Source organism: Acipenser ruthenus, chromosome 26, assembly GCF_902713425.1.
Source record: "Acipenser ruthenus chromosome 26, fAciRut3.2 maternal haplotype, whole genome shotgun sequence".
In the NCBI taxonomy this organism is placed as follows: domain Eukaryota; kingdom Metazoa; phylum Chordata; class Actinopteri; order Acipenseriformes; family Acipenseridae; genus Acipenser; species Acipenser ruthenus.
Genome location: NC_081214.1, coordinates 10,373,470 through 10,445,558, shown reverse-complemented (window position 1 = coordinate 10,445,558; position 72,089 = coordinate 10,373,470). Strand labels below are relative to the sequence as shown.

At 45.3% G+C, this 72,089-nt stretch overlaps 1 protein-coding gene across 1 annotated transcript; it reads right to left on the bottom strand.

Annotated features, from left to right (window-relative positions):
* Window positions 1-53,807: 53,807 nt before the first annotated feature.
* LOC117430940 (PRKR-interacting protein 1 homolog) lies at window positions 53,808-66,630 on the bottom strand. The gene is made up of 6 exons (XM_034915956.2): window positions 66,426-66,630; window positions 63,076-63,154; window positions 58,728-58,828; window positions 58,180-58,265; window positions 55,304-55,368; window positions 53,808-54,688 (listed from the first exon to the last, which is right to left on the bottom strand). The coding sequence occupies exons 1-6, from the start codon at window positions 66,591-66,593 to the stop codon at window positions 54,585-54,587; spliced, it is 603 nt and encodes a 200-aa protein (XP_034771847.2). The 5' UTR covers window positions 66,594-66,630; the 3' UTR covers window positions 53,808-54,584.
* Window positions 66,631-72,089: the final 5,459 nt, after the last annotated feature.

Sequence of the window (72,089 nt, the reverse complement as noted above, 5' to 3'; positions counted from 1 at the left end):
ACGCTCTGCCTCACAGTACTGTCAGCTCGTTGTGAAACGGGTAGTAAGCACGCTCCCTCACATTACTTTAGCTCGTTGTGAAACGGGTAGTAAGCACGCTCTGCCTCACATTACTGTCAGCTCGTTGTGAAACGGGTAGTAAGCACGCTCTGCCTCACATTACTTTAGCTCGTTGTGAAACGGGTAGTAAGCATGCTCTGCCTCACATTACTGTCAGCTCATTATGAAACGGGTAGTAAGCACGCTCTGCCTCATATTACTGTCAGCTCGTTGTGAAATGGGTAGTAAGCACGCTCTGCCTCACATTACTGTAGCTCGTTGTGAAACGGGTAGTAAGCACGCTCTGCCTCACATTACTGTCAGCTCGTTGTGAAACGGGTAGTAAGCACGCTCTGCCTCACATCACTGTAGCTCGTTGTGAAACGGGTAGTAAGCACGCTCTGCCTCACATTACTTTCGTTGTGAAACGGGTAGTAAGCACGCTCTGCCTCACATTACTGTCAGCTCGTTGTGAAACGGGTAGTAAGCATGCTCTGCCTCTCATTACTGTCAGCTCGTTGTGAAACGGGTAGTAAGCACGCTCTGCCTCACATTACTGTCAGCTCGTTGTGAAACGGGTAGTAAGCACGCTCTGCCTCACATCACTGTAGCTCGTTGTGAAACGGGTAGTAAGCACGCTCTACCTCACATTAGTTTAGCTCGTTGTGAAACGGGTAGTAAGCATGCTCTGCCTCACATTACTGTCAGCTCATTGTGAAACGGGTAGTAAGCACGCTCTGCCTCACATTACTGTCAGCTCGTTGTGAAACGGGTAGTAACTCACATTACTGTCAGCTCGTTGTGAAACGGGTAGTAAGCACGCTCTGCCTCACATTACTGTCAGCTCTTTGTGAAACGGGTAGTAAGCATGCTCTGTCTCACATTACTGTCAGCTCGTTGTGAAACGGTAGTAACACGCTCTGCCTCACATTACTGTCAGCTCGTTGTGAAACGGGTAGTAAGCACGCTCTGCCTCACAGTACTGTCAGCTCGTTGTGAAACGGGTAGTAAGCACGCTCCCTCACATTACTTTAGCTCGTTGTGAAACGGGTAGTAAGCATGCTCTGCCTCACATTACTGTCAGCTCATTGTGAAACGGGTAGTAAGCACGCTCTGCCTCACAGTACTGTCAGCTCGTTGTGAAACGGATATTAAGCACGCTCTGCCTCACATTACTGTAGCTCGTTGTGAAACGGGTAGTAAGCAAGCTCTGACTTATAGTACTGTCAGCTCGTTCTGAAACGGGTAGTTAGCATGTTCTGACTCGCATTACTGTCAGCTCGTTGTGAAACGGGTAGTAAGCACGCTCTGTCTCACATTACTGTGTACACGCTGTGATACGGGTAGTAAGCACGCTCTGCCTCACATTACTGTCAGCTCGTTGTGAAACAGATAGTAAGCACGCTCTGCCTCACATTACTGTCAGCTCGTTGTGAAACGGGTAGTAACACGCTCTGCCTCACAGTACTGTGTGCACGCTGTGATACGGGTAGTAAGCACGCTCTGCCTCACATTACTGTCAGCTCGTTGTGAATCGGGTAGTAAGCACGCTCTGCCTCACATTACTGTCAACTCGTTGTGAAACGGGTAGTAAGCACGCTCTAACTCACATTACTGTCAGCTCGTTGTGAAACGGGTAGTAAGCACGCTCTGCCTCACATTACTGTCAGCTCTTTGTGAAACGGGTAGTAAGCATGCTCTGTCTCACATTACTGTCAGCTCGTTGTGAAACGGGTAGTAAGCACGCTCTGCCTCATATTACTGTCAGCTCGTTGTGAAATGGGTAGTAAGCACGCTCTGCCTCTCATTACTGTAGCTCGTTGTGAAACGGGTAGTAAGCACGCTCTGCCTCACATTACTGTCAGCTCGTTGTGAAACGGGTAGTAACTCACATTACTGTCAGCTCGTAGTGAAACGGGTAGTAAGCACGCTCTGCCTCACATTACTGTCAGCTCTTTGTGAAACGTTTAGTAAGCATGCTCTGTCTCACATTACTGTCAGCTCGTTGTGAAACGGGTAGTAACACGCTCTGCCTCACATTACTGTCAGCTCGTTGTGAAACGGGTAGTAAGCACGCTCTGCCTCACAGTACTGTCAGCTCGTTGTGAAACGGGTAGTAAGCACGCTCCCTCACATTACTTTAGCTCGTTGTGAAACGGGTAGTAAGCACGCTCTGCCTCACATTACTGTCAGCTCGTTGTGAAACGGGTAGTAAGCACGCTCTGCCTCACATTACTTTAGCTCGTTGTGAAACGGGTAGTAAGCATGCTCTGCCTCACATTACTGTCAGCTCATTATGAAACGGGTAGTAAGCACGCTCTGCCTCATATTACTGTCAGCTCGTTGTGAAATGGGTAGTAAGCACGCTCTGCCTCACATTACTGTAGCTCGTTGTGAAACGGGTAGTAAGCACGCTCTGCCTCACATTACTGTCAGCTCGTTGTGAAACGGGTAGTAAGCACGCTCTGCCTCACATCACTGTAGCTCGTTGTGAAACGGGTAGTAAGCACGCTCTGCCTCACATTACTTTCGTTGTGAAACGGGTAGTAAGCACGCTCTGCCTCACATTACTGTCAGCTCGTTGTGAAACGGGTAGTAAGCATGCTCTGCCTCTCATTACTGTCAGCTCGTTGTGAAACGGGTAGTAAGCACGCTCTGCCTCACATTACTGTCAGCTCGTTGTGAAACGGGTAGTAAGCACGCTCTGCCTCACATCACTGTAGCTCGTTGTGAAACGGGTAGTAAGCACGCTCTACCTCACATTAGTTTAGCTCGTTGTGAAACGGGTAGTAAGCATGCTCTGCCTCACATTACTGTCAGCTCATTGTGAAACGGGTAGTAAGCACGCTCTGCCTCACAGTACTGTCAGCTCGTTGTGAAACGGGTATTAAGCACGCTCTGCCTCACATTACTGTAGCTCGTTGTGAAACGGGTAGTAAGCACGCTCTGCCTCACATTACTGTCAGCTCTTTGTGAAACGGGTAGTAAGCATGCTCTGTCTCACATTACTGTCAGCTCGTTGTGAAACGGGTAGTAACACGCTCTGCCTCACATTACTGTCAGCTCGTTGTGAAACGGGTAGTAAGCACGCTCTGCCTCATATTACTGTCAGCTCGTTGTGAAATGGGTAGTAAGCACGCTCTGCCTCTCATTACTGTAGCTCGTTGTGAAACGGGTAGTAAGCACGCTCTGCCTCACATTACTGTCAGCTCGTTGTGAAACGGGTAGTAACTCACATTACTGTCAGCTCGTTGTGAAACGGGTAGTAAGCACGCTCTGCCTCATATTACTGTCAGCTCGTTGTGAAATGGGTAGTAAGCACGCTCTGCCTCTCATTACTGTAGCTCGTTGTGAAACGGGTAGTAAGCACGCTCTGCCTCACATTACTGTCAGCTCGTTGTGAAACGGGTAGTAACTCACATTACTGTCAGCTCGTTGTGAAACGGGTAGTAAGCACGCTCTGCCTCACATTACTGTCAGCTCTTTGTGAAACGGGTAGTAAGCATGCTCTGTCTCACATTACTGTCAGCTCGTTGTGAAACGGGTAGTAACACGCTCTGCCTCACATTACTGTCAGCTCGTTGTGAAACGGGTAGTAAGCACGCTCTGCCTCACAGTACTGTCAGCTCGTTGTGAAACGGGTAGTAAGCACGCTCCCTCACATTACTTTAGCTCGTTGTGAAACGGGTAGTAAGCATGCTCTGCCTCACATTACTGTCAGCTCATTGTGAAACGGGTAGTAAGCACGCTCTGCCTCACAGTACTGTCAGCTCGTTGTGAAACGGATATTAAGCACGCTCTGCCTCACATTACTGTAGCTCGTTGTGAAACGGGTAGTAAGCAAGCTCTGACTTATAGTACTGTCAGCTCGTTCTGAAACGGGTAGTTAGCATGTTCTGACTCGCATTACTGTCAGCTCGTTGTGAAACGGGTAGTAAGCACGCTCTGTCTCACATTACTGTGTACACGCTGTGATACGGGTAGTAAGCACGCTCTGCCTCACATTACTGTCAGCTCGTTGTGAAACAGATAGTAAGCACGCTCTGCCTCACATTACTGTCAGCTCGTTGTGAAACGGGTAGTAACACGCTCTGCCTCACAGTACTGTGTGCACGCTGTGATACGGGTAGTAAGCACGCTCTGCCTCACATTACTGTCAGCTCGTTGTGAATCGGGTAGTAAGCACGCTCTGCCTCACATTACTGTCAACTCGTTGTGAAACGGGTAGTAAGCACGCTCTGCCTCACATTACTGTCAGCTCTTCGTGAAACGGGTAGTAAGAACGCTCTGCCTCACATCACTGTAGCTCGTTTTGAAACGGGTAGTAAGCACGCTCTGCCTCACATTACTGTCAACTCGTTGTGAAACGGGTAGTAAGCACGCTCTGCCTCACATTACTGTCAGCTCTTCGTGAAACGGGTAGTAAGCACGCTCTGCCTCACATCACTGTAGCTCGTTTTGAAACGGATAGTAAGCACGCTCTGACTCACAGTACTGTCAGCTCGTTCTGAAACGGGTAGTAAGCACGCTCTGACTCGCACTACTGTCAGCTCGTTGTGAAACGGGTAGTAAGCACGCTCTGCCTCACATTACTGTCAGCTCGTTGTGAAACGGGTAGTAAGCACGCTCTGCCTCACAATTCTGTCAGCTCGTTGTGAAACGGGTAGTAAGCACACTCTGCCTCATATTACTGTCAGCTCGTTGTGAAATGGGTAGTAAGCACGCTCTGCCTCACATTACTGTAGCTCGTTGTGAAACGGGTAGTAAGCACGCTCTGCCTCACATTACTGTCAGCTCGATGTGAAACGGGTAGTAAGCACGCTCTGCCTCACATCACTGTAGCTCGTTGTGAAACGGGTAGTAAGCATGCTCTGCCTCACATTACTGTCAGCTCATTATGAAACGGGTAGTAAGCACGCTCTGCCTCATATTACTGTCAGCTCGTTGTGAAATGGGTAGTAAGCACGCTCTGCCTCACATTACTGTAGCTGTGAAACGGGTAGTAAGCACGCTCTGCCTCACATTACTGTCAGCTCGTTGTGAAACGGGTAGTAAGCACGCTCTGCCTCACATCACTGTAGCTCGTTGTGAAACGGGTAGTAAGCACGCTCTGCCTCACATTACTTTCGTTGTGAAACGGGTAGTAAGCACGCTCTGCCTCACATTACTGTCAGCTCGTTGTGAAACGGGTAGTAAGCATGCTCTGCCTCTCATTACTGTCAGCTCGTTGTGAAACGGGTAGTAAGCACGCTCTGCCTCACATTACTGTCAGCTCGTTGTGAAACGGGTAGTAAGCACGCTCTGCCTCACATCACTGTAGCTCGTTGTGAAACGGGTAGTAAGCACGCTCTACCTCACATTAGTTTAGCTCGTTGTGAAACGGGTAGTAAGCATGCTCTGCCTCACATTACTGTCAGCTCATTGTGAAACGGGTAGTAAGCACGCTCTGCCTCACAGTACTGTCAGCTCGTTGTGAAACGGGTATTAAGCACGCTCTGCCTCACATTACTGTAGCTCGTTGTGAAACGGGTAGTAAGCACGCTCTGCCTCACATTACTGTCAGCTCTTTGTGAAACGGGTAGTAAGCATGCTCTGTCTCACATTACTGTCAGCTCGTTGTGAAACGGGTAGTAACACGCTCTGCCTCACATTACTGTCAGCTCGTTGTGAAACGGGTAGTAAGCACGCTCTGCCTCATATTACTGTCAGCTCGTTGTGAAATGGGTAGTAAGCACGCTCTGCCTCTCATTACTGTAGCTCGTTGTGAAACGGGTAGTAAGCACGCTCTGCCTCACATTACTGTCAGCTCGTTGTGAAACGGGTAGTAACTCACATTACTGTCAGCTCGTTGTGAAACGGGTAGTAAGCACGCTCTGCCTCATATTACAGTCAGCTCGTTGTGAAATGGGTAGTAAGCACGCTCTGCCTCTCATTACTGTAGCTCGTTGTGAAACGGGTAGTAAGCACGCTCTGCCTCACATTACTGTCAGCTCGTTGTGAAACGGGTAGTAACTCACATTACTGTCAGCTCGTTGTGAAACGGGTAGTAAGCACGCTCTGCCTCACATTACTGTCAGCTCTTTGTGAAACGGGTAGTAAGCATGCTCTGTCTCACATTACTGTCAGCTCGTTGTGAAACGGGTAGTAAGCACGCTCTGCCTCATATTACTGTCAGCTCGTTGTGAAATGGGTAGTAAGCACGCTCTGCCTCTCATTACTGTAGCTCGTTGTGAAACGGGTAGTAAGCACGCTCTGCCTCACATTACTGTCAGCTCGTTGTGAAACGGGTAGTAACTCACATTACTGTCAGCTCGTAGTGAAACGGGTAGTAAGCACGCTCTGCCTCACATTACTGTCAGCTCTTTGTGAAACGTTTAGTAAGCATGCTCTGTCTCACATTACTGTCAGCTCGTTGTGAAACGGGTAGTAACACGCTCTGCCTCACAGTACTGTCAGCTCGTTGTGAAACGGGTAGTAAGCACGCTCCCTCACATTACTTTAGCTCGTTGTGAAACGGGTAGTAAGCACGCTCTGCCTCACATTACTGTCAGCTCGTTGTGAAACGGGTAGTAAGCACGCTCTGCCTCACATTACTTTAGCTCGTTGTGAAACGGGTAGTAAGCATGCTCTGCCTCACATTACTGTCAGCTCATTATGAAACGGGTAGTAAGCACGCTCTGCCTCATATTACTGTCAGCTCGTTGTGAAATGGGTAGTAAGCACGCTCTGCCTCACATTACTGTAGCTCGTTGTGAAACGGGTAGTAAGCACGCTCTGCCTCACATTACTGTCAGCTCGTTGTGAAACGGGTAGTAAGCACGCTCTGCCTCACATCACTGTAGCTCGTTGTGAAACGGGTAGTAAGCACGCTCTGCCTCACATTACTTTCGTTGTGAAACGGGTAGTAAGCACGCTCTGCCTCACATTACTGTCAGCTCGTTGTGAAACGGGTAGTAAGCATGCTCTGCCTCTCATTAACTGTCAGCTCGTTGTGAAACGGGTAGTAAGCACGCTCTGCCTCACATTACTGTCAGCTCGTTGTGAAACGGGTAGTAAGCACGCTCTGCCTCACATCACTGTAGCTCGTTGTGAAACGGGTAGTAAGCACGCTCTACCTCACATTAGTTTAGCTCGTTGTGAAACGGGTAGTAAGCATGCTCTGCCTCACATTACTGTCAGCTCATTGTGAAACGGGTAGTAAGCACGCTCTGCCTCACATTACTGTCAGCTCGTTGTGAAACGGGTAGTAACTCACATTACTGTCAGCTCGTTGTGAAACGGGTAGTAAGCACGCTCTGCCTCACATTACTGTCAGCTCTTTGTGAAACGGGTAGTAAGCATGCTCTGTCTCACATTACTGTCAGCTCGTTGTGAAACGGGTAGTAAGCATGCTCTGCCTCACATTACTGTCAGCTCATTGTGAAACGGGTAGTAAGCACGCTCTGCCTCACAGTACTGTCAGCTCGTTGTGAAACGGGTAGTAAGCACGCTCCCTCACATTACTTTAGCTCGTTGTGAAACGGGTAGTAAGCATGCTCTGCCTCACATTACTGTCAGCTCATTGTGAAACGGGTAGTAAGCACGCTCTGCCTCACAGTACTGTCAGCTCGTTGTGAAACGGATATTAAGCACGCTCTGCCTCACATTACTGTAGCTCGTTGTGAAACGGGTAGTAAGCAAGCTCTGACTTATAGTACTGTCAGCTCGTTCTGAAACGGGTAGTTAGCATGTTCTGACTCGCATTACTGTCAGCTCGTTGTGAAACGGGTAGTAAGCACGCTCTGTCTCACATTACTGTGTACACGCTGTGATACGGGTAGTAAGCACGCTCTGCCTCACATTACTGTCAGCTCGTTGTGAAACAGATAGTAAGCACGCTCTGCCTCACATTACTGTCAGCTCGTTGTGAAACGGGTAGTAACACGCTCTGCCTCACAGTACTGTGTGCACGCTGTGATACGGGTAGTAAGCACGCTCTGCCTCACATTACTGTCAGCTCGTTGTGAATCGGGTAGTAAGCACGCTCTGCCTCACATTACTGTCAACTCGTTGTGAAACGGGTAGTAAGCACGCTCTAACTCACATTACTGTCAGCTCGTTGTGAAACGGGTAGTAAGCACGCTCTGCCTCACATTACTGTCAGCTCTTTGTGAAACGGGTAGTAAGCATGCTCTGTCTCACATTACTGTCAGCTCGTTGTGAAACGGGTAGTAAGCACGCTCTGCCTCATATTACTGTCAGCTCGTTGTGAAATGGGTAGTAAGCACGCTCTGCCTCTCATTACTGTAGCTCGTTGTGAAACGGGTAGTAAGCACGCTCTGCCTCACATTACTGTCAGCTCGTTGTGAAACGGGTAGTAACTCACATTACTGTCAGCTCGTAGTGAAACGGGTAGTAAGCACGCTCTGCCTCACATTACTGTCAGCTCTTTGTGAAACGTTTAGTAAGCATGCTCTGTCTCACATTACTGTCAGCTCGTTGTGAAACGGGTAGTAACACGCTCTGCCTCACATTACTGTCAGCTCGTTGTGAAACGGGTAGTAAGCACGCTCTGCCTCACAGTACTGTCAGCTCGTTGTGAAACGGGTAGTAAGCACGCTCCCTCACATTACTTTAGCTCGTTGTGAAACGGGTAGTAAGCACGCTCTGCCTCACATTACTGTCAGCTCGTTGTGAAACGGGTAGTAAGCACGCTCTGCCTCACATTACTTTAGCTCGTTGTGAAACGGGTAGTAAGCATGCTCTGCCTCACATTACTGTCAGCTCATTATGAAACGGGTAGTAAGCACGCTCTGCCTCATATTACTGTCAGCTCGTTGTGAAATGGGTAGTAAGCACGCTCTGCCTCACATTACTGTAGCTCGTTGTGAAACGGGTAGTAAGCACGCTCTGCCTCACATTACTGTCAGCTCGTTGTGAAACGGGTAGTAAGCACGCTCTGCCTCACATCACTGTAGCTCGTTGTGAAACGGGTAGTAAGCACGCTCTGCCTCACATTACTTTCGTTGTGAAACGGGTAGTAAGCACGCTCTGCCTCACATTACTGTCAGCTCGTTGTGAAACGGGTAGTAAGCATGCTCTGCCTCTCATTACTGTCAGCTCGTTGTGAAACGGGTAGTAAGCACGCTCTGCCTCACATTACTGTCAGCTCGTTGTGAAACGGGTAGTAAGCACGCTCTGCCTCACATCACTGTAGCTCGTTGTGAAACGGGTAGTAAGCACGCTCTACCTCACATTAGTTTAGCTCGTTGTGAAACGGGTAGTAAGCATGCTCTGCCTCACATTACTGTCAGCTCATTGTGAAACGGGTAGTAAGCACGCTCTGCCTCACAGTACTGTCAGCTCGTTGTGAAACGGGTATTAAGCACGCTCTGCCTCACATTACTGTAGCTCGTTGTGAAACGGGTAGTAAGCACGCTCTGCCTCACATTACTGTCAGCTCTTTGTGAAACGGGTAGTAAGCATGCTCTGTCTCACATTACTGTCAGCTCGTTGTGAAACGGGTAGTAACACGCTCTGCCTCACATTACTGTCAGCTCGTTGTGAAACGGGTAGTAAGCACGCTCTGCCTCATATTACTGTCAGCTCGTTGTGAAATGGGTAGTAAGCACGCTCTGCCTCTCATTACTGTAGCTCGTTGTGAAACGGGTAGTAAGCACGCTCTGCCTCACATTACTGTCAGCTCGTTGTGAAACGGGTAGTAACTCACATTACTGTCAGCTCGTTGTGAAACGGGTATTAAGCACGCTCTGCCTCACATTACTGTAGCTCGTTGTGAAACGGGTAGTAAGCACGCTCTGCCTCACATTACTGTCAGCTCTTTGTGAAACGGGTAGTAAGCATGCTCTGTCTCACATTACTGTCAGCTCGTTGTGAAACGGGTAGTAACACGCTCTGCCTCACATTACTGTCAGCTCGTTGTGAAACGGGTAGTAAGCACGCTCTGCCTCATATTACTGTCAGCTCGTTGTGAAATGGGTAGTAAGCACGCTCTGCCTCTCATTACTGTAGCTCGTTGTGAAACGGGTAGTAAGCACGCTCTGCCTCACATTACTGTCAGCTCGTTGTGAAACGGGTAGTAACTCACATTACTGTCAGCTCGTTGTGAAACGGGTAGTAAGCACGCTCTGCCTCATATTACTGTCAGCTCGTTGTGAAATGGGTAGTAAGCACGCTCTGCCTCTCATTACTGTAGCTCGTTGTGAAACGGGTAGTAAGCACGCTCTGCCTCACATTACTGTCAGCTCGTTGTGAAACGGGTAGTAACTCACATTACTGTCAGCTCGTTGTGAAACGGGTAGTAAGCACGCTCTGCCTCACATTACTGTCAGCTCTTTGTGAAACGGGTAGTAAGCATGCTCTGTCTCACATTACTGTCAGCTCGTTGTGAAACGGGTAGTAACACGCTCTGCCTCACATTACTGTCAGCTCGTTGTGAAACGGGTAGTAAGCACGCTCTGCCTCACAGTACTGTCAGCTCGTTGTGAAACGGGTAGTAAGCACGCTCCCTCACATTACTTTAGCTCGTTGTGAAACGGGTAGTAAGCATGCTCTGCCTCACATTACTGTCAGCTCATTGTGAAACGGGTAGTAAGCACGCTCTGCCTCACAGTACTGTCAGCTCGTTGTGAAACGGATATTAAGCACGCTCTGCCTCACATTACTGTAGCTCGTTGTGAAACGGGTAGTAAGCAAGCTCTGACTTATAGTACTGTCAGCTCGTTCTGAAACGGGTAGTTAGCATGTTCTGACTCGCATTACTGTCAGCTCGTTGTGAAACGGGTAGTAAGCACGCTCTGTCTCACATTACTGTGTACACGCTGTGATACGGGTAGTAAGCACGCTCTGCCTCACATTACTGTCAGCTCGTTGTGAAACAGATAGTAAGCACGCTCTGCCTCACATTACTGTCAGCTCGTTGTGAAACGGGTAGTAACACGCTCTGCCTCACAGTACTGTGTGCACGCTGTGATACGGGTAGTAAGCACGCTCTGCCTCACATTACTGTCAGCTCGTTGTGAATCGGGTAGTAAGCACGCTCTGCCTCACATTACTGTCAACTCGTTGTGAAACGGGTAGTAAGCACGCTCTGCCTCACATTACTGTCAGCTCTTCGTGAAACGGGTAGTAAGAACGCTCTGCCTCACATCACTGTAGCTCGTTTTGAAACGGGTAGTAAGCACGCTCTGCCTCACATTACTGTCAACTCGTTGTGAAACGGGTAGTAAGCACGCTCTGCCTCACATTACTGTCAGCTCTTCGTGAAACGGGTAGTAAGCACGCTCTGCCTCACATCACTGTAGCTCGTTTTGAAACGGATAGTAAGCACGCTCTGACTCACAGTACTGTCAGCTCGTTCTGAAACGGGTAGTAAGCACGCTCTGACTCGCACTACTGTCAGCTCGTTGTGAAACGGGTAGTAAGCACGCTCTGCCTCACATTACTGTCAGCTCGTTGTGAAACGGGTAGTAAGCACGCTCTGCCTCACAATTCTGTCAGCTCGTTGTGAAACGGGTAGTAAGCACACTCTGCCTCATATTACTGTCAGCTCGTTGTGAAATGGGTAGTAAGCACGCTCTGCCTCACATTACTGTAGCTCGTTGTGAAACGGGTAGTAAGCACGCTCTGCCTCACATTACTGTCAGCTCGATGTGAAACGGGTAGTAAGCACGCTCTGCCTCACATCACTGTAGCTCGTTGTGAAACGGGTAGTAAGCATGCTCTGCCTCACATTACTGTCAGCTCATTATGAAACGGGTAGTAAGCACGCTCTGCCTCATATTACTGTCAGCTCGTTGTGAAATGGGTAGTAAGCACGCTCTGCCTCACATTACTGTAGCTGTGAAACGGGTAGTAAGCACGCTCTGCCTCACATTACTGTCAGCTCGTTGTGAAACGGGTAGTAAGCACGCTCTGCCTCACATCACTGTAGCTCGTTGTGAAACGGGTAGTAAGCACGCTCTGCCTCACATTACTTTCGTTGTGAAACGGGTAGTAAGCACGCTCTGCCTCACATTACTGTCAGCTCGTTGTGAAACGGGTAGTAAGCATGCTCTGCCTCTCATTACTGTCAGCTCGTTGTGAAACGGGTAGTAAGCACGCTCTGCCTCACATTACTGTCAGCTCGTTGTGAAACGGGTAGTAAGCACGCTCTGCCTCACATCACTGTAGCTCGTTGTGAAACGGGTAGTAAGCACGCTCTACCTCACATTAGTTTAGCTCGTTGTGAAACGGGTAGTAAGCATGCTCTGCCTCACATTACTGTCAGCTCATTGTGAAACGGGTAGTAAGCACGCTCTGCCTCACAGTACTGTCAGCTCGTTGTGAAACGGGTATTAAGCACGCTCTGCCTCACATTACTGTAGCTCGTTGTGAAACGGGTAGTAAGCACGCTCTGCCTCACATTACTGTCAGCTCTTTGTGAAACGGGTAGTAAGCATGCTCTGTCTCACATTACTGTCAGCTCGTTGTGAAACGGGTAGTAACACGCTCTGCCTCACATTACTGTCAGCTCGTTGTGAAACGGGTAGTAAGCACGCTCTGCCTCATATTACTGTCAGCTCGTTGTGAAATGGGTAGTAAGCACGCTCTGCCTCTCATTACTGTAGCTCGTTGTGAAACGGGTAGTAAGCACGCTCTGCCTCACATTACTGTCAGCTCGTTGTGAAACGGGTAGTAACTCACATTACTGTCAGCTCGTTGTGAAACGGGTAGTAAGCACGCTCTGCCTCATATTACAGTCAGCTCGTTGTGAAATGGGTAGTAAGCACGCTCTGCCTCTCATTACTGTAGCTCGTTGTGAAACGGGTAGTAAGCACGCTCTGCCTCACATTACTGTCAGCTCGTTGTGAAACGGGTAGTAACTCACATTACTGTCAGCTCGTTGTGAAACGGGTAGTAAGCACGCTCTGCCTCACATTACTGTCAGCTCTTTGTGAAACGGGTAGTAAGCATGCTCTGTCTCACATTACTGTCAGCTCGTTGTGAAACGGGTAGTAAGCACGCTCTGCCTCATATTACTGTCAGCTCGTTGTGAAATGGGTAGTAAGCACGCTCTGCCTCTCATTACTGTAGCTCGTTGTGAAACGGGTAGTAAGCACGCTCTGCCTCACATTACTGTCAGCTCGTTGTGAAACGGGTAGTAACTCACATTACTGTCAGCTCGTAGTGAAACGGGTAGTAAGCACGCTCTGCCTCACATTACTGTCAGCTCTTTGTGAAACGTTTAGTAAGCATGCTCTGTCTCACATTACTGTCAGCTCGTTGTGAAACGGGTAGTAACACGCTCTGCCTCACAGTACTGTCAGCTCGTTGTGAAACGGGTAGTAAGCACGCTCCCTCACATTACTTTAGCTCGTTGTGAAACGGGTAGTAAGCACGCTCTGCCTCACATTACTGTCAGCTCGTTGTGAAACGGGTAGTAAGCACGCTCTGCCTCACATTACTTTAGCTCGTTGTGAAACGGGTAGTAAGCATGCTCTGCCTCACATTACTGTCAGCTCATTATGAAACGGGTAGTAAGCACGCTCTGCCTCATATTACTGTCAGCTCGTTGTGAAATGGGTAGTAAGCACGCTCTGCCTCACATTACTGTAGCTCGTTGTGAAACGGGTAGTAAAGCACGCTCTGCCTCACATTACTGTCAGCTCGTTGTGAAACGGGTAGTAAGCACGCTCTGCCTCACATCACTGTAGCTCGTTGTGAAACGGGTAGTAAGCACGCTCTGCCTCACATTACTTTCGTTGTGAAACGGGTAGTAAGCACGCTCTGCCTCACATTACTGTCAGCTCGTTGTGAAACGGGTAGTAAGCATGCTCTGCCTCTCATTAACTGTCAGCTCGTTGTGAAACGGGTAGTAAGCACGCTCTGCCTCACATTACTGTCAGCTCGTTGTGAAACGGGTAGTAAGCACGCTCTGCCTCACATCACTGTAGCTCGTTGTGAAACGGGTAGTAAGCACGCTCTACCTCACATTAGTTTAGCTCGTTGTGAAACGGGTAGTAAGCATGCTCTGCCTCACATTACTGTCAGCTCATTGTGAAACGGGTAGTAAGCACGCTCTGCCTCACATTACTGTCAGCTCGTTGTGAAACGGGTAGTAACTCACATTACTGTCAGCTCGTTGTGAAACGGGTAGTAAGCACGCTCTGCCTCACATTACTGTCAGCTCTTTGTGAAACGGGTAGTAAGCATGCTCTGTCTCACATTACTGTCAGCTCGTTGTGAAACGGGTAGTAAGCATGCTCTGCCTCACATTACTGTCAGCTCATTGTGAAACGGGTAGTAAGCACGCTCTGCCTCACAGTACTGTCAGCTCGTTGTGAAACGGGTAGTAAGCACGCTCCCTCACATTACTTTAGCTCGTTGTGAAACGGGTAGTAAGCATGCTCTGCCTCACATTACTGTCAGCTCATTGTGAAACGGGTAGTAAGCACGCTCTGCCTCACAGTACTGTCAGCTCGTTGTGAAACGGATATTAAGCACGCTCTGCCTCACATTACTGTAGCTCGTTGTGAAACGGGTAGTAAGCAAGCTCTGACTTATAGTACTGTCAGCTCGTTCTGAAACGGGTAGTTAGCATGTTCTGACTCGCATTACTGTCAGCTCGTTGTGAAACGGGTAGTAAGCACGCTCTGTCTCACATTACTGTGTACACGCTGTGATACGGGTAGTAAGCACGCTCTGCCTCACATTACTGTCAGCTCGTTGTGAAACAGATAGTAAGCACGCTCTGCCTCACATTACTGTCAGCTCGTTGTGAAACGGGTAGTAACACGCTCTGCCTCACAGTACTGTGTGCACGCTGTGATACGGGTAGTAAGCACGCTCTGCCTCACATTACTGTCAGCTCGTTGTGAATCGGGTAGTAAGCACGCTCTGCCTCACATTACTGTCAACTCGTTGTGAAACGGGTAGTAAGCACGCTCTAACTCACATTACTGTCAGCTCGTTGTGAAACGGGTAGTAAGCACGCTCTGCCTCACATTACTGTCAGCTCTTTGTGAAACGGGTTTACTACCCGTTTCACAGCATGCTCTGTCTCACATTACTGTCAGCTCGTTGTGAAACGGGTAGTAAGCACGCTCTGCCTCATATTACTGTCAGCTCGTTGTGAAATGGGTAGTAAGCACGCTCTGCCTCTCATTACTGTAGCTCGTTGTGAAACGGGTAGTAAGCACGCTCTGCCTCACATTACTGTCAGCTCGTTGTGAAACGGGTAGTAACTCACATTACTGTCAGCTCGTAGTGAAACGGGTAGTAAGCACGCTCTGCCTCACATTACTGTCAGCTCTTTGTGAAACGTTTAGTAAGCATGCTCTGTCTCACATTACTGTCAGCTCGTTGTGAAACGGGTAGTAACACGCTCTGCCTCACATTACTGTCAGCTCGTTGTGAAACGGGTAGTAAGCACGCTCTGCCTCACAGTACTGTCAGCTCGTTGTGAAACGGGTAGTAAGCACGCTCCCTCACATTACTTTAGCTCGTTGTGAAACGGGTAGTAAGCACGCTCTGCCTCACATTACTGTCAGCTCGTTGTGAAACGGGTAGTAAGCACGCTCTGCCTCACATTACTTTAGCTCGTTGTGAAACGGGTAGTAAGCATGCTCTGCCTCACATTACTGTCAGCTCATTATGAAACGGGTAGTAAGCACGCTCTGCCTCATATTACTGTCAGCTCGTTGTGAAATGGGTAGTAAGCACGCTCTGCCTCACATTACTGTAGCTCGTTGTGAAACGGGTAGTAAGCACGCTCTGCCTCACATTACTGTCAGCTCGTTGTGAAACGGGTAGTAAGCACGCTCTGCCTCACATCACTGTAGCTCGTTGTGAAACGGGTAGTAAGCACGCTCTGCCTCACATTACTTTCGTTGTGAAACGGGTAGTAAGCACGCTCTGCCTCACATTACTGTCAGCTCGTTGTGAAACGGGTAGTAAGCATGCTCTGCCTCTCATTACTGTCAGCTCGTTGTGAAACGGGTAGTAAGCACGCTCTGCCTCACATTACTGTCAGCTCGTTGTGAAACGGGTAGTAAGCACGCTCTGCCTCACATTACTGTCAGCTCGTTGTGAAACGGGTAGTAAGCACGCTCTGCCTCATATTACTGTCAGCTCGTTGTGAAATGGGTAGTAAGCACGCTCTGCCTCTCATTACTGTAGCTCGTTGTGAAACGGGTAGTAAGCACGCTCTGCCTCACATTACTGTCAGCTCGTTGTGAAACGGGTAGTAACTCACATTACTGTCAGCTCGTTGTGAAACGGGTAGTAAGCACGCTCTGCCTCACATTACTGTCAGCTCTTTGTGAAACGGGTAGTAAGCATGCTCTGTCTCACATTACTGTCAGCTCGTTGTGAAACGGGTAGTAACACGCTCTGCCTCACATTACTGTCAGCTCGTTGTGAAACGGGTAGTAAGCACGCTCTGCCTCACAGTACTGTCAGCTCGTTGTGAAACGGGTAGTAAGCACGCTCCCTCACATTACTTTAGCTCGTTGTGAAACGGGTAGTAAGCATGCTCTGCCTCACATTACTGTCAGCTCATTGTGAAACGGGTAGTAAGCACGCTCTGCCTCACAGTACTGTCAGCTCGTTGTGAAACGGATATTAAGCACGCTCTGCCTCACATTACTGTAGCTCGTTGTGAAACGGGTAGTAAGCAAGCTCTGACTTATAGTACTGTCAGCTCGTTCTGAAACGGGTAGTTAGCATGTTCTGACTCGCATTACTGTCAGCTCGTTGTGAAACGGGTAGTAAGCACGCTCTGTCTCACATTACTGTGTACACGCTGTGATACGGGTAGTAAGCACGCTCTGCCTCACATTACTGTCAGCTCGTTGTGAAACAGATAGTAAGCACGCTCTGCCTCACATTACTGTCAGCTCGTTGTGAAACGGGTAGTAACACGCTCTGCCTCACAGTACTGTGTGCACGCTGTGATACGGGTAGTAAGCACGCTCTGCCTCACATTACTGTCAGCTCGTTGTGAATCGGGTAGTAAGCACGCTCTGCCTCACATTACTGTCAACTCGTTGTGAAACGGGTAGTAAGCACGCTCTGCCTCACATTACTGTCAGCTCTTCGTGAAACGGGTAGTAAGAACGCTCTGCCTCACATCACTGTAGCTCGTTTTGAAACGGGTAGTAAGCACGCTCTGCCTCACATTACTGTCAACTCGTTGTGAAACGGGTAGTAAGCACGCTCTGCCTCACATTACTGTCAGCTCTTCGTGAAACGGGTAGTAAGCACGCTCTGCCTCACATCACTGTAGCTCGTTTTGAAACGGATAGTAAGCACGCTCTGACTCACAGTACTGTCAGCTCGTTCTGAAACGGGTAGTAAGCACGCTCTGACTCGCACTACTGTCAGCTCGTTGTGAAACGGGTAGTAAGCACGCTCTGCCTCACATTACTGTCAGCTCGTTGTGAAACGGGTAGTAAGCACGCTCTGCCTCACAATTCTGTCAGCTCGTTGTGAAACGGGTAGTAAGCACACTCTGCCTCATATTACTGTCAGCTCGTTGTGAAATGGGTAGTAAGCACGCTCTGCCTCACATTACTGTAGCTCGTTGTGAAACGGGTAGTAAGCACGCTCTGCCTCACATTACTGTCAGCTCGATGTGAAACGGGTAGTAAGCACGCTCTGCCTCACATCACTGTAGCTCGTTGTGAAACGGGTAGTAAGCATGCTCTGCCTCACATTACTGTCAGCTCATTATGAAACGGGTAGTAAGCACGCTCTGCCTCATATTACTGTCAGCTCGTTGTGAAATGGGTAGTAAGCACGCTCTGCCTCACATTACTGTAGCTGTGAAACGGGTAGTAAGCACGCTCTGCCTCACATTACTGTCAGCTCGTTGTGAAACGGGTAGTAAGCACGCTCTGCCTCACATCACTGTAGCTCGTTGTGAAACGGGTAGTAAGCACGCTCTGCCTCACATTACTTTCGTTGTGAAACGGGTAGTAAGCACGCTCTGCCTCACATTACTGTCAGCTCGTTGTGAAACGGGTAGTAAGCATGCTCTGCCTCTCATTACTGTCAGCTCGTTGTGAAACGGGTAGTAAGCACGCTCTGCCTCACATTACTGTCAGCTCGTTGTGAAACGGGTAGTAAGCACGCTCTGCCTCACATCACTGTAGCTCGTTGTGAAACGGGTAGTAAGCACGCTCTACCTCACATTAGTTTAGCTCGTTGTGAAACGGGTAGTAAGCATGCTCTGCCTCACATTACTGTCAGCTCATTGTGAAACGGGTAGTAAGCACGCTCTGCCTCACAGTACTGTCAGCTCGTTGTGAAACGGGTATTAAGCACGCTCTGCCTCACATTACTGTAGCTCGTTGTGAAACGGGTAGTAAGCACGCTCTGCCTCACATTACTGTCAGCTCTTTGTGAAACGGGTAGTAAGCATGCTCTGTCTCACATTACTGTCAGCTCGTTGTGAAACGGGTAGTAACACGCTCTGCCTCACATTACTGTCAGCTCGTTGTGAAACGGGTAGTAAGCACGCTCTGCCTCATATTACTGTCAGCTCGTTGTGAAATGGGTAGTAAGCACGCTCTGCCTCTCATTACTGTAGCTCGTTGTGAAACGGGTAGTAAGCACGCTCTGCCTCACATTACTGTCAGCTCGTTGTGAAACGGGTAGTAACTCACATTACTGTCAGCTCGTTGTGAAACGGGTAGTAAGCACGCTCTGCCTCATATTACAGTCAGCTCGTTGTGAAATGGGTAGTAAGCACGCTCTGCCTCTCATTACTGTAGCTCGTTGTGAAACGGGTAGTAAGCACGCTCTGCCTCACATTACTGTCAGCTCGTTGTGAAACGGGTAGTAACTCACATTACTGTCAGCTCGTTGTGAAACGGGTAGTAAGCACGCTCTGCCTCACATTACTGTCAGCTCTTTGTGAAACGGGTAGTAAGCATGCTCTGTCTCACATTACTGTCAGCTCGTTGTGAAACGGGTAGTAAGCACGCTCTGCCTCATATTACTGTCAGCTCGTTGTGAAATGGGTAGTAAGCACGCTCTGCCTCTCATTACTGTAGCTCGTTGTGAAACGGGTAGTAAGCACGCTCTGCCTCACATTACTGTCAGCTCGTTGTGAAACGGGTAGTAACTCACATTACTGTCAGCTCGTAGTGAAACGGGTAGTAAGCACGCTCTGCCTCACATTACTGTCAGCTCTTTGTGAAACGTTTAGTAAGCATGCTCTGTCTCACATTACTGTCAGCTCGTTGTGAAACGGGTAGTAACACGCTCTGCCTCACAGTACTGTCAGCTCGTTGTGAAACGGGTAGTAAGCACGCTCCCTCACATTACTTTAGCTCGTTGTGAAACGGGTAGTAAGCACGCTCTGCCTCACATTACTGTCAGCTCGTTGTGAAACGGGTAGTAAGCACGCTCTGCCTCACATTACTTTAGCTCGTTGTGAAACGGGTAGTAAGCATGCTCTGCCTCACATTACTGTCAGCTCATTATGAAACGGGTAGTAAGCACGCTCTGCCTCATATTACTGTCAGCTCGTTGTGAAATGGGTAGTAAGCACGCTCTGCCTCACATTACTGTAGCTCGTTGTGAAACGGGTAGTAAGCACGCTCTGCCTCACATTACTGTCAGCTCGTTGTGAAACGGGTAGTAAGCACGCTCTGCCTCACATCACTGTAGCTCGTTGTGAAACGGGTAGTAAGCACGCTCTGCCTCACATTACTTTCGTTGTGAAACGGGTAGTAAGCACGCTCTGCCTCACATTACTGTCAGCTCGTTGTGAAACGGGTAGTAAGCATGCTCTGCCTCTCATTAACTGTCAGCTCGTTGTGAAACGGGTAGTAAGCACGCTCTGCCTCACATTACTGTCAGCTCGTTGTGAAACGGGTAGTAAGCACGCTCTGCCTCACATCACTGTAGCTCGTTGTGAAACGGGTAGTAAGCACGCTCTACCTCACATTAGTTTAGCTCGTTGTGAAACGGGTAGTAAGCATGCTCTGCCTCACATTACTGTCAGCTCATTGTGAAACGGGTAGTAAGCACGCTCTGCCTCACATTACTGTCAGCTCGTTGTGAAACGGGTAGTAACTCACATTACTGTCAGCTCGTTGTGAAACGGGTAGTAAGCACGCTCTGCCTCACATTACTGTCAGCTCTTTGTGAAACGGGTAGTAAGCATGCTCTGTCTCACATTACTGTCAGCTCGTTGTGAAACGGGTAGTAAGCATGCTCTGCCTCACATTACTGTCAGCTCATTGTGAAACGGGTAGTAAGCACGCTCTGCCTCACAGTACTGTCAGCTCGTTGTGAAACGGGTAGTAAGCACGCTCCCTCACATTACTTTAGCTCGTTGTGAAACGGGTAGTAAGCATGCTCTGCCTCACATTACTGTCAGCTCATTGTGAAACGGGTAGTAAGCACGCTCTGCCTCACAGTACTGTCAGCTCGTTGTGAAACGGATATTAAGCACGCTCTGCCTCACATTACTGTAGCTCGTTGTGAAACGGGTAGTAAGCAAGCTCTGACTTATAGTACTGTCAGCTCGTTCTGAAACGGGTAGTTAGCATGTTCTGACTCGCATTACTGTCAGCTCGTTGTGAAACGGGTAGTAAGCACGCTCTGTCTCACATTACTGTGTACACGCTGTGATACGGGTAGTAAGCACGCTCTGCCTCACATTACTGTCAGCTCGTTGTGAAACAGATAGTAAGCACGCTCTGCCTCACATTACTGTCAGCTCGTTGTGAAACGGGTAGTAACACGCTCTGCCTCACAGTAGTGTGTGCACGCTGTGATACGGGTAGTAAGCACGCTCTGCCTCACATTACTGTCAGCTCGTTGTGAATCGGGTAGTAAGCACGCTCTGCCTCACATTACTGTCAACTCGTTGTGAAACGGGTAGTAAGCACGCTCTAACTCACATTACTGTCAGCTCGTTGTGAAACGGGTAGTAAGCACGCTCTGCCTCACATTACTGTCAGCTCTTTGTGAAACGGGTAGTAAGCATGCTCTGTCTCACATTACTGTCAGCTCGTTGTGAAACGGGTAGTAAGCACGCTCTGCCTCATATTACTGTCAGCTCGTTGTGAAATGGGTAGTAAGCACGCTCTGCCTCTCATTACTGTAGCTCGTTGTGAAACGGGTAGTAAGCACGCTCTGCCTCACATTACTGTCAGCTCGTTGTGAAACGGGTAGTAACTCACATTACTGTCAGCTCGTAGTGAAACGGGTAGTAAGCACGCTCTGCCTCACATTACTGTCAGCTCTTTGTGAAACGTTTAGTAAGCATGCTCTGTCTCACATTACTGTCAGCTCGTTGTGAAACGGGTAGTAACACGCTCTGCCTCACATTACTGTCAGCTCGTTGTGAAACGGGTAGTAAGCACGCTCTGCCTCACAGTACTGTCAGCTCGTTGTGAAACGGGTAGTAAGCACGCTCCCTCACATTACTTTAGCTCGTTGTGAAACGGGTAGTAAGCACGCTCTGCCTCACATTACTGTCAGCTCGTTGTGAAACGGGTAGTAAGCACGCTCTGCCTCACATTACTTTAGCTCGTTGTGAAACGGGTAGTAAGCATGCTCTGCCTCACATTACTGTCAGCTCATTATGAAACGGGTAGTAAGCACGCTCTGCCTCATATTACTGTCAGCTCGTTGTGAAATGGGTAGTAAGCACGCTCTGCCTCACATTACTGTAGCTCGTTGTGAAACGGGTAGTAAGCACGCTCTGCCTCACATTACTGTCAGCTCGTTGTGAAACGGGTAGTAAGCACGCTCTGCCTCACATCACTGTAGCTCGTTGTGAAACGGGTAGTAAGCACGCTCTGCCTCACATTACTTTCGTTGTGAAACGGGTAGTAAGCACGCTCTGCCTCACATTACTGTCAGCTCGTTGTGAAACGGGTAGTAAGCATGCTCTGCCTCTCATTACTGTCAGCTCGTTGTGAAACGGGTAGTAAGCACGCTCTGCCTCACATTACTGTCAGCTCGTTGTGAAACGGGTAGTAAGCACGCTCTGCCTCACATCACTGTAGCTCGTTGTGAAACGGGTAGTAAGCACGCTCTACCTCACATTAGTTTAGCTCGTTGTGAAACGGGTAGTAAGCATGCTCTGCCTCACATTACTGTCAGCTCATTGTGAAACGGGTAGTAAGCACGCTCTGCCTCACAGTACTGTCAGCTCGTTGTGAAACGGGTATTAAGCACGCTCTGCCTCACATTACTGTAGCTCGTTGTGAAACGGGTAGTAAGCACGCTCTGCCTCACATTACTGTCAGCTCTTTGTGAAACGGGTAGTAAGCATGCTCTGTCTCACATTACTGTCAGCTCGTTGTGAAACGGGTAGTAACACGCTCTGCCTCACATTACTGTCAGCTCGTTGTGAAACGGGTAGTAAGCACGCTCTGCCTCATATTACTGTCAGCTCGTTGTGAAATGGGTAGTAAGCACGCTCTGCCTCTCATTACTGTAGCTCGTTGTGAAACGGGTAGTAAGCACGCTCTGCCTCACATTACTGTCAGCTCGTTGTGAAACGGGTAGTAACTCACATTACTGTCAGCTCGTTGTGAAACGGGTATTAAGCACGCTCTGCCTCACATTACTGTAGCTCGTTGTGAAACGGGTAGTAAGCACGCTCTGCCTCACATTACTGTCAGCTCTTTGTGAAACGGGTAGTAAGCATGCTCTGTCTCACATTACTGTCAGCTCGTTGTGAAACGGGTAGTAACACGCTCTGCCTCACATTACTGTCAGCTCGTTGTGAAACGGGTAGTAAGCACGCTCTGCCTCATATTACTGTCAGCTCGTTGTGAAATGGGTAGTAAGCACGCTCTGCCTCTCATTACTGTAGCTCGTTGTGAAACGGGTAGTAAGCACGATCTGCCTCACATTACTGTCAGCTCGTTGTGAAACGGGTAGTAACTCACATTACTGTCAGCTCGTTGTGAAACGGGTAGTAAGCACGCTCTGCCTCATATTACTGTCAGCTCGTTGTGAAATGGGTAGTAAGCACGCTCTGCCTCTCATTACTGTAGCTCGTTGTGAAACGGGTAGTAAGCACGCTCTGCCTCACATTACTGTCAGCTCGTTGTGAAACGGGTAGTAACTCACATTACTGTCAGCTCGTTGTGAAACGGGTAGTAAGCACGCTCTGCCTCACATTACTGTCAGCTCTTTGTGAAACGGGTAGTAAGCATGCTCTGTCTCACATTACTGTCAGCTCGTTGTGAAACGGGTAGTAACACGCTCTGCCTCACATTACTGTCAGCTCGTTGTGAAACGGGTAGTAAGCACGCTCTGCCTCACAGTACTGTCAGCTCGTTGTGAAACGGGTAGTAAGCACGCTCCCTCACATTACTTTAGCTCGTTGTGAAACGGGTAGTAAGCATGCTCTGCCTCACATTACTGTCAGCTCATTGTGAAACGGGTAGTAAGCACGCTCTGCCTCACAGTACTGTCAGCTCGTTGTGAAACGGATATTAAGCACGCTCTGCCTCACATTACTGTAGCTCGTTGTGAAACGGGTAGTAAGCAAGCTCTGACTTATAGTACTGTCAGCTCGTTCTGAAACGGGTAGTTAGCATGTTCTGACTCGCATTACTGTCAGCTCGTTGTGAAACGGGTAGTAAGCACGCTCTGTCTCACATTACTGTGTACACGCTGTGATACGGGTAGTAAGCACGCTCTGCCTCACATTACTGTCAGCTCGTTGTGAAACAGATAGTAAGCACGCTCTGCCTCACATTACTGTCAGCTCGTTGTGAAACGGGTAGTAACACGCTCTGCCTCACAGTACTGTGTGCACGCTGTGATACGGGTAGTAAGCACGCTCTGCCTCACATTACTGTCAGCTCGTTGTGAATCGGGTAGTAAGCACGCTCTGCCTCACATTACTGTCAACTCGTTGTGAAACGGGTAGTAAGCACGCTCTGCCTCACATTACTGTCAGCTCTTCGTGAAACGGGTAGTAAGAACGCTCTGCCTCACATCACTGTAGCTCGTTTTGAAACGGGTAGTAAGCACGCTCTGCCTCACATTACTGTCAACTCGTTGTGAAACGGGTAGTAAGCACGCTCTGCCTCACATTACTGTCAGCTCTTCGTGAAACGGGTAGTAAGCACGCTCTGCCTCACATCACTGTAGCTCGTTTTGAAACGGATAGTAAGCACGCTCTGACTCACAGTACTGTCAGCTCGTTCTGAAACGGGTAGTAAGCACGCTCTGACTCGCACTACTGTCAGCTCGTTGTGAAACGGGTAGTAAGCACGCTCTGCCTCACATTACTGTCAGCTCGTTGTGAAACGGGTAGTAAGCACGCTCTGCCTCACAATTCTGTCAGCTCGTTGTGAAACGGGTAGTAAGCACACTCTGCCTCATATTACTGTCAGCTCGTTGTGAAATGGGTAGTAAGCACGCTCTGCCTCACATTACTGTAGCTCGTTGTGAAACGGGTAGTAAGCACGCTCTGCCTCACATTACTGTCAGCTCGATGTGAAACGGGTAGTAAGCACGCTCTGCCTCACATCACTGTAGCTCGTTGTGAAACGGGTAGTAAGCATGCTCTGCCTCACATTACTGTCAGCTCATTATGAAACGGGTAGTAAGCACGCTCTGCCTCATATTACTGTCAGCTCGTTGTGAAATGGGTAGTAAGCACGCTCTGCCTCACATTACTGTAGCTGTGAAACGGGTAGTAAGCACGCTCTGCCTCACATTACTGTCAGCTCGTTGTGAAACGGGTAGTAAGCACGCTCTGCCTCACATCACTGTAGCTCGTTGTGAAACGGGTAGTAAGCACGCTCTGCCTCACATTACTTTCGTTGTGAAACGGGTAGTAAGCACGCTCTGCCTCACATTACTGTCAGCTCGTTGTGAAACGGGTAGTAAGCATGCTCTGCCTCTCATTACTGTCAGCTCGTTGTGAAACGGGTAGTAAGCACGCTCTGCCTCACATTACTGTCAGCTCGTTGTGAAACGGGTAGTAAGCACGCTCTGCCTCACATCACTGTAGCTCGTTGTGAAACGGGTAGTAAGCACGCTCTACCTCACATTAGTTTAGCTCGTTGTGAAACGGGTAGTAAGCATGCTCTGCCTCACATTACTGTCAGCTCATTGTGAAACGGGTAGTAAGCACGCTCTGCCTCACAGTACTGTCAGCTCGTTGTGAAACGGGTATTAAGCACGCTCTGCCTCACATTACTGTAGCTCGTTGTGAAACGGGTAGTAAGCACGCTCTGCCTCACATTACTGTCAGCTCTTTGTGAAACGGGTAGTAAGCATGCTCTGTCTCACATTACTGTCAGCTCGTTGTGAAACGGGTAGTAACACGCTCTGCCTCACATTACTGTCAGCTCGTTGTGAAACGGGTAGTAAGCACGCTCTGCCTCATATTACTGTCAGCTCGTTGTGAAATGGGTAGTAAGCACGCTCTGCCTCTCATTACTGTAGCTCGTTGTGAAACGGGTAGTAAGCACGCTCTGCCTCACATTACTGTCAGCTCGTTGTGAAACGGGTAGTAACTCACATTACTGTCAGCTCGTTGTGAAACGGGTAGTAAGCACGCTCTGCCTCATATTACAGTCAGCTCGTTGTGAAATGGGTAGTAAGCACGCTCTGCCTCTCATTACTGTAGCTCGTTGTGAAACGGGTAGTAAGCACGCTCTGCCTCACATTACTGTCAGCTCGTTGTGAAACGGGTAGTAACTCACATTACTGTCAGCTCGTTGTGAAACGGGTAGTAAGCACGCTCTGCCTCACATTACTGTCAGCTCTTTGTGAAACGGGTAGTAAGCATGCTCTGTCTCACATTACTGTCAGCTCGTTGTGAAACGGGTAGTAAGCACGCTCTGCCTCATATTACTGTCAGCTCGTTGTGAAATGGGTAGTAAGCACGCTCTGCCTCTCATTACTGTAGCTCGTTGTGAAACGGGTAGTAAGCACGCTCTGCCTCACATTACTGTCAGCTCGTTGTGAAACGGGTAGTAACTCACATTACTGTCAGCTCGTAGTGAAACGGGTAGTAAGCACGCTCTGCCTCACATTACTGTCAGCTCTTTGTGAAACGTTTAGTAAGCATGCTCTGTCTCACATTACTGTCAGCTCGTTGTGAAACGGGTAGTAACACGCTCTGCCTCACAGTACTGTCAGCTCGTTGTGAAACGGGTAGTAAGCACGCTCCCTCACATTACTTTAGCTCGTTGTGAAACGGGTAGTAAGCACGCTCTGCCTCACATTACTGTCAGCTCGTTGTGAAACGGGTAGTAAGCACGCTCTGCCTCACATTACTTTAGCTCGTTGTGAAACGGGTAGTAAGCATGCTCTGCCTCACATTACTGTCAGCTCATTATGAAACGGGTAGTAAGCACGCTCTGCCTCATATTACTGTCAGCTCGTTGTGAAATGGGTAGTAAGCACGCTCTGCCTCACATTACTGTAGCTCGTTGTGAAACGGGTAGTAAGCACGCTCTGCCTCACATTACTGTCAGCTCGTTGTGAAACGGGTAGTAAGCACGCTCTGCCTCACATCACTGTAGCTCGTTGTGAAACGGGTAGTAAGCACGCTCTGCCTCACATTACTTTCGTTGTGAAACGGGTAGTAAGCACGCTCTGCCTCACATTACTGTCAGCTCGTTGTGAAACGGGTAGTAAGCATGCTCTGCCTCTCATTAACTGTCAGCTCGTTGTGAAACGGGTAGTAAGCACGCTCTGCCTCACATTACTGTCAGCTCGTTGTGAAACGGGTAGTAAGCACGCTCTGCCTCACATCACTGTAGCTCGTTGTGAAACGGGTAGTAAGCACGCTCTACCTCACATTAGTTTAGCTCGTTGTGAAACGGGTAGTAAGCATGCTCTGCCTCACATTACTGTCAGCTCATTGTGAAACGGGTAGTAAGCACGCTCTGCCTCACATTACTGTCAGCTCGTTGTGAAACGGGTAGTAACTCACATTACTGTCAGCTCGTTGTGAAACGGGTAGTAAGCACGCTCTGCCTCACATTACTGTCAGCTCTTTGTGAAACGGGTAGTAAGCATGCTCTGTCTCACATTACTGTCAGCTCGTTGTGAAACGGGTAGTAAGCATGCTCTGCCTCACATTACTGTCAGCTCATTGTGAAACGGGTAGTAAGCACGCTCTGCCTCACAGTACTGTCAGCTCGTTGTGAAACGGGTAGTAAGCACGCTCCCTCACATTACTTTAGCTCGTTGTGAAACGGGTAGTAAGCATGCTCTGCCTCACATTACTGTCAGCTCATTGTGAAACGGGTAGTAAGCACGCTCTGCCTCACAGTACTGTCAGCTCGTTGTGAAACGGATATTAAGCACGCTCTGCCTCACATTACTGTAGCTCGTTGTGAAACGGGTAGTAAGCAAGCTCTGACTTATAGTACTGTCAGCTCGTTCTGAAACGGGTAGTTAGCATGTTCTGACTCGCATTACTGTCAGCTCGTTGTGAAACGGGTAGTAAGCACGCTCTGTCTCACATTACTGTGTACACGCTGTGATACGGGTAGTAAGCACGCTCTGCCTCACATTACTGTCAGCTCGTTGTGAAACAGATAGTAAGCACGCTCTGCCTCACATTACTGTCAGCTCGTTGTGAAACGGGTAGTAACACGCTCTGCCTCACAGTACTGTGTGCACGCTGTGATACGGGTAGTAAGCACGCTCTGCCTCACATTACTGTCAGCTCGTTGTGAATCGGGTAGTAAGCACGCTCTGCCTCACATTACTGTCAACTCGTTGTGAAACGGGTAGTAAGCACGCTCTAACTCACATTACTGTCAGCTCGTTGTGAAACGGGTAGTAAGCACGCTCGGCCTCACATTACTGTCAGCTCTTTGTGAAACGGGTAGTAAGCATGCTCTGTCTCACATTACTGTCAGCTCGTTGTGAAACGGGTAGTAAGCACGCTCTGCCTCATATTACTGTCAGCTCGTTGTGAAATGGGTAGTAAGCACGCTCTGCCTCTCATTACTGTAGCTCGTTGTGAAACGGGTAGTAAGCACGCTCTGCCTCACATTACTGTCAGCTCGTTGTGAAACGGGTAGTAACTCACATTACTGTCAGCTCGTAGTGAAACGGGTAGTAAGCACGCTCTGCCTCACATTACTGTCAGCTCTTTGTGAAACGTTTAGTAAGCATGCTCTGTCTCACATTACTGTCAGCTCGTTGTGAAACGGGTAGTAACACGCTCTGCCTCACATTACTGTCAGCTCGTTGTGAAACGGGTAGTAAGCACGCTCTGCCTCACAGTACTGTCAGCTCGTTGTGAAACGGGTAGTAAGCACGCTCCCTCACATTACTTTAGCTCGTTGTGAAACGGGTAGTAAGCACGCTCTGCCTCACATTACTGTCAGCTCGTTGTGAAACGGGTAGTAAGCACGCTCTGCCTCACATTACTTTAGCTCGTTGTGAAACGGGTAGTAAGCATGCTCTGCCTCACATTACTGTCAGCTCATTATGAAACGGGTAGTAAGCACGCTCTGCCTCATATTACTGTCAGCTCGTTGTGAAATGGGTAGTAAGCACGCTCTGCCTCACATTACTGTAGCTCGTTGTGAAACGGGTAGTAAGCACGCTCTGCCTCACATTACTGTCAGCTCGTTGTGAAACGGGTAGTAAGCACGCTCTGCCTCACATCACTGTAGCTCGTTGTGAAACGGGTAGTAAGCACGCTCTGCCTCACATTACTTTCGTTGTGAAACGGGTAGTAAGCACGCTCTGCCTCACATTACTGTCAGCTCGTTGTGAAACGGGTAGTAAGCATGCTCTGCCTCTCATTACTGTCAGCTCGTTGTGAAACGGGTAGTAAGCACGCTCTGCCTCACATTACTGTCAGCTCGTTGTGAAACGGGTAGTAAGCACGCTCTGCCTCACATCACTGTAGCTCGTTGTGAAACGGGTAGTAAGCACGCTCTACCTCACATTAGTTTAGCTCGTTGTGAAACGGGTAGTAAGCATGCTCTGCCTCACATTACTGTCAGCTCATTGTGAAACGGGTAGTAAGCACGCTCTGCCTCACAGTACTGTCAGCTCGTTGTGAAACGGGTATTAAGCACGCTCTGCCTCACATTACTGTAGCTCGTTGTGAAACGGGTAGTAAGCACGCTCTGCCTCACATTACTGTCAGCTCTTTGTGAAACGGGTAGTAAGCATGCTCTGTCTCACATTACTGTCAGCTCGTTGTGAAACGGGTAGTAACACGCTCTGCCTCACATTACTGTCAGCTCGTTGTGAAACGGGTAGTAAGCACGCTCTGCCTCATATTACTGTCAGCTCGTTGTGAAATGGGTAGTAAGCACGCTCTGCCTCTCATTACTGTAGCTCGTTGTGAAACGGGTAGTAAGCACGCTCTGCCTCACATTACTGTCAGCTCGTTGTGAAACGGGTAGTAACTCACATTACTGTCAGCTCGTTGTGAAACGGGTAGTAAGCACGCTCTGCCTCATATTACTGTCAGCTCGTTGTGAAATGGGTAGTAAGCACGCTCTGCCTCTCATTACTGTAGCTCGTTGTGAAACGGGTAGTAAGCACGCTCTGCCTCACATTACTGTCAGCTCGTTGTGAAACGGGTAGTAACTCACATTACTGTCAGCTCGTTGTGAAACGGGTAGTAAGCACGCTCTGCCTCACATTACTGTCAGCTCTTTGTGAAACGGGTAGTAAGCATGCTCTGTCTCACATTACTGTCAGCTCGTTGTGAAACGGGTAGTAACACGCTCTGCCTCACATTACTGTCAGCTCGTTGTGAAACGGGTAGTAAGCACGCTCTGCCTCACAGTACTGTCAGCTCGTTGTGAAACGGGTAGTAAGCACGCTCCCTCACATTACTTTAGCTCGTTGTGAAACGGGTAGTAAGCATGCTCTGCCTCACATTACTGTCAGCTCATTGTGAAACGGGTAGTAAGCACGCTCTGCCTCACAGTACTGTCAGCTCGTTGTGAAACGGATATTAAGCACGCTCTGCCTCACATTACTGTAGCTCGTTGTGAAACGGGTAGTAAGCAAGCTCTGACATAGTACTGTCAGCTCGTTCTGAAACGGGTAGTTAGCATGTTCTGACTCGCATTACTGTCAGCTCGTTGTGAAACGGGTAGTAAGCACGCTCTGTCTCACATTACTGTGTACACGCTGTGATACGGGTAGTAAGCACGCTCTGCCTCACATTACTGTCAGCTCGTTGTGAAACAGATAGTAAGCACGCTCTGCCTCACATTACTGTCAGCTCGTTGTGAAACGGGTAGTAACACGCTCTGCCTCACAGTACTGTGTGCACGCTGTGATACGGGTAGTAAGCACGCTCTGCCTCACATTACTGTCAGCTCGTTGTGAATCGGGTAGTAAGCACGCTCTGCCTCACATTACTGTCAACTCGTTGTGAAACGGGTAGTAAGCACGCTCTGCCTCACATTACTGTCAGCTCTTCGTGAAACGGGTAGTAAGAACGCTCTGCCTCACATCACTGTAGCTCGTTTTGAAACGGGTAGTAAGCACGCTCTGCCTCACATTACTGTCAACTCGTTGTGAAACGGGTAGTAAGCACGCTCTGCCTCACATTACTGTCAGCTCTTCGTGAAACGGGTAGTAAGCACGCTCTGCCTCACATCACTGTAGCTCGTTTTGAAACGGATAGTAAGCACGCTCTGACTCACAGTACTGTCAGCTCGTTCTGAAACGGGTAGTAAGCACGCTCTGACTCGCACTACTGTCAGCTCGTTGTGAAACGGGTAGTAAGCACGCTCTGCCTCACATTACTGTCAGCTCGTTGTGAAACGGGTAGTAAGCACGCTCTGCCTCACAATTCTGTCAGCTCGTTGTGAAACGGGTAGTAAGCACACTCTGCCTCATATTACTGTCAGCTCGTTGTGAAATGGGTAGTAAGCACGCTCTGCCTCACATTACTGTAGCTCGTTGTGAAACGGGTAGTAAGCACGCTCTGCCTCACATTACTGTCAGCTCGATGTGAAACGGGTAGTAAGCACGCTCTGCCTCACATCACTGTAGCTCGTTGTGAAACGGGTAGTAAGCACGCTCTGCCTCACATTACTTTCGTTGTGAAACGGGTAGTAAGCACGCTCTGCCTCACATTACTGTCAGCTCGTTGTGAAACGGGTAGTAAGCATGCTCTGCCTCTCATTACTGTCATCTCGTTGTGAAACGGGTAGTAAGCACGCTCTGCCTCACATTACTGTCAGCTCCTTGTGAAACGGGTAGTAAGCACGCTCTGCCTCACATCACTGTAGCTCGTTGTGAAACGGGTAGTAAGCACGCTCTACCTCACATTAGTTTAGCTCGTTGTGAAACGGGTAGTAAGCATGCTCTGCCTCACATTACTGTCAGCTCATTGTGAAACGGGTAGTAAGCACGCTCTGCCTCACAGTACTGTCAGCTCGTTGTGAAACGGGTATTAAGCACGCTCTGCCTCACATTACTGTAGCTCGTTGTGAAACGGGTAGTAAGCACGCTCTGCCTCACATTACTGTCAGCTCTTTGTGAAACGGGTAGTAAGCATGCTCTGTCTCACATTACTGTCAGCTCGTTGTGAAACGGGTAGTAACACGCTCTGCCTCACATTACTGTCAGCTCGTTGTGAAACGGGTAGTAAGCACGCTCTGCCTCATATTACTGTCAGCTCGTTGTGAAATGGGTAGTAAGCACGCTCTGCCTCTCATTACTGTAGCTCGTTGTGAAACGGGTAGTAAGCACGCTCTGCCTCACATTACTGTCAGCTCGTTGTGAAACGGGTAGTAACTCACATTACTGTCAGCTCGTTGTGAAACGGGTAGTAAGCACGCTCTGCCTCACATTACTGTCAGCTCGTTGTGAAACGGGTAGTAAGCACGCTCTGCCTCACAGTACTGTCAGCTCGTTGTGAAACGGGTAGTAAGCACGCTCCCTCACATTACTTTAGCTCGTTGTGAAACGGGTAGTAAGCATGCTCTGCCTCACATTACTGTCAGCTCATTGTGAAACGGGTAGTAAGCACTGCCTCACAGTACTGTCAGCTCGTTGTGAAACGGATATTAAGCACGCTCTGCCTCACATTACTGTAGCTCGTTGTGAAACGGGTAGTAAGCAAGCTCTGACTTATAGTACTGTCAGCTCGTTCTGAAACGGGTAGTTAGCATGTTCTGACTCGCATTACTGTCAGCTCGTTGTGAAACGGGTAGTAAGCACGCTCTGTCTCACATTACTGTGTACACGCTGTGATACGGGTAGTAAGCACGCTCTGCCTCACATTACTGTCAGCTCGTTGTGAAACAGATAGTAAGCACGCTCTGCCTCACATTACTGTCAGCTCGTTGTGAAACGGGTAGTAACACGCTCTGCCTCACAGTACTGTGTGCACGCTGTGCTACGGGTAGTAAGCACGCTCTGCCTCACATTACTGTCAGCTCGTTGTGAATCGGGTAGTAAGCACGCTCTGCCTCACATTACTGTCAACTCGTTGTGAAACGGGTAGTAAGCACGCTCTGCCTCACATTACTGTCAGCTCTTCGTGAAACGGGTAGTAAGAACGCTCTGCCTCACATCACTGTAGCTCGTTTTGAAACGGGTAGTAAGCACGCTCTGCCTCACATTACTGTCAGCTCGTTGTGAATCGGGTAGTAAGCACGCTCTGCCTCACATTACTGTCAACTCGTTGTGAAACGGGTAGTAAGCACGCTCTGCCTCACATTACTGTCAGCTCTTCGTGAAACGGGTAGTAAGCACGCTCTGCCTCACATCACTGTAGCTCGTTTTGAAACGGATAGTAAGCACGCTCTGACTCACAGTACTGTCAGCTCGTTCTGAAACGGGTGTAAGCACGCTCTGACTCGCACTACTGTCAGCTCGTTGTGAAACGGGTAGTAAGCACGCTCTGCCTCACATTACTGTCAGCTCGTTGTGAAACGGGTAGTAAGCACGCTCTGCCTCACAATTCTGTCAGCTCGTTGTGAAACGGGAGTAAGCACACTCTGACTCGCATTACTGTCAGCTCGTTGTGAAACGGGTAGTAAGCACGCTCTGCCTCACATTACTGTGTGCACGCTGTGAAACGGGTAGTAAGCACGCTCTGCCTCACATTACTGTCAGCTCGTTGTGAAACGGGTAGTAAGCACGCTCTGCCTCATATTACTGTCAGCTCGATGTGAAACGGGTAGTAAGCACGCTCTGCCTCACATCACTGTAGCTCGTTGTGAAACGGGTAGTAAGCATGCTCTGCCTCACATTACTGTCAGCTCATTGTGAAACGGGTAGTAAGCACGCTCTGCCTCACAGTACTGTCAGCTCGTTGTGAAACGGGTATTAAGCACGCTCTGCCTCACATTACTGTAGCTCGTTGTGAAACGGGTAGTAAGCAAGCTCTGACTTATAGTACTGTCAGCTCGTTCTGAAACGGGTAGTTAGCATCTTCTGACTCGCATTACTGTCAGCTCGTTCTGAAACGGGTAGTAAGCACGCTCTGCCTCACATTACTGTGTGCACGCTGTGATACGGGTAGTAAGCACGTTCTTCCTCACATTACTGTCAGCTCGTTGTGAAAGGGTAGTAAGCACGCTCTGCCTCACATCACTGTAGCTCGTTGTGAAACGGGTAGTAAGCACGTTGTGAAACGGGTAGTAAGCACGCTCTGCCTCACATCACTGTAGCTCGTTGTGAAACGGGTAGTAAGCACGCTCTACCTCACATTACTTTAGCTCGTTGTGAAACGGGTAGTAAGCATGCTCTGCCTCACATTACTGTCAGCTCATTGTGAAACGGGTAGTAAGCACGCTCTGCCTCACAGTACTGTCAGCTCGTTGTGAAACGGGTATTAAGCACGCTCTGCCTCACATTACTGTAGCTCGTTGTGAAACGGGTAGTAAGCAAGCTCTGACTTATAGTACTGTCAGCTCGTTCTGAAACGGGTGTTAGCATCTTCTGACTCGCATTACTGTCAGCTCGTTCTGAAACGGGTAGTAAGCACGCTCTGCCTCACATTACTGTGTGCACGCTGTGATACGGGTAGTAAGCACGTTCTTCCTCACATTACTGTCAGCTCGTTGTGAAAGGGTAGTAAGCACGCTCTTCCTCACATCACTGTAGCTCGTTGTGAAACGGGTACAAAGCACGTTGTGAAACGGGTAGTAAGCACGCTCTGCCTCACAGTACTGTCAGCTCGTTGTGAAACGGGTATTAAGCACGCTCTGCCTCACATTACTGTCAGTTCGTTGTGAAACGGGTAGTAAGCATGCTCTGCCTCACATCACTGTAGCTCGTTGTGAAACGGGTAGTAAGCACGCTCTGCCTCACATTACTTTCGTTGTGAAACGGGTAGTAAGCACGCTCTGCCTCATATTACTGTCAGGTCGTTGTGAAACGGGTAGTAAGCACGCTCTGCCTCACATTACTGTCAGCTCGTTGTGAAACGGGTAGTAACTCACATTACTGTCAGCTCGTTGTGAAACGGGTAGTAAGCACGCTCTGCCTCACAGTACTGTCAGCTCGTTGTGAAACGGGTAGTAACACGCTCTGCCTCACAGTACTGTGTGCACGCTGTGATACGGGTAGTAAGCACGCTCTGCCTCACATTACTGTCAGCTCGTTGTGAATCGGGTAGTAAGCACGCTCTGCCTCACATTACTGTCAGCTCGTTGTGAATCGGGTAGTAAGCACGCTCTGCCTCACATTACTGTCAGCTCGTTGTGAATCGGGTAGTAAGCACGCTCTGCCTCACATTACTGTCAACTCGTTGTGAAACGGGTAGTAAGCACGCTCTGCCTCACATTACTGTCAGCTCTTCGTGAAACGGGTAGTAAGCACGCTCTGCCTCACATTACTGTCAGCTCGTTGTGAAACGGGTAGTAAGCACGCTCTGCCTCACATTACTGTCAGCTCGTTGTGAAACGGGTAGTAAGCACGCTCTGCCTCACATCACTGTAGCTCGTTGTGAAACGGGTAGTAAGCACGCTCTACCTCACATTACTTTAGCTCGTTGTGAAACGGGTAGTAAGCATGCTCTGCCTCACATTACTGTCAGCTCATTGTGAAACGGGTAGTAAGCACGCTCTGCCTCACAGTACTGTCAGCTCGTTGTGAAACGGGTATTAAGCACGCTCTGCCTCACATTACTGTAGCTCGTTGTGAAACGGGTAGTAAGCAAGCTCTGACTTATAGTACTGTCAGCTCGTTCTGAAACGGGTAGTTAGCATCTTCTGACTCGCATTACTGTCAGCTCGTTCTGAAACGGGTAGTAAGCACGCTCTGCCTCACATTACTGTGTGCACGCTGTGATACGGGTAGTAAGCACGTTCTTCCTCACATTACTGTCAGCTCGTTGTGAAAGGGTAGTAAGCACGCTCTGCCTCACATCACTGTAGCTCGTTGTGAAACGGGTAGTAAGCACGTTGTGAAACGGGTAGTAAGCACGCTCTGCCTCACATCACTGTAGCTCGTTGTGAAACGGGTAGTAAGCACGCTCTACCTCACATTACTTTAGCTCGTTGTGAAACGGGTAGTAAGCATGCTCTGCCTCACATTACTGTCAGCTCATTGTGAAACGGGTAGTAAGCACGCTCTGCCTCACAGTACTGTCAGCTCGTTGTGAAACGGGTACAAAGCACGTTGTGAATCGGGTAGTAAGCACGCTCTGCCTCACAGTACTGTCAGCTCGTTGTGAAACGGGTATTAAGCACGCTCTGCCTCACATTACTGTCAGTTCGTTGTGAAACGGGTAGTAAGCATGCTCTGCCTCACATCACTGTAGCTCGTTGTGAAACGGGTAGTAAGCACGCTCTGCCTCACATTACTTTCGTTGTGAAACGGGTAGTAAGCACGCTCTGCCTCATATTACTGTCAGGTCGTTGTGAAACGGGTAGTAAGCACGCTCTGCCTCACATTACTGTCAGCTCGTTGTGAAACGGGTAGTAACTCACATTACTGTCAGCTCGTTGTGAAACGGGTAGTAAGCACGCTCTGCCTCACAGTACTGTCAGCTCGTTGTGAAACGGGTAGTAACACGCTCTGCCTCACAGTACTGTGTGCACGCTGTGATACGGGTAGTAAGCACGCTCTGCCTCACATTACTGTCAGCTCGTTGTGAATCGGGTAGTAAGCACGCTCTGCCTCACATTACTGTCAGCTCGTTGTGAATCGGGTAGTAAGCACGCTCTGCCTCACATTACTGTCAGCTCGTTGTGAATCGGGTAGTAAGCACGCTCTGCCTCACATTACTGTCAACTCGTTGTGAAACGGGTAGTAAGCACGCTCTGCCTCACATTACTGTCAGCTCTTCGTGAAACGGGTAGTAAGCACGCTCTGCCTCACATTACTGTCAGCTCGTTGTGAAACGGGTAGTAAGCACGCTCTGCCTCACATTACTGTCAGCTCGTTGTGAAACGGGTAGTAAGCACGCTCTGCCTCACAGTACTGTCAGCTCGTTGTGAAACGTGTAGTAAGCATGCTCTGTCTCACTTACTGTAGCTCATTGTGAAACGGGTAGTAAGCACGCTCTGCCTCACAGTACTGTCAGCTCGTTGTGAAACGGGTATTAAGCACGCTCTGCCTCACATTACTGTAGCTCGTTGTGAAACGGGTAGTAAGCACGCTCTGACTTACAGTACTGTCAGCTCGTTCTGAAACGGGTAGTTAGCATGTCTGACTCGCATTACTGTCAGCTCGTTGTGAAACGGGTAGTAAGCACGCTCTGCCTCACATTACTGTGTGCACGCTGTGAAACGGGTAGTAAGCACGCTCTGCCTCACATTACTGTAGCTCGTTGTGAAACGGGTAGTAAGCACGCTCTGCCTCACATTACTGTAGCTCGTTGTGAAACGGGTAGTAAGCACGCTCTGCCTCACATTACTGTAGCTCGTTGTGAAACGGGTAGTAAAAGCACGCTCTGACTTACAGTACTGTCAGCTCGTTCTGAAACGGGTAGTTAGCATGTCTGACTCGCATTACTGTCAGCTCGTTGTGAAACGGGTAGTAAGCACGCTCTGCCTCACATTACTGTCAGCTCGTTGTGAAACGGGTAGTAAGCACGCTCTACCTCACATTACTGTAGCTCGTTGTGAAACGGGTAGTAAGCACGCTCTTCCTCACATTACTGTCAGCTCGTTGTGAAAGGGTAGTAAGCACGCTCTGCCTCACATCACTGTAGCTCGTTGTGAAACGGGTAGTAACGTTGTGAAACGGGTAGTAAGCACGCTCTGCCTCACAGTACTGTCAGCTCGTTGTGAAACGGGTAGTAAGCACGCTCTGCCTCACATTACTGTCAACTCGTTTTGAAACGGGTAGTAAGCACGCTCTGCCTCACATTACTGTCAACTCGTTGTGAAACGGGTAGTAAGCACGCTCTGCCTCACAGTACTGTCAGCTCGTTGTGAAACGGGTAGTAAGCACGCTCTGCCTCACATTACTGTCAGCTCGTTGTGAAACGGGTAGTAAGCACGCTCTGCCTCACATTACTGTCAGCTCGTTGTGAAACGGGTAGTAAGCATGCTCTGCCTCACATTACTGTCAGCTTGTTTTCGGGTGAGGTTGCCCATGTCCGTTGCACCCCTTTGTTCTGATGCTTTGCCCGTGTCACTGATCATTCCAGGTTCTAAAAAATAACTAAAAAAAGGCATGTTTAAAAATGCATGTTTAAATGTTATAATATTGCAGTTCTAAAATTATTATCATCATTATCATATAATCATCATGAGCAGGTCTTCTTTCCTATGGCATTTTGGACTAACATAGTACAGATCGACATCCAGATTTGAAAGCCAATCAAGTGCATCAGGGGTAGCAGCATGTAAAGACTCCAGATTGCCCTTGAAAGACCTGATTGGGCAAACAACGGGGTTGAGTCCCGGAATAATAATACACTAAACAAGGCACACACAAACACAACACTGTCACAAGTATTAGGAGGCTGTGTGGTCCAGTGGTTAAAGAAAAGGGCTTTGTAACCAGGAACCCCAGTTCAAATCCCACCTCAGCCACTGACTCATTGTGTGACCCTGAGCAAGTCACTTAACCTCCTTGTGCTCCGTCTTTCGGGAGAGGTAATTGTAAGTGACTCTGCAGCTGATGCATAGTTCACACACCCTAGCCTCTGTAGTCGCCTTTGATAAAGGCGTCTGCTAAATAAACAAATAAGTCCAGAGTGAGTGCTCTTCGTGAAAGTGGTGATTTACAGGTTTATTTGTGTACAATGGTGACGTGGAGTCCGGGTTTAATTGTTGGCGGTTCAGTTACAGCTCCCGGAGGTTAGCCTTCTATAATGAAAAGCACAGACCATTAGCAACAAACAAAACCAGAGATGTGAAATTAAATATAGTAAACAATTGCTACTCGTGCTAGCTTTAAACCAGCACGTTAGTTGTTTTGTGTTTGCTCACCGTGTCTGTTTTGGTCATGGTGCCGTTTCGTTTTGAAAAGTGTTTTGTTTAAAACTTTTATTTATTTATAATAAACACGTGCATCAGTGTTTCATACCCCTAGTACTGAGTCTTTCTCTTCCTGGTCTGACACCACCACAAGTTTTCACACTATGACCAGGCCAGTCGTCAAGTCATCTGTTTTCGCAATGCGGTCACTGGAACAGTGAACCGGGTTTGTGGCACACTTCATGGTTGTAAACAGAGGTATTGTGGGATAGAAGTTTCTTGTCAAGATGGCGATGCAAGTTTTACAACTTGTTTCTGTAACCTTTTCTGAATTATATGTAGATTTTTGTTTTTCTGTAAATAATACAGAAAAACAATATATTTCTCCCTGTACAGTTCCTCAAACCCAAGTCATATTTTTTGTTTCTGTACGAAATGTGTGTGTGTGCGTGCAGGGCAGGGGGTTGTTTAGGTGGGAGCTGGCAGGTTACAACGTGCTCACCTATACACTTCAAATCAGATGAAATAATCAGATATGCGTCATACTCGTTTAACCGTCACTGAAGTCAAAATTTTATAGGGTCGGATATGTGAGTGCTGACTGTACTACACCTTGGAACCAAATTGGAAAAATCAGCAAATTTTACTTTCATCTTTATAAAACAAAGTGGAAAATGTACCTTTCACATATTCATATATTATTTCAATCTTTCATCATATCCCGGAGAGGCCCCCACTATGTTGTGAAGGTTTAGAGTGTTCAATTATTTAAGGCCATCATCCCTAGATTTAAAAAATGAAACATTCTAAATGTTTGCCATTTATTTTCTTTAAAAACCTCCCAGAAGCTCGGTGCATTGGCTCTCATTTGAGTACCAGTCACTGCTTTTCCAGTGACACGTGTTTTCAATGCTGACTTAGTAGTTCCTTTCTGTACCTCTCGAAATTGACCAAGAATTGAAGTATCTGCAGGAAGCATTCAATACATTTTTTTCACGAATAGCTTGAAATAAATTAGCATTAAAAAATCGAAATCACCTTTACCATACAGCTTGAAATAAAGCTGACTGTTTCACATAAGGGAAAATCTGAGACAATAAATATTTGGTAAGAGTTACTGGAATTATAGTGGTTCTCAAAAGTTTTTTGTTTGTGGGCCACCTGCAATTTCTTTTTGACCTCAGTATAACTGACTGAAAAAAAATCACATTAAAAAAATCACTATAATGTGAGCTTGTTATGTTCGCCTCCGTGCTGGTCTCAATCGCTCTGTAAACAGTGCAGGTCAGTGGTAGTAATGCGTGGATAGTGAACTTTGTCTTTGTTTCCTTTTCTGTATCTTTTCATTATAAAAAAAAATACATGATTAAAAGATAAAAGATGGACATTATTAGCACAGTCAGCTCAAAACTCATGCAGAGGGTTATCATCAAAATAGACCAAGACATATCTAAAAATGTAAGCAGGGATCCCAAAACCCCACAGAATTCAGAACAATGGTCAGAGCCCTCCTAATAATAATGAAGTGAATGCACAGCAAAGTGTACTGAAGCAAAGTGAAAGCACGGTAAATCACAGAGACGTATGGTAAAGCATATTAAAAAACAGAACGTGCAAACTATGATAAATAACCGTGGAAATATCCTGTGGTAAACTTTTAGAAACATACCAAGGGCATATCCACTAATAGCTCACTTAAAGATAAAGGCAGGTAATTCCTCCAGTACATTTTCCATTGTGGTAAACACACCGTATTAAATTGCCTCAGCATGTTTTCTAATAGACCAAAAACCACAAGCATGTCATCATAGCTGCACATCCCCAAACTGACCACTTGTTTTTCAGTAGAAACAGACGGATGATTGTTCAGATTTAGAGTCAGTCGAGACTAAACTCATGTACCCTGGCTCTTCTGGATGGCTTGCTGTTTGTTGTGCTGGGCCTAGCAGGGGGATGCCCTATTGTTCATCATGGGATGAGTCATATGCACCACACTAATTCCACGACCTTGAGTTTTCACCCGCACGTACTTCCCCCGCCACACAGGTTTCAAGACATGCTACTTCTCCCTTTTGGCTTCTTGCTGTACTTTTTTTAAGATCACTCCTCTCCATTGTCATTTTTCTGTTTTCACTGCTATACTACCATCACAGAGTTGCTAAGTGTATCTCTCCTTCCAGTAATGGTGTACTCCCCAAGTAATGAATAATCACCTGAAAACTTGTAATCAATGTCTTTATTAGCATATACACAGGGAAGGACTGCCTTCATATATGCACTTTGGGGTCCACTGGTAAAGGCTGGACTGCATGGTGTGCAGATGAGTCGCACAGTCAGGACAATGCCGGGTCCTGGCTGTGCGAAGTCGGGGTTCTTCTCTGGAGATTCCATAGGGAGTGTTGCATTGGCTCTGGCACTGCTGCGGGTAAGGGATGTCAAATCTGAAAATATTCGCTTGAGCTCACTGGGCGCCATAGCCAGCAGGCTCCACTGCAGCATCATGAAAAGAAACAATCCCTGCCAATTTAGCCTCCCTATAGCGCCAGAGCCAATACTCCCTGTGGAATCAAGGACATCACATCACCAGGAACCTGCACTCCCCTGACAATAATAATACTATCAACTCAAATACTCTGTAGGGAGCTTCTATGTAGGGGGAGGAGGGAGAAGGGAGGGTTTAGTTTGTCTGTTTTGTTTTATTTTTTTTTTAAGCCAATAATAAATGTTACTGTCTGAAAGCATGTCAGCCAATAAGATTATTGAAAGATTAAGAGGAAGGAAGCCAGATGAAATGACCCAGGAAGTGCAAGACAGGGCTTGCAAACAGAACTTTCTTTAACCTAGAGTAGTACCAGAAATAATGTTTTTTGAAATTACATCTTTGCTGTAAAGTGTGGACCAAGCAAGACGTAGCTTCAGTGCACACCTTGAAGTAAGATATGAGCCTCCAGTGCTCCTCTGCCGCGCAACGTGGATTTCCTATTGGCTCGATGTTCATGGCTGAAGTGCAATGCTAGCTCCAGGGATCAGCCAAAGTGAGGCCTTCCTAGCGCCTCAGCATGGCAACCGTCTGGAATGTGCTGGGTGGGGCATTTCGTAGGGGTCATCAGGTGGGTACTTTGGTATTTAATCGACTAGCCCACGCCACCTCAGGAAAGCTACACAGTGATGCTGGCATCCCATCACCACTCCCCTCCATCCCCCACCCAACCTAACCCAGCCTAGTTTACTTAACTGAGCCATCCACTCCTTTCCATTGATATTAACTTCCTCCATCACTTATATTAGCCATCCATTCCTTTCCATTGATATTAACTTCCTCCATCACAAGTAGCCATCCATTCCTTTTTTCTGGTCCTCAATTGGCCTGTTTCCTCTTCACCCACAGCCAGTTGCTACTTTGCTCTGCCACCTTGTATAGAGTCTTCACTATATGTCGCAACTCCTGTCCACTGAATGAGCTTGGAGTGTGCAATGAATTCCTGACAACCCACCTCTACTGGATAAACCCGGACTCTCCCTCTTGAATGCCTCATCCATGGAATCCTCCCAGGGCACTGTTAGCTCCACCAGGAAAACAAGGCGTGCTGAGACTGACCACAGGGTAGTGTCATGTCGAAAGATAGTTGTAGCAATCTCCGGTGGGAAAATAAGGCGCTGGCCAACATTGGCCTGCATTCTTCAACCTCTAGCAGCCTCCAATTGTCCCAGGCAAATCTTAGTACTAATAACCTTTCCTGTTTGTTGCTCTCCCAGATGGAGGAATGTCGTTCTCTGTGTGCCAGCTATTGCCAGTATTGGTGGTGAGCTGTGATCTTATTACGCAGTTCTTCCAGTGCTAATGCCAAGCATCGCAGGCACCTGGTCATGACGCCAAGTGAAGCAACCTTGACTCAGAGCTACCTTACATCCTGTAAAAATGTGCATCAGAGTAGCCAGTGATGAACGCAAAGAACATGCTGAGTTCCCTACTACATAAGAACATATGTGGACGTGATCAGGAAGCAGATCCTCCTCTGTTCCACTGTCCACAGATCTCTCCAGCCAATCTTACATTGTTCCACATTCTCCATCTCATCCATTCTCCCTGCTAGCCTGGGACACCGCCTTGACGCACATCATCCTCTCCCCTGCTTTTGCATTTCAGTAACAACCAACTTCCTCCTTTCAGCTTGAGCTGCTTTGTGCCTCTCGGGGGAGCCTCCTCTTCCCTGTTGTACTTGCCCCATGATATCACTGATATGTATCTTCCACTGTGTCCTTTGCTGCCCACTTTCTCCCAGTTCTCACTACTGGTGCTACCTCCCTCACACACTTACACGATTCCATGTGTGTCACTTCCAGCCGAACCATAGCTCACTTGAATTCCTCACTTAGAGCTGAGACTGGTAGCAGCAGTTTTCCCTTCTCATAGAGTGCTATCCTGCTAAGGCATCGTGCAACTTCCAGCCATATAATGATATAATAATGAGATGGAATCGCATCAACCAGGCTAATATAAGGAACTCTAGCCGGCTTGGTTAAAGAAGCTGATCCTTCACTCACCTAGTGAGAGCAAAGTCATGAGTTCAGATCCTGAGATCCTCTGCAAGTTTGCAGTCATCAGTCCCTTTCTGACTCACACTTGTGTATCAACAGTTAATTAATCAGAAGGGTTGCCCCTGTAGGATATTACAGGGTTTCTGTATCTGTGTCTAGCACAGTATCTAGGAAACAGAAATCTTGTATAAACAGAACAAGTGTCTGGTTAACCCCACGTAAACCACACCCTTCACACTGTTCCTGTGTTCTAAGATGCAGGTTTGATGATTGATTTCAGATGTTTGGACTGTTGTCTGTGATCATAAAGACAGAAAAGTGTCTGGGACTAAAAATAGATTAGTGTCTAATCAAAACATATAAGAACACAAGAAGATTTAAGAATGAGAGGAGGCCATTCGGCCCACCAGTGCTCATCCGGTTCCTAGGAGCTGATTGATCTCAAAACTTTGTCAAGTTGGGTCTTAAGGGATGATTCAGTATCAACAACATGACGAGGTAATGAGGGGTGAAGAGGGGCCGGAGCAGACTTGTGGTGGGGCACTGCTCCACGGTTCATCCTTTTGAATTTGTGTATTTGATTAGCAAATAACTGAATTTATAAGGAAGTATGCAGTACACAAAGTTACGCAACTTTCTTCATTTCCTCAGATCTCGGCACAGTTGAACAACTATGGTATGACCTAACAATGTTAGTACCTCAAAATGAGTGTAAACAATCCATCTTTATTTCTTATAAAGCACTTTAAAGATAAAAATAACAAAAATATACACAAAACAACTGAGAAATAGTAAAAAATAAGATAATAAAATACCTCTAAATTATATACAATAAAATAAGTTAAAAAGTGACAAAAATAAGTAATAAAAAATAGGATGATGCATTTGCTAAATTACAAAAATGTATTTTTAATCTTATTTTAAAAGCAGCAAGAGATGGTGCCTCCCTTACAAATCTAAAGCTGAACACTCTGCCACCTGCCTTCATTCTCTGTATCCATGAAACATTGAGTAAAGCTTCTTCCTGTGAGCTAAGAGAGAGACTCGGCACATATGGGGTCAGTAGGGATGTCACGGGATACCGTGGTATAGATCAGTGGTGTGCAAACATTTTGTTGCGCCCCCGCCCCAATGACACACATATTATAATGTTAGAACTTTAATGTAAATCGCTTATTTTTTCCTACATTTAACCACAAAAAGTCCAGATTTAGCTAAATATATACAGACGTGCTCAAATTTGTTGGTACCCCTCCACAAAAAATGAAGAATGCACAATTTTCTCTGAAATAACTTGAAACTGACAAAAGTAATTGGCATCCATCATTGTTTATTCCAGATTTAATAGAAATCAGACTTTGCTTTTGATTTTTTATTCAACATAATATTGTAAATAATAAAACAAATGAAAATGGCATGGACAAAAATGATGGGACCGCTAACCTAATATTTTGTTGCACAACCTTTAGAGGCAATCACTGCAATCAAACGTTTTCTGTAGCTCTCAATGAGACTTCTGCACCTGTTAACAGGTAGTTTGGCCCACTCTTCCTGAGCAAACTGCTCCAGCTGTCTCAGGTTTGATGGGTGCCTTCTCCAGACTGCAAGTTTCAGCTCTTTCCATAGATGTTTGATTGGATTCAGATCAGGACTCATAGAAGGCCACTTCAGAATAGTCCAACGTTTTGTTCTTATCCATTCTTGGGTGCTTTTAGCTGTGTGTTTTGGGTCATTATCCTGCTGGAGGACCCATGACCTGCGACTGAGACAGAGCTTTCTGACACTGGGCAGTACGTTTCGCTCCAGAATGCCTTGATAGTCTTGAGATTTCATTGTGCCCTGCACAGATTCAAGGCACCCTGTGCCAGGCGCAGCAAAGCAGCTCCAAAACATAACCGAGCCTCCTCCATGTTTCACTGTAGGTATGGTGTTCTTTTCTTTGAAAGCTTCATTTTTTCGTCTGTGAACATAACACTCATCTGTCCAAAGGACATTCTCCCAGAAGGATTGTGGCTTGTCAATATGCATTTTAGCAAATTCCAGTCTGGCTTTTTTATGTTTTTCTTTCAAAAGTGGAGTCCTCCTGGGTCTTCTTCCATGGAGCCCACTTTTGCTCAAAAAGCGACGGATGGTGCGATCAGAAACTGACGTACCTTCACCTTGGAGTTCAGCTTGTATCTCTTTGGCAGTTATCCTTGGTTCTTTTTCTACCATTCGCACTACCCTTCTGTTCAATCTGGGGTCGATTTTCCTCTTGCGGCCGCGCCCAGGGAGGTTGGCTACAGTTCCATGGACCTTAAACTTCTTAATAATATTTGCAACTGTTGTCACAGGAACATCAAGCTGCTTGGAGATGGTCTTGTAGCCTTTATCCTTTACCATGCTTGTCTATTATTTTCTTTCTGATCTCCTCAGACAACTCTCTCCTTTGCTTTCTCTGGTCCATGTTCAGTGTGGTGCACACAATGATACCAAACAGCACAGTGACTACTTTTCTCCATTTAAATAGGCTGAATGACTGATTACAAGATTGGAGACATGTGTGATACTAATTAAAAAACGAATTAGTTTGAAATATCACGATAATCCAATTATTTATTATATTTTCTAAGGGGTACCAACAAATGTGTCCAGGCCATTTTAGAATATATTTGTAGAATAAGCAATAATTCATCTCTTTTCATAGCTTCTTTGCTTTATTCTATGACATACCAAAGGCATGCAAGTATACATGATAAAATAGCTTTTAATTTCATCACTTTTCAGGAGGAATGAAGCATTATTTCAATGAGCTGTAAGGGTACCAACAAATTTGAGCACGTCTGTACATGTTATTGAACAAGTTTTGAAAATTGTACTTTCAGATATAATTTCTAAATGTTGAAAATGGGTATCATAAATTTTTTTAACTTGGTGAGTCAACATTTAGCTGACACATTAAATCTGGGTTTCTAACAAATAAATCAGTGAATTAAAATCTTTTTTTTTTTTTTTTTTTACACTTGCCGATTCAACATTTACTTAACAGATAAATCTGAAAACATTGGGTTATTATCATAACCATGGTTCCCTTAAATAGAAATGTAACCATTACCGAATGGGTGTTTACCTGTAAAGATCCCGGAACCTGAATAGAATACCAAAGCTGCGCGCAAGCGCCTGTGATGCAGCCATGCTCGCCCCTGAGAGCATAAGAGGGCCACAGACACAGGTACTATGTCATTTTCCTTCAAATGTGCTGCAATCATGGACACAGTGACCTTGGAGGTTAATGGTTACATTTCTATTTCAGGGAACCAGAGTTATGATAATAACGTTCCCTATCAAGTACAAAATGTAACCATTACCGAATGGGTGAGTGTACCAAAGTCGTTGCAAGGCAATATTGCATAACGACCGGACTGCCACTGCCACTGTGCCTTGCGCCTTACCATTCGGAACACCAGAAACAAGTAGCTAGGGCTAAACAATTGCGGGAGAACTCACCTCTATGTTATGTTGTAAGGGAAGACCCTGAAGCTGCCCTCAACACTCTCGCTCCAAAGCCAGGGTTTTGGGGATCCATGACATTCAGGTCAATAGAATCTTGTAGTTGCCATGCCCCTGGTAGAATGGGCAGTGAGCTTTTCTGGAGGGGGCAAGTTGGCTCACTCATAGGCCGTCCTGACTGTGTCTGTTATCCATTTTGATAGCCTCTGTTTAGACAGGGCTTGCCCATGGCCTCATAACAGACAAAACAAAGGACTGCCTCCAACTTTGTGTCCTGTCCACATAGGGCAGACTGGAAAGGAGGTCAATGGAAAGCCTCCAATTCCACAGACTGGTTGATGTGGAATGCCTTTGTCCTGGCTTCTGAAAAAATTAAGCAGACTTTTGCAATTGAAAATGCTTCCTCTCACTCTAGCGGAAGTGATTGCAAGCAAGAAAGCCCTTTAAGTGACAAAAATTTCAGCTCAGCTGAATGCAAGGGCTCAAATGGAGGCTCCACGAGTGCCTCAAGCACTACGTTAAGCCTCCAGTGAGGAACAATATCCTTCAGAGGTGGCCGAAGCCGCCAAGCTCCTTTCAAAAATTGCCCCGCCAGGAAGTGAGCTCCTGGGGAGACCGAGTCAGTTTTGACATGGCAGGCCGAAATGGCTGCCAGATAGACCTTTAACGTGGATGGGGATTTCCCCTCCTCAAATAGGTCCTGCAAAAACTGTAGTATTACTGCCATGGGAAAAATCGTGGGGTCAAACCCACGAGGCAGACACATGTCTGAAAGACACCCCACTTGAACCTGTACTGTGGACGCTGCTCTGGCATTTTGCAGGGTGTCAATGACCTTACTGGACTGACCCAGATGGCTTAATTGCAGCTGTTCAGGGGCCAGACCCAGAGCTGTAGGCTCGATGGGTCGGGATGCCATGAGGTCCTCCGCGCCTGAATGAGCAGATCACGGCGATTTGGGAGGCTCCAAGGCTGGTCGCTCAGGAGCTGCATCAGAGCTGAAAACCAAAAGTCTCCTGGACCAGTAAGGGGCTACTAATAGGGCCCTGGCCCAGTCCTGCCTGATTTTTTCTAGATACAGCGGGAGCATGACGAGTGGTGGGAAGGCATACAACAATTGCCTCGGCCACTGGTGTGCCAAGGCATCTATCGCCAGCGGGTCGCCGTCTCCTGTTATGGAGAACCAAGGGGGGTGTGGGTCGATTCCTGGGATGCAAAAATATCTATTTCTGCTCTCCCGAACCTGTCCCAAATGAGGCTCACCACCTCGGGGTGAAGCCTCCACTCTGAGGTGCTGGGAACTCTCCTGGAAAGGAGGTCCGCCGCCCAGTTTACAACCCTGGGCAGGTGTACCGCCCGCAGTGAGAGAAGGTGTTTGTGTGCCCAGAGCAACAGCTTGCGGGCCACACACTGGAGACTGGGAGACCTGAGGCCACCCTGGTGGTTTATATAAGCCACCACGGTAGTGTTGTCTGTCCGAACAAGCACGTGTCTCCCTTGAACCTCCTGTAAAAAAAACTGCATGGCAGTTTGCCTGCAGCTCCAAAAGATTTATGTGGTGACCCTGCCACGGGGGGTGCCACAGCCCCTGTGCACCCCTGCTGTTCCACACAGCGCCCCAGCCATGGCTGGACATGTCTCTTCTGGTGACGCTGCCCAGTGTTAAACCTAGACATAGATGGGCAGGCTGTGTCCACCAAGCGAGCGCACTTAGACAGTGGCGAGACACTGTAACCAGTCGGCCCAGGCTGAAAAACCCTGTTGTTGACCCAGGTTTGGAGAGGGTGCATGTGCAGGAAACCCAAAGGAAGGGTCTGGAAAGGGTCTGGGAAGCTGCTGCCATCAAGCTCAGAAGTCTCTGGAAAGTCACTACTGTAAGAGCTGTACCGAGCTGAAAAAGCTTCAAACGTGCGGCTATTGTCGTCTGGCCTGATTGACTGCAACAGGTAAGTACAATTGAATGCTTGTTTCTGATGTAACTACATTAGCTGGTTGAAGGAATTCATTTCTAAAGTGCTCAGAGCTGTGGTTGATTGAAGTGAATTTAGACAACGTGTAAAGTGGACCAGCTCTAGACCTGCAGGATAGTATAAATTGCAAACAGTGTCTTAGAACGCCAGCCGTTGTAAGCGCCAACCGTCGAAGGGTCACACGTCCAAGAGCCACACGTCCAAGGGCCAGTCTGAGCTGTGGCAGTCAGAGCGAGGACAGGTAGAGCGAGGACTTTTTCCAAATCTCCCCCAGTGGCTACTAGAGGCCTCATTCTCTTACTCAACTCTTAACATTAGCTGTATTTAAGTAATATTATAAAAGTTGGTGTTGTTTTAATTAGATGATCTACTGTTTGTGATTAGTACCAGGTGAGTGTAGTTAAATTGAATAGAGGTTGATTTGCAATTTGATTGGTTTCTACACAGCGTTTTGTAGTTGTGTGATCCCATTGAAGTGCATTGAAACTATTGTATTGCTTATGTATTGTCTTTAGCGCAATTTAGTATAATAAACGGCTAGCCTATTTGTGCGCCAGCACGGAGCGGCAGCCAAACGAAGAGCCTCTCTACCAAAGAGCCGGGAGTCTAGCTGTGGGAGTCCAGCAAGGAGAGACCTACAAGGAGAGACTGTTGGACAAAATCCGAACCTAGCAGCGCTCTGGAAGACACCAACTACTAGACAGGTCTGTACCCTTCCTCCACTGCTCCTGCTCCCACTACTACTGTACCTATCTGTCTCACCTGTCCTGCTATGTCTCTCACATCCCTGTTATTCTGTCCTCTCACTCCCGTCCTCTGTCCTCTCTTCGCTGCTGCTCCCCTAACCCCTCTAACCTCATCTCTCTGCCTCTCCCCCCTCCCCTCCCACACACTCTCTGGTGCCCTCTGGAACTGTCACTCTTCTGCTAAGCTGATTTCACCTCTGCCTTTGCCTCCCACCTCTCTCTCGATGTCCTTGCTCTCACTGAAACCTGGCTCTCTCCTGATAACACTGCAACTCCTGCTGCCCTGTCCTCTCTCCATGTCCTGTGCCATACTCCGCGTCTGTCTACTCCAACTGTCCTGTTAGGTGATTTCAATATCCATCTCTCCAACCCCACCCACTCTGCCGGATTCCTTCCTGTCCTTCACTCCTTCAACTTCTCTCTCTCTCTCTCCATCCCTTCCTACCCACAAAGCTGGCCGTCAACTGGAACTCACCTTCTCCAGGGCCTGCTGCCCCTCTACCCTGTGTCACCCCTCTGGACCTCTCTGATCACTATTTCATCTCTTTTTCTCTCTCCCTACTCCACATACCCCCACTGTCACCTCCCGCCGTAACCTCTGCTCTCTCTCGCCCTCTGTCCTTGCCTCCACCGCTCTCTCTCTCACCTCCCTCCTATCGACTCCTTCTCCCAACTCTCTGTAGACTCTGCTACCTTCCACCCTCTTCTCCTCCATGTCCCCTCACCTCCCCAACCCAGGCTCTCCTCTGTGCTCTGCTCAGCAAGAACCAAACTGCGCTCTGCTGAAAAGAAATGGAAGAGAACCAAACTCCCTGCTGCCCTAGACCTCTACCGCTCCCTCCTCTCCTCCTTCTCTACTCTCTCCTCTGGTAAACTCTCCTGTTTCCAATCTATTATCCAATCCTCCACTAAAAACTCCCAGAATCTATTCTCTACCTTCTCCTCCTCCTCCCTTCTCTATCTCCTCTGACGACTTTGCCTCGTTCTTCTCCTCTATAATCTCTGATATCCGCAAACTTTTTAACACCTCTTCTGAAATCTACCACGCTCTCTCCCTCCTCATCAGCCAAGAACCTCGGAGTAACCCTGGACCACTGCCTCTCCTACTCTCAGCACATTTCCACTCTAGCACGCACCTGCCGTTTCTTCCTGAGCAACATACAAAGAATCCAACCCTTCCTCACCAACTACCACGCAACTCCTCGTCCAGGCCCTGGTACTCTCCCACCTAGACTACTGCAACTCCCTCCTGGTCGGCCTTCCTGCATCCATCATCTGTCCACTCCAGTTCATCCAGAACTCCGCTGCTCATCTGGTGTTCTCTCTGCCTTGCTTCTCCACTGGCTCACGATCACTGCTACCATCCAGTTCAAGACTCTTGTACTCACCTACCGATGCCTTAACCAGACTGCACCCAGCTACCTCCAGACCCTCATCTCTCCCTACACCCCCACCCTATGGATGTCAGGACTGCCCAGTCCCCGACCACCTTCCGGTGCCTCCTGAAGACACACATCTTCAGACAAACACCTGTAAAACTCAACTCTTCCCTTCTGGACAATATAGCACTCTGCCTTCTGCACTTTAACTTGAACTTATCTGCTTCCTATTTTACTGTATTTAATCCTATACTTAACCCAATCTGTAGTATTTTATATTTCACTTGCACTCGTATCTAACCCTGATGTAACTATCAACACTGTTATCTGCTCTTGAACTGCCCCGATATCAACTCGTACTGTGTTTTGCATTTACTCTTATTAGGACTTAAGTCATTGTATTTTGTATCTTGTATTGTACTGTAATTATTGATATGTATTTTTTGTATACAGCTGTAAGTTGCTGGGTAAGGGCGTCTGCTAAGAAATAAATAATAATAATAAATAATAATATGAAGCAGTATACAGGGACTATGTAGCTTCTGGCAAACCCACAGTTGGAACAACGGAGGGAAGCCTGCTGTTAGCCTAACCTGCCTTTGTAATGGTGCTGCAAGCAGCCACGAAGACGACAGCGATATACTGTGACAGACTGAAACAATCTACCTAAAGCGTATCAACGCACAGCTGCTGTAACCGTGTTATTTTGTATTTATTTATTTTAAACCAAAAATACACACGCAAGAAAGAGAAACTTTCTCACAGTAAACAGCAATCACAACAATATCATTTCCATTAATAATAAACCCGTACACAACAAAGTTTTATTTTTAATTAGTTAATGCAGAGCTGCTGAGCCCAGTAGCTGTCTCAGGTCGTGTGCTCTTCAAGAACGTCATGCTGCATGATCAAACCACAGTATTAGGAGGCTGTGTCATCCAGTGGTTAAAGAAAAGGGCTTGTAACCAGGAGGTCCCTGGTTCAAATCTCACCTCAGCCACAGACTCATTGTGTGACCCTAAGCAAGTCACTTAACCTCCTTGTGCTCTGTCTTTTTGGTGAGACGTAGTTGTAAGTGACTCTGCAGCTGATGCATAGTTCACACATCCTAGTCTCTGTAAGTCGCCTTGGATAAAGGTGTCTGCTAAATAAACAAATAATAATAACAACAATTACAGTTCAGAAATAAGAATATCGCTACTAAATGAAACACTCATATATATATTTTTTATAATTTTAACTCCAGACGGACTTTGCTTGCGGGAGTGAAGCGGGGCGGCGCGCGGTAATAAAACGGTAATAACACTTTGCTTGATGGACACACATCAACGTTGTGAAGCGGCGATAAAAAAAAAAAGAAAGACCGCCCACCACCTCCCAGCACTGTACAACAACCCAAAAAATGAATATCGTTCATTAACTTTTACTGCTTGAACCCAAAGTGAACGACCATGTCCATCTCCAGAAATTTTTATCAGGATCTAACTATAAGTTCCCATATCAGAACACCACTCAGAAATATTTGCCTTTTATTTACCTAAGGATATGCATGTAAAATATTATATTTATTTTGGCATACCATGTGAAAGCCTTTTTTCTACAAAGAAACAGCTATTATATATCCAGCACTGTACTTAACAAGACTGGACTGTGGTACTGTATCTATAGTTATACATTGTATAGGAGCTGCTATTATTAAGGAAAAAAGGGATCACATTCTTCGCAAGTGTATATACAATAACCAGTAGGCTGGCAACTGGTTAATTACTTGACGTGTATATCTGACAAATGATACAGGATGTCAAGTAACTGGATGAATGCAGGTGTAAGCGGTTAGTATTTGTTTTGGATCATTCAATAGACCCATAACCAACGTCCTTGAAATTCTTATTTTTATAATAGCTCGGAATGCTGAGAAACTTCAGCTACAAGTAGCTCCTCCATGTTGATGGATATTCGAGTTCATCATGACATTATGTATCCCACAGCATGGACCTGATTGGCTAGACCCAGATTTGCCGCTGTGGGAAAATGTTGGAGTTTGCCGAGCGATATTTTGCCGTTCTAAAATTCTGCCGCTGCGACTCTTTTCCGCAACTTCATTTTTTCATCAATGTGTGTTCACTCGAATTGAAATAAAAGGTGAGCGATATGTGCGCATTTTGCCGCTCATGTGTGTCCTAGGCTTTAAGCTGCTTCATCCCTGTGTGCAAAAATTACATGTAATTAGTAAACTAAATATACAATGTTTCAAAAATAATTATCGCATTAGTAGCAAAATATATGCAGATAAAAGTAACCAGTACTTATCTGTATGCTCTCCCGTCAGGATCTGAAAGGACAATGACACTAGTACCTGTGTCTGTAGTCCTCTGATGCTCTCAGGGGCGAGCATGGCTGCATCACAGGCGTTAGCGCGCAGCTTTGGTATTCTGTTCAGGTTCTGGGATCTTTACAGCTAAACACCCATTCGGTAATGGTTACATTTCGTACTTGATAGGGAACAACATTACAGCACATACCTCCATAACTAAGTTTTTCACAGAAACTATCAATTCCTGACGTGTCAGCAGACTCACCTTCGATGTCTAGCTCCCCAATATAGTAGTAATTCATGCAGTAATTCTTGCCACACGCCATGGAGTGGGTTATTTCGCTTAAAAAATGGCTACATTTTTTTTTTTTTTAATAAATACACAAACTAGTCTTTTAAAGGAAAAAATAAGAAATATATTATGTATCCTTCCACTGAGAAAAAATAGTCCCTGAAGACTTTGATTGTAACATATTGTAACAATCAAGGCAGGCGCATCACACAGGGTGAGGCAATCCACACACAGGCGGAGGGCGGGCGCGAACCCAGGACCTCTCGCACTAATTTGTGCTTTTACCAATTCTGAAATCGTCTGCAATCTTGCATTGACTGTCAGTTTTTCTTTCAGTGGTAGCTGAATTCTCTTTTGTTTTGATGCAGGCATTGTAATTTAAACATCATTTTTATGATATACAGTATATTAAAATACTGTATGTTTACTGGCACCGAACTAAAGTAGCTTTACCTTTTGCAGTTAATACAGGTTTTGCGCATGTACACTACGTTTCACAGGTAATCTCTGCTGTAACTAATCTCTGATTGGCTGAAGCTACGTATAGGGCCTTCAATACTACAGAATCTCGGGGGACATCAACGTTGTTCAGATTTTTGATGAGTCTGGATTATTGACCTTCGGATTTGCAATGTTTTACTGTACTTCTCTCTGTTTTAACTGACATATAAAGCACTTTGAGATACCAGGTATGGAAGGCACTATATAAATAAATACATAGAAATTTTGGAAACATTTTAACTTTTTATTTAAAAAACAAACAAAAAAAAAAACACACAACAACTTCATGATGCTGGTAACACACAGACACATCAATGAATGTGGTCCTGAGCAAGCGAGCAGGAGGTGCTGGTGTACTCCTGGCTTCCATCAGCAGCTCAGTTCATGCTGCCCTGAACAGAAACAGATCTCTATTTAATATGGGTCACAATCAATGAGACCGACACCAGGACAGACAGCAGTTCTCTCCACTCTGACTTAAGCCCGGTACATACACTGCCCGGGAATCGCATCGCAAAATATAGGAAAAGCAACGATAGGCACTCAAATGCGAGCCACTGTGTCCAGCTTCTGAGAGTTTTTCATTTTGGAGAAATATAACAAATGCGCTCAGAAAGAATTAGATGTGTTCCTTCAACAGGAAGTGCAGCGTGGAAAAGAGTGCAGGAGACGTTGTTGTTTATAAATGCTATGAAAAAATGAAGTTTGGGCAATACATATTAGATTATATTGGAATTATTTAGTTAGTTATATGTACTTGAAGGTAACAAAGCTTGGCATAGCTATGGTTTACCAACTGTGGTTTGGACACTCTTGAATAAAAATATTTGCAGTGAGAAGTGGAGAGGTTATTGGGCACCCCATTCCTGGCTGGGTGTGTAGTGATCAAAAACATGTCGAGCGTCATCCCACCCACCCACCACCACAACAACAAAGCTGGGCTCCTCTGCATCACTGTCACCTCCCCCCCATAACAAAGCTGGGCTCCTCTGCATCACTGTCACCTCCCCCCCATAACAAAGCTGGGCTCCTCTGCATCATCGTCACCCTCCTTCCTGGGGACCTTGTCACTGCTGGAGGCAGAATTTGAACCACTATCGCCATCTGATGAGAAACAAAACCAACATGTTACATTCATTTCAAGGTCTAAACTTTAACAATATACTTGTTTACAAATATGTTTCTAGTGGTGGTGAATGTTTAAATGTATGGATTATGAGTTACAAAAATATGGAGTAGACTGCCAAAGAACTGGATATGATGAAATATACATATGAAATTATCTTCCAGGGGATCAAGATGTTTGAAGACGCCTGGGACAGTTTGCCAATTAATATTTGCGGAGGGAAGTGAGTGGTAAATGCTCAAACAAATGAGGATTCTTGTGTGTATGTAAGGAAATATTTTCAATTTCTGTACAAAGTTTTGAGTGCATTGAGTTATTTCAAGTTGAGCTGTATCAAGTTGTTTCTTTACCTTAGTGCTTTAATATGAAACATCTAGAAATAAATCTTGTTCAACAAAACTGTAATCTGCACAGTGATTTTAATATAGAGGAAATGTGTCTACAAATACAGTCTATCAAAAACAGACATGTCATGTCACACTGCATCTGTTGTGTGGCAGCCTTTATCAACTAAAAACCATCTGAATCAATGAAAAGGTAACTCCATTCAGCTAAAAAAAAAAAGAAAGCCATTTGAATCTATGAAAAAGTACCTCCATCCTTCCCTTCCTCGAGTTTAGCTTTCTGTGCCATCAGTTTCTTCTCTTTTAACTTTTGCCTAAGGAAATAACAAAAAACATGTATAAATGTGAAACACTGAATGTCTGTTTCACTTATATCAACGTAACCCCGTTCACAGCAGTAAAGACTGCTAAACAGGTTGTATATTTTATGAAAACCAACACAGCAAATTCTACTTTCAGTACCAGTACTAATCCTTGATGTTCTGCCTGTAATGGTACTCAACTCAAGTTACACAAACTTTGTAGCATGCTGAACCAAGAGGTTTCAAGCATTACAGAAGCAGGCAGACCGCGATGCTAGGCTGGTTACAGACCCTGATTAGCACTAATCTTGGACTAGCTCACCTAACATGACATACTGCAGTCCAAGACTAGTGCTAAATGAGGTCTGTGAAACCATACAGTTACTAGGCATGTAATGATTTACTGTGTAATGATGAATCACGATACTTTCATTACATGATATCGTAATAGAGGTAGGTATCGTTTGTGATACAAGACCATAACATAGCTCATTGTAGTTCACAAATGGTTCTAGAATGACAAAATGTGTTTTACATTTGGTGCCTATTTTCATCATTAAAATAATAATTTGATCATCTTGTGCATCATACTATTAACCCATCTGGACCATCAAATCATAGAAGCAATTCAAACATTCATAAGTTGCTATGAACACCCACACTAGACACAAAACAAGTTCAATTAATAGCAGGATTGTATTGGATACAGAAATAGGAATGAACAGAAATAAATCTTAAACATATACTATGTATCAAAGATGATACATAGTATCAAATCTTCAATCTAAGTTATCTAAATATACTTGTCTAACAATAGCAAGTTAACTGAAGTAACTAACTGGAGTTGATTCTAACTTTTCAGTTACTTATTACGGTTCATTAAAAGTTATGTATCACAAGTTATGTAACTTTAGTTAAATGTCTTTAGTTGTGTTTAATTTAATTATGTTTCACGTGGAGAATGTATACAGATTATACTCAACAGCCCAGGGCAACACTGACTCATGCACTGTCTAGTTGTAGAACTTGTTTAGTTGAATTGTACTATGAAGTCCTCTCTACGATGATTATTCATTCTCAGGTCGTCACCACTTCTTCCCTGAATAGCATCTGTAGCTGAGGTTCGCTTTGAGGTTTTCTTCAGTCAAGGAGCGGCAGCTCTGGGTTTTTAGAGTTTGAGAGCATCATGCTCCTTTTTGGGTTACTTTACAGGTTACCATAGATCTACAGGTCCTAAAAATGGTTTGGCACCGCAGAAGTGTTCATCAAATTCTCACAAAGAAGCAGTCGTGTTTAATATTTTTTGTGATTGGAAACTCTTTGAGAAGATTCTCCATCATAGCTGTCCTTTTTGTGAGCTCTGGTACGTGCAATAAACAACCTTGCAAACAGGGTGATGCTTGCACGTGTTGCATTATAGTCAGGCTGCTTGTACTTATTTCTAATTTATTGAATTAGTTAGTTTGTCAATAATTAGTCAGTTTGCTGGGAATACCTCCTACAACATGTATCGTGACAGATATATCACGACCTGCATATCATGATATGTACTGTACCGCTGCATCCCCAGTACTTAAAATTCACCAATTGTAAAACATGTCAGTTGTTTGTTTTGAGATCACAAAAGAGAATATAAGAATGCAAAAAAAGCGACAGGGCAAAAGTAATTTGCCAAATGGCATTTTTAATTTATATAGATTTGTATCTTGACCACTTTCTTTGCTTTCTGAGTTTGGGGTGATGATTGCAGTCATTAATCAGCTTGATGTAAAATCATTATTTGGAGAATCCTACTCATCTTACCTATTATTTATTACTGTCATTTGGTAGGTATTACATGTTCCTGTGTAAAAGATGCACATAGTAAATGTGTACTCGACTATGGTAACTTTTCCAAAAGCTTTTAATGAATCACTTTCAAAGCTTGATGTATCGGAGAGTCAAACTTGCTGCATAACTACACTACACTAACATTAAATATGGGAAAAAATGACTTTTTAAACACACCAGCATTCACCAGTAGACCTTTTTATGTGTTCCTCATAAATTGTGACTGTTGAGATACATTTTGCACCGGCTGCCCCCCTATTTAGACTTCAGATTTGACCATTAGTCAGGTGGCTGATTGGGTGTCCACTAATGGTCTGTTTTGGAGGGGACTTACTAATGGTGTGGGGAGGCATCTGCATTGGATCCCACAGATCTTATTTTGCTTCCAAGAGGCAGATTTACAGCTCAACTGTACATACACACAGTCTTGAACGCTGCAGTAAGACATTGCTGGTGCAATTTACCCTGGGTTTGTTTTGATGCAAGATAATGCCCATGTTATACTGCCAGGCTTGTCATGTAGAGATCTCCAAGAGGCCATAGACACCCTCCATGGGTCTTATGTTCAGATGCGTGTCACTGACGTTACGCACCCTCCATGGGTCTTGTGTTCAAATGCGTGTCACTGACGTTACGCACCCTCCATGGGTCTTGTGTTCAGATGTGCGTCACTGACGTTACGCACCCTCCACGGGTCTTGTGTTCAGATGCGTGTCACTGATGTTACGCACCCTCCATGGGTTTTGTGTTCAGATGTGCGTCACTGACATTACACACCCTCCACGGGTCTTGCGTTCAGATGCGTGTCACTGATGTTATGCACCCTCCATGGGTTTTGTGTTCAGATGCGCGTCACTGATGTTACACACCCATTCAGATACTCAAATTGGATTATTATTGTTAATTGTGTGAAAAATTCAAGTTTGAAATGTTTTTTTTCAGTAGTGTATTTGCAGGTTCTCTTTGTCAATATCACCCAGCCCTGCTCCTCACCGTTTCTTCCTGCGCTTGGCTGTCTTCTCTGCTGTTGCCTGATTGTTCTTCTGCAGCTTCTCCTGGTACTCCTTGTCCATCTTTTGCTGTAACAGAAAAAACACACACAGAAAAAAGCATGTCATTACCAAATGCCAATTTCTTCTGTGAAAGGACTATATCAAGTAGCACTGCGAGACTGTACATTTCAGAATTGCAGAACGGCTTTTAGTGCAGCTACATTCCAAAAACTCAGTGACTAGGTGTATGAGACATAAGAAATCCATTAGCAGTTTCTACAGTAATGATTCAGGGAATATTCAAACAGCCACTGCTTGAAATGTATTCAGAGGCAAATCTGATCATGCTTTAGTCTGGATATGTCCAACTTGAGTGATTTCTTACTGTATAGTGTGAGCCCCTGAAAAATAAATGTTGAGGAGGAGCAAGGTAACAGGGTGGACTACAAGGGTTATTTATACCCCAAGGTCTCTGCACACTAGACATTGTTAAATCTTTGTGTGAAATTATCAAATATAACTGAAACCTGACTGGAGTACAATACCTACCTTTTCACTCATGGTATCCATGCACTCCTGCCTCTGGTACTCTCTGCGCCGCAGGTGTCTGTACACGTGGAACTCCCCGCTGCCAGCTCCAGCACTCGAACCTGCAGCAGGACAACAACACAACCAGTCACACCCTGCTAGATCTTAGCAGCACCTACTACAGGTGCCCAGGATTACTGCTTCAGCTTAGTGTGTAGCCATCCAAATACACTGAAACTGATAGAATTATTATCCCCCACCCACCCACTCACCCAGCCAGCCAGCAATGGGGATACAGTGGAGGCGGTTGAACATACACACGTCACACATACATGTTTCCATATATCTGGAAAAGCACTTATCCAGTTGTAAAACTTTGCATTAACATTATTGAGCTTACTGAGAGTATTAGATTCTGGGGTTACATGGCGGTGTCTGTATGTCCGTACATTTATCGATCTGCATATCACACATTCATATTGCTTATATCTGGAAAACCGCTTATTAAATTGTGATGAAACTTTAACTATTTAGCATAAATTGTTGGGATTGTGGGGATATATGGCAGTGTCTATCTGTACACCCACCTGTCTATGTCACAGTTACATCTCGAGAACACAAGAAGTCTTTCCACATTAAAATAAATCGGTCATTTTAATATAATTTACTCTAAATATAATTTACTGTCTTGAAATGCTTCTAAACAGTAAATGTAACATTTTTTTAAACATCCCAACAAGTACTGTACACGCTTGGCCACAAAGTTGAAGATTTTATAAATTACACAACATATTTTTTTTAATACCTTAGCAACTATGGTGCTTTTTTGTTGTTGTAACTTTACTAGATTGCTGCATTTAAATGCATTAAGAAAGCAGAATCATTTGCGAATTTACGAAAAAATAAATAATACCTTAAATTTAAAAGATTAGCCTGTGCATTGCCAGAGGCTCTCTTAGTGTGCAAGCTACTGTCACGGCCAACGCAGCCACGTGAAATGGAGTAAATCGATGATTTGTGTGCCTCCAATAAAGCAGGAAGAAATCAATAACTGGGTGAATAATGATGCGCAAATTCCTAAAAGCACACAACAGAAAGGGTACAGCAACTAGATCGAAGGTTACATTCATAAAATTGAAGGGGAATTAGCAAGCGTCTTATCTGGCGATCGGAAAGTCAATACTGTGCTGTGCTAACTTATATCCTCAAAAAAGTGTTTATCTGACAGTTTTAGTTCGAGAACGTTTAATTTAACTAACATGTGCAGTGTTGATATGAAGTACCTGTTTGTGTATTGTTTAATAAAATACATGCGTTAATAAAAACGCTTCTAACCCAGTGACAGAAGCTCACGCCCGGGTATATTGCAGTGTTAGCACTTTGCTGTGAAACCTGTTCAATCATTTCTTACATGTAAATGTGCTGTAATGCATATGTAACATGACAGATTAAATAAAGTTCAAGTATACGTTTTGAATTGATTAGCCCTTTGCTGTTACATCAGTAGATGCACCACATAAGTGTATCCCACGCACGTTGAGCACATTTATTTTTCCAATAACTTAAAAATAACTAATGAATGTTAATCAGCGTTTTAAGATGTGTTGAATGTAATATTTGACTATTATGTAGAAAGTTACCTCTGTGTTTTGCATCTTGTGCAGTTGTGCTGAATTCATATTAAAATGTGTTCATGATTCATGGGACACGCTACATAACCACCATATATCACAAACAGTACGTTTACGTACAGCTAATATTTTATTATTCAGAATACTCACTATTCCAAATAAGTACTAATAGGTGTAGCATATTTGTAATTAGTGCTGGGACAAATATCGAACGAATATTTTTTGACATGTATTCAGATACAAAAATCAGATGTTCGTATTCGCTGACAAATACCTTGCGCTTATTTACCGTCTCACCAGAATTTGCGCCACAGTTAAAAAAAAATGGCAAATGAAAAAGAGCTCTGTGTGATATGTGAGATTAACATATAGTGATGCACAAAAGAAACGCAACACTCAGGTCTAATGGATTTAATCAAATATTTTAAACAATAATGTGATATCTGTATAATGTAAAATAATGTATAATGTGATATCTTGTAACAATTGTAAGTCGCCCTGGATAAGGGCGTCTGCTAAGAAATAAATAATAATAATAATAATAATAGATATCACACTAAATCACAGAAAATGTGAACAAAAATACAGATCAAAGAATCATGATAAGTTTTCATTATAAAACGTGACACACTGTCAAAACGAAAACATTACAAAGTTAGTATCTGGTATAACCTCCCCGAGTATTAATACAATCCTGGCAGCGTTGCCACATTGACCTGATCAGCCAGCTGGTGAAGGTTGGCTGGTCGCGGTTGCCCCACCAGTTGGCTTGAACAACGCAACAGTCAGCATAACGGTCCTGGGTCGGTGTGGTGACACTCTGCCTTCTGGGGCGTGGCCTGTCCCTCACAGAGCCGGTTTCCTGGTTTCTCTGGACTTGTCTGCTGATTGTTGAAGCAGAACATCACATTCTCCGGGCAACTTCTCTCACAGACAGGCTGCCTTCAATCATGCCGATAGCAACCAGGCGATCTTCATTACCCAAGAGGGGCATGGTCGTATCTTTCGCTGCTCTTGCGTTAATTAAAATCATTTTCTTTTCGAATGGCTATTTATACAGATTCTTAAATCAACTCATTTTGGCAATGTTAACAACTCAAATACCAAACACTGAGCAACTGGCGTTTTTATGAAATGACTTGAACTCAGTATTCTGTTATCCCAAGGAACAATACTACTCAAACAAATCAACAAACCTATCTGCTCACTATTTAAAATGTAAATAACATTATGTATGTGCCCAATGAGCTATTGATGTAAAACTTAAGACTGTTGCGTTTTCATTGTGCATCAGTATATATATATATATATATATATATATATATATATATATATATATATATATATATATATATATATATATATATATATATATATATGAAAACACAGAATCAACACAGAAGCTCTTGAGCCTTTATTTAAAAGTTTTAGACAGCAAAAAGTAAACAAACCAGATTACGTACCACACATAGTGACCTCTATGGAAAGTCATCTGGGACAAAAACACGTTGTGCTGCTTTAGAGCGAGCCAGAATCTCATGGGGCAGAAAAAAAGGCAAGCATGTCATTCTTAAACAATACCCAACTTCCTGAAAATGTGTGTAGTGATTTATATAGAGACTGTATATCAAGGCTCGGAGTTAACGTATATTTGGTTGCATTTTGCAACCCAAAACTCTTTATTCGCTAATAGTTTTTTATGCAGTAGTATTTATTTGTCTAATACCTTACACTGCAGTTTATGACCGACCCCGAGTGAACACGTGCAGAATTATCGGGATTCGTTTTTTTTTTTTTTTTTCTTTTAACATGTACATCATTAGTATCTTTCATAAAGCGGGAAATCATTGCTAATAGAGCTTCCGGAGGCCCACAATGGAACTGGTATTGGACAGTGAAGTACAAATCCCTACAGTACAGAACAAAAGGGATACAATTTAAAAGGTAGAAGTTTATTTATAGACCAAAAGTACAATTAAGTAACTGTTAAAAAACATTATGATTTTATAAAATAACGAGCAGTGACCTAACAGGATATTAAGTTTATTCAGTGATTATAAAATGCTAATTTAATGTCATGGAGATTATTTTGTTATAATGTTGGCTCCCGAGTGGCGCATCCGGTAAAGGCACTCCACGTGGAGTGCAGGATGCGCCCTATAGCCGGGAGGTCGCCGGTTATTCCTCTGCCGACCGTGGACGGGAGTTCCCTGGGGGCGGGGCACAACTGGCCAAGCGCCGCCCGGGGGGAAGAGCTTAGGTCGTTACCGACAAATTATAAAAGCAAAACTTGTTGTCCCGGGCGTTGGGCGATATGAATTGCACACCCGACAGCAATTCAAATTTTCAGCCATTCAAGTCAAACATTTAAGACACCAACAGGGATTTCATAAACTGTAGCTCACCAGCAAAGAAAGAAAACACAGGGAAAAAAAACACACGGCAGAGTATTCTTCCTAAACTCTATGAGACTTTTACATTGACTTTTATCATTTACATTATCTAGATGCATTGTAAACTTTGTGAATAAATAGTAGTGAAATTTGAAATAAAGCAACTTAGATAACTATAAAGTCTATGTTTTCATTGAATATGTCTGATAGTTTAAACGGCAATTCAGAAGGGTTTAATCAGAAAGGTAGATTAACACTCTTAGCAAGTATCTTACAAGAAAGCTCCAGTATGTCTCCCTGTGTGTGTGCGTGTGCTTGAGTTACAAAGAGAAAGGCAGAGTTTACCCATCACGTCTCGGACGAACTCTGGAGGAGCACGTGGGTTCCATTCCTTTGGTCTCTCTGGGATTGTTACAGGCTTATCCTACAAAAAAGGAATTCAAAATGTATGTTTTATATATAATGATATCGAATTAAACAATTATCCTGTTCAGAAAAGCATAATGTTTCATAGTGGTGGGAAAAAAAACATTTAAAATATCAGATACATAGAGGATACACGACCATTCATAGATAACTGTAGTTATTCCAAGAATGTTAATAGCTGAATAACCCACAAGCCCCCAAAGGGTTTACATAACAAGTACATTGTATGGAAAAGAAAGTATGTTTAAACCTATATTTAACAGCTGATACTGTAGAAACACTTTCCATAGATCAAGCTCTGCATCTGAATGAATGCAAGACAGTTTTTATAAAAATCACTCAGGACCAATCGAATATGAGTTATTCAATGCTAGAAGATATTGCAACACTATATAAATTGGTACATTTTGTGCTGTCCCTTATGATTAATAATGCTTTTTTTTTTTTTTAATTGCTTTTGATTTTGTAATATGTCAAATAAACTCATAAAAGTGTTCGGTTGGCAGGTGCTTAGCCAAGACTACAATAATTTACTGGAATTTGACTTGAAATAGAAAATGATTCAGTAGCATCAGCTTCTAGCTGGCACTGTCCAGATAAGACACAGACACTTCAGTAATATCAGAGCTCTGGCATTGTCCAGATAAGACACGGACACTTCAGTAATATCAGAGCTCTGGCACTGTCCAGATAAGACACAGACACTTCCGTAATATTGCTCCACTCAGAGATCTGGCACTGTCCAGATAAACTACAAGTAACTCTGTCAAATAAAAAGTTATTTGTTTTATTCTCTCATTATGTGATCCTTTACGAACTAGGACTATTGTCCTAAAACTTCTCAGGATGAAGGGTAAGGGCTCCTGAAGGAATTAAGAGCATGACTATCTAACCTTTTTGGCTTAAAGAGCCGTAACAACTACCAGAAAGTTCTTGTACAACCATATAAAAAACATCATTATAAAAAAAATTAACAAAGTTTGGATTCCTAAAAAGCTGAATAAATAGTAGCAACTACACTAGGACACTGGTTCCATAGTTTTCTGCTCATTAACTTGGTACACATTTAAAACATCACTATGCAGAATTGTGACTGTTCTTTCCTCTAGCTAAGACTGTACACTATCCTTGCAGTCTTTTCAAACCCAGGAAACACCTTCAATGGGGTACAGTATTTCAAAGCCATATTGCTCAGTGGTGATCTGCTGAGCAGCCCTGAATTACAGCTTCTGAACTCAAGTCAAACCGGTGCTGTTGCTGTCCTGGCTGCAGTGGTGTGGCAGGCGTTTCTATGTAAATGTAAGCAAAATAAAATTAAAACCATTACAAAATGGATGTAACATTTTATTTAGAGGACAAATAACACCTGTTTCATTCCATTTAGAAGAGGTGATTTAGCACATGTAACACAAATGAAGTTCTTTGTTCACTTTAAGCATCACAGATTGTTGCGTCTTCTCTTTTAATAAATACCAGTAACCATGCCAGAATTGAATTGTTATACTGTGCAGGGATTGAGGCATTGGATAGCATTTTCTTTTGCAATTGCAGTTTTACTGTGAGCTGAATTATGGGGGACCTGTGCTTCTTTCTTATTTATAGCTAATAAAACATTGACTGGCTCACACTGCTACACAACAGGAGACATAGAGCTCTATTCATCAAAGTGTCGGTTTTAAAATGTGTTATTATGAACAGATTAAGAATGGTATAAGAACTGTTTGTGATTCATCAAATACGTATTTTGTCGTTTCCGACAACTGAATGATGTCATGTCATACCAAAAAGTGACTGTTTTCCACAATCCGACAAATCCTTAAAAACCGCCAGTTTCCTAATTTGCATATCGTTGACTATAAAAGTCAGAAAAGGGAAGCGATTCATCACACACTTGTGGTGTAAAAAAGGCCCTTTTTCAGTCGAAGTTTAACACCATGTCTCATCTGCTCTTAACACGGACAAAACATAAAACATGGACGGGCTGCAGTACTGGCAGAAAATGCCAATGCCAATGCATTTGCAATTGTAGCCCTCGCAGCACATGACCTAGAAAACGAGGCTGCTATGCAGCATTCTTTCTTTTCTAAACACGCCCAATGATGAGGTGAAGAGAAGATTCAGACTAGATGCAGCTGCAACCTGTGTGAGGAACTGAGGGGAGATTTTGAAAGCCTACTGGATCGTTCCAGGGGGGGGTCAATAAGGAGCACTGGCATTGCCACAACATTTTTGCCACTGTGGCAAAAATACAACTATCACTAGAAACTTTCAATTTCTGCCAAGCGTTCCTGTTCTGATTCAGTTTTAAGTACAGCTATGGCCAAAAGTTTTGCAGCATCTAGATTTTTAGGATTGAGACATAATTTAAAAAAAATAAAAAATAAAAAATGAACAATTTATATATTTTATTTATCATGTAATCAAAGAAACTACAAAATGATATCGCAAAAGTCTACCGGAAGCCATAATAGTAGTACAGTATTTCATGTTAGATTTCGAAATGTCAAATTTTTACATTTTTGTCTGTATATGGAAAACTACAAAGCGGTATGTAATTCAATGTGTTAACGTAATATTATTCAGCAGGTTTCAATCGACTTTATGAAGCAAAATGTGTTAATTCTATGGGGGTGCAAAACCTTTGGCCATTGCATAGCTGTATGTCAGTGCTTAAGGTTTAACGTTCATAAAACGTAACCAGAATGCATGCCCCCATATTAGCTTATTAAATAGCTAATATTAAAATACGTTCTCATACCTTACATGAATATAGATTCATATTCATTACCCACGGTGTATTTTCTCATTTTTTTCCTGAAAACATCTAGATTTAAAACTATAATAATTGGTGAAATAAAGCTTAGCAGTTGTATTTATTAGAGCATAGCAATGTCGAATAATCCTTAGCATTGAAAACACTATTTGCCATCTACGGTATTCACACCTTACAAGTTACAAAAACAAAGTTTCACGAGTTGGATGAGGCAAAATGCCCATGTTAAAAACATCGATAATAAGTGTCCGCACAGACATTAACACTAATGATATTAATTGTGCAGCACGCGTAGGCATCGCGCACCATTACAAACAACATGTGTTATGTATTATCTTAATTATAATAGTGCTGGATCACAGGGTTCAATGCATGTTTCTGAGGTGCAGGTCATCAACACCAGCAGGGCTGTTTGTAAACACGACTCGGGCGGGAACAAAAATGTTCGTGCTTTTGTTGTATACCGTCTATCCACAGAAACCTCTGTGACACTTACAGGGTTTCTCATGAGTCTCTCCAACTTAAGCCGCTGCTCCTCCGCTGCAGTTTTTGCAATAACGAGCGGCTGCGGCTCTTTGCCCGCCGGTTTCCCAGGCCTGGTGTTGCTCTCCCTGGTCGCCGCCATCTTCCTTCCTCGTCTTGGACCTCGTTTACACTCGCACATGCGCGGTAAGTGAATTTTCCTGACAAAATGCTGCACATGAAGGGAACGAGCACCCCCTGCCGATACCACCTGCACTTTGCTTGACCACTGTGACCTAAGCAGACGGGTCACCGTCGCTGACGGAGCTACAGAAAGAGATGTGAGAGAAGACGTAGATTTCTTTGGATAATGCAGCATTCTAAAACTGAGTGTTCGGTAAAAAAGTACGATTTTGTAGTGTTGATGTTCTGCGTTACTTTTTAAAAACATATGCCATGGAACAGGATGTTTGTTATAATATCCAAGAAATATTGAGATTTCCTATAATTTAAAAGAGAAAGGGATTTAATATATTCTGATAACTACTTTTTAAAGATGATAATAAGGTTTCATTAAAATAAATTTACATTTGTGAATGGAATACTTTATTATTATTATTATTATTATTATTATTATTATTATTATTATTATTATTATTATTATTATTTATTTCTTAGCAGAATACTTTCCAAGTAACAAGATGAGGTTGACAAAATCTCGGGCCTTAGTGTTCTGTGTTTTATTAAAATACCACACCACATCGATAACTGATAGATAAATAATGTATGAACTTCATTCCAAAATGTCATAGTCACAAAAGCGACAAGCATTATGAAGGAAACCGAACCTTATGTGGCCATAAGTTGAATTTTTTGTTTAATATTTGATAATCTCTTATTAAAATTAGAGGGTTCTAAATCTACTTCTGCTAATGATTTGAACCAGTCATCGATTTTTGGGATTTTATGGTTGGATTCTGTGGGAACAAACTGTGTTTCATAAATGCTACATCTGTTAGTGCAAGAGATTAGAGTTGTCATAATTGGCCAGTATTCAATACGTGATCTTGCTGAAGCATTTGGGTGAAACCAAGAGGTGTTGTAAGTTAAGGTGTGTATAGTGCCACATATCAGTTAAAGAGTTGTCATTGCAGAACTCATTAATATGTGTATAATGTACTGATATGAAGTGAACTTACAGGGGGCTCTACCCATCCACTCATCAGGAGCAGCATTAGAATCGCCACCAACCAGGATGTTCTCAGACGGATAATGCCTTCAATCTGTTCAATAGGTCTGTTATTATAATAATAATAATAATAATAATAATAATAATAATAATAATAATAATAATCTTTATTTTTTAATATAGCGCCTTTCACAATAAAAATTGCCCCAAAGCGCTTCACATGAATAAAACATTAATAATTAATAAGACAAATATTAATAAAAGAATATACAAGAAAAGCAATAAAAACGAAAGACACACATAGAACAGTAAAACAGGGCAGAGAATAAAAGGAACATCATTTTAGCACACAAATACTACATTATAAAAGTGTGTTTTTAATCTTGTTTTAAAAGCAGTGACACTTGGGGCTTCTCATTACAGAGCTAGGCAGATCATTCCAGAGTATTGGGGCCCTGTTTTTTAATTTGTGGGATAAATTGCAGTCAAGATATAACATAAGAACATATGAACACAAGAAATTCTAGAACAAGAAAAGGCCATTCGGCCCAACTATGCTCGCTGGCTTAATGCAAGCATGGTCCATTAGCACTCAGAAGAGGAAAAACAAAAAACCCATAACCATTTAGTTAGTAAGGGAAATGAAGCATGGCTATGAGTACCAGAGAATAGGGCATTACAATAATCAATTCTAGAAGATACAAAAGCAGATGTTATGTCATTCAGTATTTTTTTATTCCCAATGCTATTGTGTGTGTGTGTGTATATATATATATATATATATATATATATATATATATATATATATATAGATAGATATAGATATATTAATAACCAAGTATAAAAAACAAATTTCTGATGTTTAAAATGACTGCAATCCCATGCCTGTTAATATAACATTTCCAGTATACTCATTAAGTGAGATGATCCATGGGTGATTTTTGTTCAGAACTGGTCTTCTATTTTGTTAAGCAATAAAAAAAACGCATGTCCAAACAAAAAAAAAGAGTTTGAAGCAACTACTGCCTACCACCTAGGTAGCGGAGGATAATTAAAGAAACAATCGCTTGACTACCGTTTCTTTTGTGTTTAATAAAATAATAAGGCTGTGTTTATACTTTGGCAAGTTACAGTTCTTAAGCAACTGTAGCTTGCAACATAGTTCCATACACTTTCTCCACACCTTCCATTCATTCTAAAGGTCTCAGACAGACAGTTTTGAAAGAAACACATGTTTAACAAACAAGTATTTTCTTTTTCTTGCACTTCCTGGGTCATTTCCCCTGGAGGCTAACATTGTCCTCAGCTCTTCACAGGCTTCTTTCCTGTCAATAATTAACCCAGTCAGATATAACCCAGAAGACAGTGTCGTACCAGAGGTCTGTTTAAAAAAGAAAATACATGTTATAACATTTAAAAACTGAACCTTTCTGACACATGAAACCTAACGGAAGTGCACAATAAGTAAGATTTACAGAATGATTGAGTTAACTGCAATTACTTTAACTCAGTTATTAGAGCTATTGATTAAACATTTCACCCTCAGCTCTTTTATATTATATTACTGGTATATTTCTATTATATTACAAGCCGCACTTTATCGGAGGCCAATTGAAGATAAAGACTGAGGGGAAGCGATTGAATCAGGCAGGACTGCTGGTGTAACCTTGGTCTGACCTGTGGTTGGTCTGAAGCAGACAGTATTCATTATGCAGGCCTCTAACACACCTCATGAAACATTGATGATGTTTGTAGGGGTGAGTCTGAGAGTGTTCAAGCAGAAATGATTTAAACACAATAAAAAAAAAATCTCTACTCTCTTTGCAAGGAGACACTGCTAACAAGTAAGCTTTGGTATTTATTTTTACATTTTTTTTTTTTTTTTTTAATTTTTTCTTTTTTTCTTTTTTTTTAAATTTAGTCGTCGCCAATTATTTTACCCCGGTTTTCACCACAATTTAGCATGCCCAATTATTATCTGTATCCCCGGCTCACCGCTCGCAACCCCCCCGCCGACTCGGAAACGGAGGCTGGAATACGCGTCCTCCGAAACGTGCTCCTGCCAAGCCGTCATTTTTCGCACTGCAGATCCACAGCAATGCCACCAGACCTATAGTGCCGGAGGACAACACAGATCTGGCGGCTCCGCTGCAGAGCCACAGGCGCCCTATCGGCCACAGGGGTCGCTGATGCGCGGTGAGCCGTGGATTCCCCTGCCGACCTAAGCCCTCCCTACCCGGGCAGCCCTCAGCCAATTGTGCGCCGCCCCCTAGGAACTCCCGGTCACGGTCAGCTGTGACATAGCCTGGATTCAAACCTGCGATCTCCAGGCTATAGGGCACATCCTGCACTCCGCGCGGAGCGCCTTTACTGGATGCGCCACTCGGGAGCCCCCTATTTTTACATTTTAAATGTTTTGGTCGGTGCCATTGTACTTAAAACCATGTCCTCATGCTTGTGTATATATCACAAGCATAAACCCATATCCTCATGCTTGTGTATATATCACAAGCACCTTATTGAGGGAACGGAATCTATTCAGCCTAAAACAAAGAATAATTAGGTGGTTAACTTTTGATCTGGCAGAAATAGGGTTAAAATGGATTGGACTCTCCTGCCCTGTGCAGCAACAGGTCCTAATTAGCAAATGAGTGGAATTCACACACAGGGAAAGCTGTTGCACAAGGTGATGGAAAACCTGTGCTGAAACAGCGGGCTTCAGGTAAAGAAGGATGCAATGTAGTTAAGAGTGTGGCTGAAACTCCCTGAGCTGGACGTTACACTTGGGTCAGAGAAAGACTTTTGTTTGCTTTTCTTCTCTGGTTCAAAATATCTTCTTTGAGTTTGACTCCGGTAATAAAAATGCACAAAGCAGTGCTTGAATGTAAAATCACTTGTGTCCTGACTCTACAAAAACACAATAATACATCCGATTACCGTGACCTTCCACAATAACATAGTTATTGTCTTTGTGGGAGGGTGCGGGTATTCACTGACACGGGAGACAGAAATGGTAGTTGACAACACCACACAGGTGCTCAGTTTTATTATTTTCTTTTGGTACTCTGGTGAGGTGTACCGATTTCGTTGAGCCCGTAGAGGGCGCTTGTGGTCCGTGGTCTGGCTACCAACTATGGTATCCAGAACCAACGGGGAATACCACGGCAGGGTACTCAGCTGCAGTCCCGCACTCGCAGGTGCTCACAAATTATAAAAACGAAAAAGGCAAAAAGAAACAGGGAAAATAAAACACAGTAAGGAAAAACTACAAAATAAATGTGCTGCACTTCGCAGCGTGAATCTCCCCAGTCGTCGCTACCCGTACGACCCGGGACTCCGTCCTACACTCTGCTGTCTCACTGTATCACAGATACTGGGGCTGCCCAACGATCCCCCACTTTCCCCTTTCTTTCTTTAAAATTATTTGCTCTGATTTTTCTTTCCGGGCGTTCGTTATCCTCCCGTCTGTTTGGTAGGCGAAGCGAGACCGCCTTGCTCGCTGTTCCAGTTTAAAGGGGCAGAGCTGAGGAAACAACAGAGTGTTACTTTATAGGTTAGCAATCCCATTAAAGTCCGCCTCCCAGCCACTCAGAGAGGGGAAAAGCACACACCCCCTCTTCCCCACCTCTCCGTGTCACCGCCATGACTGGCAGGCAGACCCAACGGGACTGCCGCCCCCTTCCTGCAGCATCTCGCATGCGTCAGACGGCCAGTCCAGGTCTCTCCCTGTTACATATCCTCCCCCTCAGAATGGCACCACCGGTCCATTCGAAATCCTACACCCCCATGCCTTCCCGAGAGAAAAAATCAGCATTTAGATGGAGCTTACCTGCTCGGTGGACAACCCTGAAGGCATAGGGCTGCAGGGCCAAGTACCACCGCGTGATTCTGGCATTGTTATTTTTCATCCGGTGAAGCCATTCCAAGGGGGCATGATCTGTCACCAGGGTGAAGTGTCGCCCCAGGAGGTAGTACCGGAGTGACTCGACTGCCCATTTTACCGCGAGACACTCCTTCTCGATGGTACTATAGTTCTTTTCACGGGGAAGGAGCTTCCTGCTGATATACAGGACCGGGTGCTCGCTTCCCCGCACCTCCTGAGACAACACTGCCCCGAGACCTGTCTCTGACGCATCCGTCTGCAGGGTGAACCTCTTGCTGAAATCAGGACTGCATAGCACTGGCTTGCTACACAGCCTTCGCTTCAGAGCGAGAAAGGCCCTCTGGCACGGCTCCGTCCACTGAACCGTATTTGGGGCAGCCTTCCGGGTGAGGTCTGTCAAGGGAGCAGCGAGCGTGGCAAAGTTCGGAATGAACTTCCTGTAATAGCCCGCTAGTCCCAAGAAAGAGCGCACCTGGGTTTTGGTTGTAGGGACCGGCCAGTCAGCCAAGGCTTTCACCTTAGCAATCAGCGGTCTGATCTGGCCGCCCCCTACTCGATACCCCAAATACTCCGACTCACTCTTCCCAATGGCACATTTCTTTGGGTTAGCAGTGAGCCCAGCCTCC

Coding starts and splice junctions, on each gene's coding strand:
- LOC117430940 (XM_034915956.2), bottom strand. CDS start 66,593: ATGTGCGAGTGTAAACGAGGTCCAAGACGAGGAAGGAAGATGGCGGCG. Junction 58,266..58,727: donor TGGATACCATGAGTGAAAAG/GTAGGTATTGTA, acceptor TTTCTGTTACAG/CAAAAGATGGACAAGGAGTA. Junction 55,369..58,179: donor GCCAAGCGCAGGAAGAAACG/GTGAGGAGCAGG, acceptor TTATTTCCTTAG/GCAAAAGTTAAAAGAGAAGA.